The sequence below is a fragment of the Triturus cristatus genome, chromosome 3_1, assembly GCF_964204655.1.
Source record: "Triturus cristatus chromosome 3_1, aTriCri1.1, whole genome shotgun sequence".
Taxonomy (NCBI): Eukaryota; Metazoa; Chordata; class Amphibia; order Caudata; family Salamandridae; genus Triturus; species Triturus cristatus.
In genome coordinates, this window is record NC_140583.1 from 1,131,960,455 (window position 1) to 1,132,032,543 (window position 72,089).

The window sequence follows — 72,089 nt, forward strand, 5'->3', positions numbered from 1 at the left end:
ATGGGCCTACAACCAACAGGCCGGCCGCTAATGCACAGTGTAAACCGAGGCACAGCTTAACATTCACATCGATGAAGCAACAAAAGAGCTACTGGAGTGCTAATCAACTCAGCCGGCCGCAGCCGCAGCCCATAAACAAGCAAAGAAAGGTTTCATATTTTGAAAAAACGAAAAACATCACACACACAAGGCAGAGGGGGTTAATGGCAATAACATGTGCTCCCCGCATCGAAGGAGTAAACAAACCCGGGGAGACAGAGGGGGGGGGGCCAGGCAGAAGAAACCAAATTTGCATGTCGCAGGAGCATATAGGAATGCGCGGGCTAGGGAGACAGAGCAGCATCCATCTCATGCGTCTGGGGCGGGGCGCAAATACCTCCACGATAGGAGTTCCAGGGACCCCACACCTTAATCCACTTCCCAGGCTTGCCTCTCGCCACATACACCGTTTTCTCTCTGAACATACACCAGTCCATGTGTTCCTTCCACGCTGAGACCGTTGGTGGCCTCTGGGAGCCCCACAATTGCGCAATGTCACGCTTCGCTACCATATAGCCCAGAGTCACCCACTGCGTCTGCATCACATTGTAATCAGTCGGCTCCCAGACATTCAGCAAACATCTCCGTGCCTCCGGCAACAAGGCAACATGCGTGACTTCTTCTAACACCGCATGCACTCTACACCAAAACCTAGTCACCTCCGGACACTCCCACAGGATATGGAGGAAAGTCCCCAGTAGTCCACAGCCTCGTTACACAGACCATCCACCGAATACCCCATACGCATCAAACCAGGCCCCGTGACGTACACTCTATGAAGTATCTTAAGCTGGACGAAACGCAAGCGGGCCGGGATAGCCACCTCTTTCGGAGAGGCCACCGCTGACACCCAATCCTCATCGTCAAGTTCCAACCCGTCGGCAATCCATGTCTCTCGCAATGAGGTCAGCAAACCCATTCGATCATTGATAAGCTTCTTATAGATCAGCGAAATGGTGCTATCCGGCACATAGCCGTCCAATACTCTGTCTTCCAACGGGGAATACTCTGGAATAGCCGCCACGTCCGGGAACACGGAACACAAGGCATGATGAACCTGAGCATACCGAAAGTATTCCCTATCGTTCAACTGATATTCAGTTTTCAGCATGTCGAACGTCTTAAATTTCCCTTTCGTCCAGAGATCCCCTACCTTGCTGATACCAATCATATCCCATTTCTCAAAGCCTTTCGTAGTACACAGATAACCCAAACGCTGGGAAGTGTACAATGGCGTTGCCCGAGTCAAGCGATCCCTCCACCCCATCGCCGCATTTGCTGCACGCCACACCTGCACCGCGACCCGCGTCAGGCCTGTCAACTGCGCATCAAGGGACCCCGAGTATAGTGCTCGATTATAATCCCCGCTTGGCAATAACAATTTGTCCATCTCAAAAGCCGGGTTCAAAGCAGGCCCATAGATCCCGTGATTGATAGCAGCCAACTGGGAGGCCCAATAATATCGTTTAATGTCAGGGAGAGCGACCCCCCCGTCATACCACGGTAGGGTTAGTTTAGCAAGAGCAATCCGCGGCCGCCCATCCCAAAACAATCGACGCTGAAGACACTCCACCTCCCGAAAATAGCGGGCCGGCACTATGTCCATAGTGTTCTGCAGGGCGTACAAAAAGCGCGGCAGCGACATCATTTTGAACAACGCCGCCCGGCCGAGCGGCGAGAGCGGCAGCCGCCGCCAACCCGCCACTTCCGCCCTGAGGCGCTGAAGCGGGGGGAGAAGATTCCGTTCATACTGGGCCACCGGGTCCAGGGTTATAAAGATTCCCAAATACTTGAACCCCGACTGCGCAACCTGGATAGGGCACCCCCGCGGAAGGGGGGGGGGCCTCCCCGGAGAGAACGTACACACAAGACTTAGCCCAGTTAATGACCAATCCGGAGTTGCGACCAAAGGAGCTCAACACATCCACCAATACAATAAGCGATTTGCGCGGAGATGCAAGATACAAGAGGATATCGTCCGCATATAGGGAGACACGATCCTCGTATTCCGGCGTCCATCTAAGGCCACGCATCGAGGGGTGCCACCGCAGCCACTCCGCAAGGGGCTCCAAACAAAGCTCAAAGAGAAGAGGCGACAGCGGACATCCCTGTCGGGTGCCCCTACCCAAAACAAAGGGAGCCGACACCCGTCCGTTGACCACCCCCTGTGCCAATGGGTTATCATAAAGCAATTTCACCCAACCGATAAACCCCGGGCCAAACCCAAACTTCGCCAACGCTGCCCAAATATACGGCCATTCCAAGGTGTCAAACGCCATGGTAGCGTCCAGGGACGCCAAAATGGCCGGCTCACGGATGAATGGCGCTCTAGTGAGGATGCCATGCAGTCGCTGCAGGTTCAAAGCGGTATTGCGATGAGGTATAAAACCGGATTGATCTTGATTAATCAGGTCGCCCACAACCCGGATCAGGCGATTGGCCAGTACCTTGGCAAGGATTTTGGGCTCCGCGTTTAACAAAGAGATAGGCCTGTAAGAAGTACACCGCTCCCGCGGCTTCCCTTCCTTATGGATAACAACAATAGTAGCCAGATGTTGGTCAGGGGGGAGGGAACCCGCCGCCTGAGCCTCAAGGAACATGTCCCGGAGATACGGCACAATCTTATCTGGGGGCAACTTATATAATTCGATGGGAAGGCCATTAGGACCCATGGCCTTACCAGAGGCAATAGAGCGAATGGCCAAAGCAATCTCATCCGGCGACGGGGCCGCAGCCATCAATAATTTATCCTCATCAGAGAGAGATGGCAGAGCAATGTCTCGAAGCAGTAGTCGAGAGTCTTCCTCCGATCGCTCTGAGACCGGAGAGTAAACCCCGTGAAAATACTCCGCAAAGCAATCAACAATATCACCGGGGTCCGTCACACGCTCACCATCCACCCTCTCAACCTCCGGCACCACTCGACTCGCTCTCTCCTTCTTGTCCAACCAGGCAATCAACTTCCCGGCCTTATCACCCATATCGTACAAACGCCCCTGTTGCTCCCTGCTCATACTCCTAGCAGATTCGGTAACCAGCGCCTTGTAGTCGGCCTGCTTAAGCGCCAGCACATGCAGTCTGTCATCCGTAACACCTTGCTCCAAATCAATCTCCAACTCGGTGATCTCATTTTCTAGCCGAACAACCTCCTGCGCCTCGCGTTTTTTGGTATGGGAAATGAGAGACAGAGCCTGGCCCCGGAGCACCGTCTTAAAGGCCTCCCAAAGGGAGATGGCGGAAGACACCGACCCCACGTTGTCAGTAAAATAGTGTTCCAGGGACTTAACCAGGTCTGCACGGATCGTGGGGTTTCGTAGGTACCAGGGGTTGATCGGCGCCACCCTCCCCTCCGCCCCCCAGGCAATATCTAGGTGTAGCAAAAGAGGGGAGTGATCAGATATACTGCGTGCCAAGTGTCGCACTTCCCCGATCATCCCAGCTTGGGCCGCAGGCACTAGCATGTAGTCAAGCCTCGAAAGACTACCGTGGGCCCCAGAGTGGAAGGTATATTGCGCTTGTCCAGGGTGTTTCAAACGCCAGCAGTCTATCAGTCCCAGGGTATCCACAAAGCCCCCCAACCAGTTCTGGGCTCGAGGGAGGTCCCTAGGGGGGTGTCGATCCTCAACTCCGGAAACCACCGCGTTAAAATCCCACCCCAAGACCAGAACCCACCCCGGAAGCCCAAGTAGCAGGCGCCCCAAATCAGCAAAGGTGGCCGTCTGCAGGCCCGGCGGCACGTAAACCGTGACCAGCGAAATCAGCTTACCCTCCCACCTCCCCACCAGCGCAGTGTAGCGCCCTCTGTCGTCGTGGAGCACCTCATCCACCACCAACGGGAGCGAGGTCCTGACTAAAATGCCCACTCCCCTCGAGCCAGAGGTGAAACCAGAATGGGCCAGAAGGCGATATCCTCGTCTGTTCATGGCATGGAAAGAGTTCCCTATGAGGTGCGTTTCCTGCAGAAACACAATGTCAGACGAAATACGTTTCAAGAACTGCAGGACTACCCCCCGCTTTATCCTGTCCCCCAGCCCGTTCACATTCCATGAAAGAAGTCTCAACCCCTTACCCCCCATCCCTCCCAGCACAAACTATCCCCCTCCCGGAGAGCACAATCATAATAGCACAACAAAAAACATTACCCCGCCTTGTGAAACGAACAAATAAACCCCAACCCCACCCCATCAACCCCAACAGAACTCCCCCCTCCCTGCACCCCTGCGTGAGCCCGAACAGCCCCCCCAACATGCAGTGTGCCTGTCGCCCCAATATGAAACTCACTACAGAAAGGACAAGAAAAACCCCAGAAGGAGGAAAGGGCCCCAGCAAGCCCCCCGCAACCTCCAAATACCACGGGGCAAAGAGTTGCAAACTGGAGTCCAGTGCAGCCACAGGTGCAAAACGTTACCAGTCCAGTCCATTGACAGGATCACAGTTCCATTCCTACTCCGTCAAACCCTCTCCGCTCTCCGCCATCCGACCTTCCCGACCTCGACTCCTGGGTAGGGCATCCAGCCACTCTCCCACCGCCTCTGGCCGGTCGAAGAAGTGTGAGCGACCATCTAACTCGACCCGCAGCTTAGCCGGGAATAGCATCGCATACTTCAACTCCATGTCTCTCAAGCGCCGTTTGATGGCCGAGAATCCCATCCGTTGCTTTTGAACCGCTTGCGTGAAGTCTGGGTAAAAGCTAACATTAGAGTTCTCAAATTTTACTGGCCCAGTCACCCTCGATGCCTGAAGGATAGCGTCTCTATCCCGAAAATTAAAGAGTCGGGCAATGATAGGCCGCGGGGGCGCACCCACCTTCGGCGCACCCCCTGGAATCCTATGGGCCCGTTCCACAGCGAAGAACTTGCTCAGCCCTTTGGGTGCTAGATGAGTCACCACTAGATCCTCCACAAAAAGATCCACAGCAGACTCCTCCGATCGTTCGGGCACCCTGACAATACGGACGTTATTCCGCGTGGCCCTGCTTTCGGAGTCCTCAAGGCGACGATCAGTCAGGTCACTGGCGAGCTGCAACCTCCGCACCGTCGTCTGCAAAGCGGCCACATCTACCGTTAGGCTCGACGCCGCTTGAGTCAATGAGTCGACCCGGTCATTGGTTTTGGACAGGTCCGCTCTGACCAAAGTGACATCAATCAACACCGAGTCCAATTTATTAGCCAGGGTATCAAATTGCTGGTTCACAGTCGCCTTCATCTCCTCAATGGCCCCCATGACATCCAGCAGAGTCAATTCGGATGATGCGCCCGAGGCCTCCTTGGGCGGCTCAGGCAATTTACGTGATCCACTAGGGGATCCCTTTGGCTGCGCATAGCGGTCCATATTGTTGGCCTGGGAATAGGCTCCCCTCCGGGTAGACTTGGGTTTCAGCTTATCCCCGTCCACTCTCGTCGTCATCGTCGGCGACCACCAAGGTCAGCACCCTCCAGCACCCGGAGGAAGGCCAGGAGATCAGGACCACCAACTGAAATAGGCCCGTTTACAGTTCAAGAATCAGGCTATGCACTCCGTCCTCGGCGCTGCTCACCCAACGTCCCGACGTCAGTTTCCGCAGATCAACTCGAAACCGAAAGTGAAAGCACGGGGTCCGGGGCTGGCCCAGCCTGGCATGCCGCTGTTGTTCTCTTCGCACCCGGGCACCTCACCAACTCGAGTTCGGGACCAAGGCCGAAGAAGGCCGCAAACTTCAGATCGCCACAAAACCGGTTCCCGGAGTCCAATTTCGATTTGGAAAATGAGTGGCACCTTAGCTCAAGATCATAACCAGAAGCCCTTCGAGAAAACCAGGATTATGACAGGATAGACGTGGGAGGTTGCGGAGGCCCCCGGGAGCCACAAGCCTACGCGGCCATCTTGGTTGCGCGCTAGGCTCCTCCTCCTGAGCAGCTCTTTTGATCTGAGCTTTATGTCTATTGTAATTGCCTTGTATAGCCTTAACACAAGAAATATAATTCTGTATCATTAATACCTTCCTTATCTAGTAAAAAGCCATAAATACACTTTCTTCTCTAAATGTAAGCTTTTTGGACCTGTAGGACCCTGGTGTCCCAACCCTTGTTCTATAGGAACTGTATGTCTCAAGCCCACCTTTAAAAACAGCTTTCTTCAAAGTTATCCAACCAAAGTATCAGGTACGCTGGATGAGAAGAAAGTTGTTAGAGTGGTACGTCAGAGAAGGAGATTTGCAACACAGGACAGGTGAATTATGAGCAAAAAGTTCCTCACACAATCATCATCAGCAATATGTTTGATTTTAAAGGAAAACTACCTAAAAGTTACTGAAACCTTCTCGCTCTGGTAAGTCCCACATCCTGTAAGGAGTTCACACAAATGAACATCAAATTTCTTAAAATGATATCACCATAATATAATTCCTCAGTTCTCAGTTATTACTTGATGTCTACTCTGTTGATGAGTTAGAGAATTTCCTCAGTGTTAATTTATACTTAGTCTCTCATATCAAAGGTTTTGTGTGGATAATTAACACTTTAATAGTTGCTCTTGATTACTTTACACCTTTTAAGTTGTTTCCCCTTTTCAGAGCTAATCAGTACAGCATTTCAATTAAATGTCAAACAAAACACCTCTATTTCCCAGTCTCATGGTGTATTTGCACAAGATAGAATTAACCACTTGTTGGGAGACCCCTTGGGTCAACCTTAAAGGATTCGGTCGTGATATACGTGTTACATTGTAAAATGCATCCTACCAGAAACAGCCTTCCTCACCTTTCAGTAATGCGAGGATTTCTAACTGCAAAATTTCACTCTCAACGCTGCAGCCTTCTCAAGTTCATCAATTGACACTTACTCACATGACATGGCTAACTGGAACCCTTTCCTGCCACTCCTGTTACAGTCAAACTGCTGAATCATGAGCAGACCAGTTCAAGGGCATGGCACTTTTTGTGACTGCCTCCCAAAAATGCTTGACAAATTTCCAGTGATCTCATAAGAGCTCTCTTTTCTGCTGTGGGAGCACTGGAAAGTCCCTAACTCACCACCAATAACATAGGGTCTGGCAAGACCACCATCTCCTGAGTGATGTATTTACCTTTCTGCAGATGAGTGGGTTGCCCTCAGTACTCCTCTTTGCACAAATGTTAATTTCCTGTTATCCAGTGGACTTTGATTCCTCCGGGGGGCAGATTAGGGGCAACCTCCCAAATCGGGAAAAACTTCTGCCATTTCTGAGATGGGGCTATGGTTGGATGTGAACAAGCTGGAAACAAGCTGTACCCAGCTGATGAGCCCATAACTAGGTCTAAACTGGTCCTGAGTTGCTTGTGTTCTGGTTCAGGGAGGATACTGATTGGCAGTTCGGGCTGGACTGTCCCCATGGGGAGCAGGTTTAAGACTGACTTGCATATGGCTGGATCCAAACTGAGATGTTATGATGAGCAAAAGAATGATGGGTTGGAGGACTACCCTGTGCTAATTCCAGTGGTTAGACTTATTGCAAGCAGACTTCCATCACCTTTTGGGTGCTTCATGTACTGCTCTAAGTGGCAGGGGTATACCCAGATGTGGGTCCCATGCGCTCTGTGTCACTAGAAACAAGCTGTGTCTGGCTGATGAGCCCATAACTAGGGAGAAACGGGTGCTGGGTTGCTTGTGTTCTGGTTCATGGGGGAACTGGCTTGGCAGTTCATGCTGGACTGTTTCCATGAGTAGCAAGGTCAAGACTCATTTGCATATGGCACGGTCCTACCTTAGGTGGCAAGATGAGCAAAAGAATGGTGGGTTTTAGTACTGCCCCAAGTTATTTCCAGTGGTTAGACTTATTGCAAGCAGCCTCCCATCACCTCTTGTGTGTTGGGGCGGCAGGATAGGCAACACCCATCCTTTTGTTTGTTTTGTTGCCATATTTAAATTTCTGGTGTTTAGTTGCCTTTCTGTTACTCAGGGGCCGGTTTTGGCAAACATACCCAATCCACCCCGTGGGGGGCAGATTGAGGGTAAAAGCTTTCCATGTTCTCCCTTGGGGGGGCAGAAAGTCTGCTGTGCCGGGAGAAGAGGGGAGCACTTACCCATTGAGATGGGGCGTTTAACACAGCCCTTTGTTTTGGCATACACATTTCCCAGGTGTCTAGGCATACACCTCCTAGCTGCTCCTCGGGAGGGCAGACAAGCTGTTTGGGTATTTGATGGAATAGATGATCGACCCAATGCCTGGGTGAGCCACCCCACCCCTTTCTCATATTTACAAAAAAGAATTTCCTAGGGTTGAGAGCTTTCTGCCCTCAGGGGGCGATTAAAGGTAAACACCTCCTATCTGGCCCACTAGGAGGTAGAAAGAGTGCTGGTGGGTTTTTTGCAAGTGGGGCCTCGGGCTGATGCCCAGGGAGACTGCCCCACCCCTTATTTTCATTAAAATAACATCTCTCTGGTGTCTAGTGGGTATTTTGCCCTGAGGGATCATATTGGTGGTAAAACCTCCCATTTGGCCCATGTAGGGTGGGGGGGCAGAAAGACTGCTGCGGTGTTCTTTTGGCGTGGGAGCTCAGTTTGATGCCTGGGCAGCTCCCCCACCCCTTTCTGTAACAAAAGAAACCTCTGTGGTGATTAGTGGGCTTTCAACCCCCTATTGAGGACAGATTAGATGTAAAACAAACTAATTTGCCCTCATGGTAGTGTTGATCAGATATGAATTGACCTTAAAGAAATTAAAGGGCAAGAGCCATTTGGCAAAATAGGAACAAGTCGATTTAATTAAACGCTGCAGCCTGGAGAGTCTCAACAGAATGCATCTGAGTAAAGTCTCCCTGTGTACAAAGTGTGGCTGGTTTTATGAATTTCTTGAACTCACTATGAACTGATTGCTGCATTCCTAAAAGGCATTACAGTCATAAATAAACAAGTTTGAGCATCTTGATAAGGTCACCGATTGCTCTCGACCTCGGGGAGAGCTATTGTGGACCAATGTGTAAGCGTACAGATGTTTGGCATGAGGGATGCATGATCACTACATATGGTGTGCATGTCGTGTTCTAATTGGCTGAGTGTGTTTCTATCTATATGTGGCATATAACTTAGTGGCATTTTTGGGGACCCAAGCCTTTGGCCCAATGGGTTTTATTGGGGCAATTGCCATGGACCTGTTTGTGGTGTAACTATCTATCTGTGGGCTTGATCAAGGCATTCCCTGGGTGTGTATTTCTTTGGATTCGGGGAGACCCCTTCTGTAACCTGTTATTCGATATGCAGGGGTTGCAGGGCGTGTCTGACCATGTATCTCTGACTCTGGGTTAATGAGAAAGTCACCTTGGGTTTATCCGACAAAAATGATATCAGTTTACTGGAACTCCTAAAAACTAATATGACAGTCACTGGTGTCATCTTTATTGACTTTCTCAATAGCTTGTGTACAGTTGCCATAGCATACATTGGCATTGTCTTTACCAATTTTGGCATGTTTTTGTATTCCTAGATCATGACATACAATGACATTGCTTATACTGGTAACAACATTGTCGTCTGTACATGGAATATGGCATACATTGACATTGCTACTGCTGATATCGTCGCTACTGTGCAGGCATAGGTTATTGCATACATTGACATTGGATTTATGAGCACTGATATTATCATATGCTCACATGTTATGGAATTCGTTGGTATTGCATTTATCGGTATTGTCATTGTCGGGCCTGCACATATCACGGTACTCATCAACATTGTATTTACCCATTCCAACAGGGGTCAGAAAGACTGTTTGGGTATTTGATGGTGTGGAGGATTAGCCGGATATTTGTGCAGGCCGCCCAGCCATCTTTCATATTCACAAAAAATAGCCCTGCAGTGTAAAGGGCTTTCAGCCCCCGGGGGAGGGGGGTGGGGGGGGGGGAGATGGGGAGAAAACTGCTGAGGAGATAGTTGGGCGAGAGAGCTTGATCCAAGGCCTAAGCTGGCTACCCAATCCCTTTTTCATAAGAATAAACAAACATTGGCATAGCCAATTGGTCTCGCCTTTGGGACCTTATAAGTGTTTAGCCATGCAACAGTTGATGCTGTTGTACCAATGATATTGTGCTGCATAACTAAATACTTATAAGGCCCCAAAGGCGCAACCTATTGGCTATGCCAATGCTTGTTTGTTTTCCAATGTATAGTCACAGCCATTCAAAGTCTTGTTCTAATCTGGACCTAGTCTTTGAAAAGCATACGGTAACACCAGCTAACCAGTACTACATCTGAAAAAAGAAAAAATAAGTACAGAGACCCAAATATTTTCTTAGGGGTACACTTCCGACTGCTGGGGTTGCTAAATAGCAAGGTCTCCCAGTGTTACTGAATCTATTGCCTTTTTCTTCCACCACTCTAACACTTCCCGTATCTTTCTATCACTTGTGTTGGTTCTTTCAATCCCTGCTTTCTCCCTTAGTCATTGTTTTCCTGTTTTTCGTCGTCTTCTTCCCTTTTCTGCCTTTATCCCTCTTGCTCTGGGGTGATGATGAAAAATAAGTCCTGTTCCCAAAAATGAGTGGAAGTGCCAGCATCCACCACCGCCGGCACAAGTTCATCTCTGCCACTGTCCTCTAGTTATAACGCGGCTCTTCTCCTCACGCTGACCTACAGGGACCAGTTCTTGAGGTTCATGAGCTACTCGGGTAAAACAGCAGCTCGAAGCTCCCACGCTGTCCTACATCTCCATGTCATGACGAAGGAATCGCACACGGCGTGCAAACAATGATACACCGCACAGTTAACACGAGTTCCTGGAAGGAGGAATTTTAAGGGAGTTTCTGCACTCTAGTGCCTGCTGGCAGCACCTGCCCAGCTTGGTTCCATTGGCCAACTGTTCACGCGTGTGTTCATGGCACCCTAGAGGAACGTGTGATCCAAACTGTCTTCAGAAGGAGTTCCAAAAGTACAGTTAACTGACCATTGCACTCCAAGATAACTTGAGTACCAGACTCAGACACACTTTAGAAATGGCCACCTCTTTGTCGTGCAAACTTATACTGCCAGTCAGCAGGTCGCTTTCAGGCAAAGAGTTGGGGCATCCCCAAGACCTCCCTGATCTTGAAGAAGTTTGGTTTAAGCTTTCGCTCGGCCATTTGCAACAAAGAATGACAGGCAATACTGGTCGAGCCCCCACCACTAAAACCACGTCGATTCTTAGCAGAAGAGCAATGCACACCCAACATGAGCAGCTCCTCATGAGCTGTGTGTGGTCAGAAGATTATCCAGATGGTCTATCGTCCTGTATTTATTACTTTAAAAAGCAAGTGTGGTTGTCTCGTGGTAGGCTGGTGTTCTAGTTGGGATAGCAAAGCAATGAGCACTGAGAAAGTCAGCAGAGAACAGCCAGACTACAACTTCCAGAATGCACATGAATAGGCCCGCAATCAGAATCGCTAACCTAAGGCCTGCTGATCTGTCTGCACCGTCTCTTTGAAGAGGAAAATAAGCAGGGTCAGGAAGTAACAAAGGGCCTTGACTAACACAGAGAAAGGATCAAATAACTGCTATGTCTGCCGGAGAGCGCACAGTTCCACGTTAATGCCACAGACCGTGGGCAGAGGCCACAGCACACTCTGGCAGGTAGGCATTATGAAAAAGAAGCGGATCTTGTATCCTGTGTGAACTAGCTGAGGTTGTCAGAAGACTCAATGTCATCAGGAACACCAGGCACCAGCCGGGTTTGTCTTCTGCAAACCATTGTCATTTACAACTTTACTTTAGTTGAGGTGGACATAGATATGCATCTTCTGTCAGACCATTAAGAGTAAACCAATCTTAAAAGCTAGCTTCATATGCTGCACACATGTTGCAATATTCACTGGCATAATCCAATTTGATTGGTTATGCAAAGTCTCAGGTATCTGCCATTTCCGGAAGGCATTAGGGATGCCCAATTTAGTTGCCTCAAAAATCAAAATGAGTCATTCAAATACGAACTTTTTAGTAAAAAATCAAGGACTAAAACCCCAATTTATTTTTTAATATAAGACAGGCACATCAATAGATTTTATCATAAAGAAAAGTGTATTTATAACTCGGACAAACCTTAAACAAGGCACACAGTTTCAAGGGAAGCCCCAAAGACGGGGATGTGAGTCTCTCCACTCCATATGAGGATGCTACCAACAAAGATAAGTGTTCCCCTTACAGACTCATAGCTAAGGGCATGAGAATGACATTTAGGGCTCAATGACGAGTCCTATGTTCATTCCATTGCAGTCGGTAGTGGAAGAGTCCAATTCCAATGGAAATTAATAAATTCTGCGATAACTCAGCGGACACAAAGAAGAGTGGTGTCCACCTTACACATCAAGAAGAGAGAGGTGTGCAACAAGAGGTGTGCATCTTGCTCATATTGTGCAGAAAGAAGAGAGGTGTGCATCCTGCACGTCTTGTACTCAAAGATAAGTATGCATCCTGCACATCTTGTGCACAAAGAAGAGGGAGGTGTGCACCTAGCACATCTTGTGCACAAATAAGAGAGGCATGCATCTGGCGCACAAAGAAGAGAGGTGTGCATCCTGCACATCTTGTACTCAAAGATAAGTGTGCATCCTGCACATCTTGTGCACAAAGAAGAGCGAGGTGTGCATCTTGCACATCTTGTGCACAAAGTAGAGAGAGGTGTGCATCTTTTACAGCATGTGCACAAAGAAGAGAGTAGTATGCATCTTGCTCATCTTGTGCACAAAGAAGAGAAAGGTGTGCACCTTGCACATCTTGTGCACAAAGAATAGAGATGTGTGCATCTTGTACACAAAGAAGAGAGAGGTGTGCACCATGCACATCTTCAGCACAGAGAAGAGATATGCATCTTGTGCACAAAGAAGAGAGTGGTGTGCATCTTGCACATCTTGTGCCCAAAGAAGAGAGTGGTGTGCATCTTTTACATCATGTGCACAAAGAAGAGAGTAGTGTGCATCTTGCTCATCTTGTGCACAATGAAGAGTGTGGTGCATCGTCCACATCTTGTGCACAAAGAGAGGTGTGTATCTTGCATATCTGTGGTGTGCATCTTGCACATCTTGTGCACAAAGAGAGAGGTGTGCATCTTGCATATCTGTGGTGTGCATCTTGCACATCATATGCACAAAGAGAGGTGTGCCCCTTGCACATCTTGTGCACAAATAAGAGAGCTGTGTGCCTCTTGCACATCTTGTGCACAAAGAAGAAAGCGGTGTGCCTCTTGCGCATTATGTGCAGAAAGAAGAGAGGTGTGCATCTTTTACATCATCTGCACAAAGAAGAGAAGTTTGCCTCTTGTGCAAAAAGAAGAGAGCAGTGTGCCTCTTGCACATCTTGTGCACAAATAAGATAGCTGTGTGCCTCTTGCGCATCTTGTGCACAAAGGAGTGGTGTGCCTCTTGCACATTTTGTGCAGAAAGAAGAGAGGTGTGCATCTTTGACATCATCTGTACAAACAAAAGTGTGCCTCTTGCACATCTTGTGCACAAATTAGAGAGCTCTGTGCCTCTTGCACGTCTAGTGCACAAATGAGATAGCTTTGTGCCTCTTGCACATCTTGTGCACAAATAAGATAGCTGTGTGCCTCTTGCACATCTTTGCACAAATAAGAGAGGTGTGCATCTTTTACATCATGACATTTATCAGGGGATGTAACACCCCAACCCCCCCCCCCCAACTCCCCCACCCTCCTTCAAAGCTACGCCCCTGCAGACAAAGCATTGTTTCCTAATGTAAGCTGGCGGGGAGGGCTGTATGTCACGTCATCGTCTCCCTACATTATGGGTAAAAGTGACCCCTTCACAGAGCCCTGTGGGCCAGATGCAGAATGTTACCATCCAGTGGCAAATAATAAAAATACTTTGTTGCGAAATTCCAGGTCCTTTGCGAACACTCATCCATGTGTTACTTCAACAATGCAAACCAAGACAGATCAAAACAGACCGTATATACTGAAAAGAAACGACTCAACAAAAAACAAGCGCATGCGCCTCACGCTGACGAGGAGAGGAGGAGGCAGCAGGGAGAGGGGAGAGAGGAGGGGGCCTGCGCCCCTTACGGGAGTGAGCAGGAACCATATGTTATTTAAAACCAGATGCTTTTAAAGCTCGCTCCCGCAAGGGAATCGCCAAACGCGCACCCGTTGCCATTAAAAGCAATGCAACGCGTGCACGTTTTTGGGACACAAACTAAATCGATTGCTAAAGGTCTTCCTATTCAGTGCATGGGTGCTGCGTAGGCGAGACTTAAAAAGGTTTCCTGGTATCTAGTGGGCTTCTCCCCCCCCCCCCCGGAGTCAGATTGGTGGTAAAAATCTTCCATTTGCCCCACGTGGGGGCAGCAATTCTGCAAGTGTGTTTGTTGGAGGTGGGAGCTTGGCTCAATTCCTGAGCAGCTTCTTCCACCGCTTTCTATAGCAAGAAAACCTCCTTGGTGCCTAGTGCACCTTTTGCCCCCTAGTGGGGGTAGATTGGTGGGAAACACCTCCTATCTGCCCGCAGGGGGGTAGAAAGACTGTCTGGATGTTTTTTGGGAGTGGGGGCTTGGCCTGATGCCTTGGCAGGGTGCTCCCACCACTATTTTATAAGGCACAAGAAACTCCCAGGTGTCTAAAGGGCCTTCTGTCCCACCCCAGGGGTTAGATTGAAGTGGAAAGCCTCCCATTTGCTCCCCAGTGGTGGCAGAGAGACTGTTTGGAGTTTTTGGGGCTCTTAGTTTGTTACAATGCATTGGGGGGCCACTGCCAAGTATTAATATAATGAAAAACCCTAGGGCTTTCTGCCTCCTCAATGAGGGGCAGATTGGGGGTAGAAACCTCCCATCTGCTCTCTCAAGAGGGCCGAAAAACTGTTGGGGTGTTTGCTTGGGGTGGGGGGGTCAGCACATTCCCCGTGCAGGGCAACCCTTTTTAAAATAAACAAACTCCCTATTGTCCCTGGTGCTAATGCCCACCTATCTTTTCCCAGTAGGGGACAGTAAGACTATGTTTTTTGGGGAAAGGAGGGACACTAGGCTATTGTCATGGGCGCCGCTTCTCCCTATGGAAGCAGTCCCCAGTGCCTAGAGGGTGGCTCCCAGGTTGAGGATCACTCTATTGCAGTGATACCCATGCAGGAATCCACTAGGAAGAGATACCACTAAAAAGCACAGATTCTCCCCTTTCAATGAAACACAGTACTCAGAAGGCTGTGATATGCCCCAAAGCACCGATGCAGTGAAGTGAAATGAGCCAATCTGCTGATTTTCCTTCCACTTTCAGTGAACTGACATCAGCATGCATGAAAAGGGATGGTAAAGTGAAGAGTTAAAAATTAAGATTTATTATGAACAGAAATGATTACGTTTTTCTGGAAGAAGCGTAATCCAGGGCTGAGTCTTAGATCATCTGGGAACTATTCTAAAGTTTCAGTCCTCTCAATCAAAAACATGTAGCTTTGAGTGCAGTATCAATGTTTCAGTTGAGCCAGTGCTGTCTGACCATTATCTTGGCCAAAGATGTATTTAAGGTATCTCCTCCTGAGCCTATCCTAGATGGGCAGTTTATGACCTCATTATTAGGGGTGGGTTGAACTCATGGAGTTTCACTCCACAGATTTCTCCGGAGTTACCTAAAAACTCTGCAAGATTCTCCAAAGGTCCACAAACGCTGGAATTATGGTACATCACGCTACTCACGCTGATTTCTAGTGCTGTGAGCTTGTTCGACATGAATGGCACCATGAGACATGCCAAAGGGTGCTGCCCCCTTCTTTTGCTTGAATAGATTTTTACCTGAGCAACAGCTTTCATAATGTGAATGGTAGTGACCTGGCGCAACTGCTCGCATTGCAAACCTTGCCTGGAGGTGTTCAAGTATTAGGAGATGCAAATTCTTGCTCACGCTTAATATTTGCAAGCCATGCGAGGAAAAAGCCTGCCACGTGGTAGTTGGTGGAGTTTTGCCCACTGAATTCTAGGACATAATTTAATAACTGGCAATCTATGTTCAGTTTACCTCACATAGAACTCATGATAAGTACCCAGTCTGCAATTGCACATAATCAAGGAAGTAATAAGGAATATCCCATGTTGTTCTTGCATCTGCAATGCCCCTTTTGAGTACACATGCCTGATATCAATCACAGATAAAATAGGCTCAGAATCTCAAAAAGGATTTTCTTTCCTAGCCATATATGGTCAGATTATGATTTAGTAGGAACTTAAGAAAATAAGGATCTGCCTCCCACAGCTACAAGAAAATTATAGTATGTTATGTTATATTATTAGATACTTGATATAGCACAGCAACTCACCCCTGAAGGGGCATCTTGGCGCTGTGGCAACAAACCAATAGAGAAGCAGCCATTAGAACAGCCAGGTCTTGAGATGTTTTTTCAAGTTTGAGAGCTCAGTGCACACGCTGATGAACATGGGAAGCTTGTTCCAGGTGTAGGGAGCAAAATAAGAGAAAGCATGTCCATCATACCTGGACGTACGTATACGCCTAGGTCAAAGAAAATGTTGACTCCTAGATCTAACATTTCTTCTGGGGTGATAAGGAACCAGCATGTCCAGTAGATATATGGGTCAATTGCCAGACAAAGCTTTATGCATCAGACAAAGGAGTTTAAATAGTGCCCTTTTCCATATGGGGAGCCAATGAAGGACTTTGAGCAGAGGGACTGAGGGTCTACCAGGTGGGCATTTGTTAACCAAGAGAGCCGCAGGGTTTTGTACCACCTGAATTTTAGTTAAAATGATTCATTGGATGCTACCACAAGTGCATTACCATAGTCAAGGCGACTGATTATCAGAAGATATGGGTTTTCCGAGAATCAAGTGGAAGCCATTGAAAGCTCCTCCTGAGAAGGCATATTGTTTCTAAACACATGCCAAAAACGGATGTCACCTCATTCTTCATAGATAACGTATTGTCTACCAGAATACCCACGTTTTTGGGTGAAGGAGCAGGGCCAAGCTCAGCAGGCCATCATTCATCTGTCCAGTGGGGCTGTGCTTTGCCAAACAGCAGAATCTCTGTTTTGTCCCTGTTTAACTGCAAACAGTTCGGGGACATCCAAGTGGCAATTTTCCTCATGCAGGCAATAAAGCGGTGTTTAACATTCTCAATATCCTGCCCAAAAGAGATGACAATTGGGTATCGTCTGCATAGAAGAGGATTTCAAAATCACAGGCCTTGACAAGCTGGACAAGGGGAACAACATAGATGTTATAAAGCGTAGGGCTCAAGGCAGAGCCCTGAGGAACCCCCTTGCCCAGGGACAGCGTCTTGGATCGAAAAGGGCCAAAGGTAATCTTTTGAGTTCTGTCCTTAAGAAACTCAATGAGTGAATTTAGGGCGGTGCCCTGGATCCCCGTCTCTTTGAGGAGTTGAGTCAAGATGGAGTGTGAGACAGTATCAAACCACACTGATAGGTAAAAAAGAACCGCATAGCTGGAGTACTGGCATCCAGGGATAGGCTAAGTGAGTCTACTACCACTAGAAGAGTGGTTTCAGTACTGTGAGAGGGTCGGGAACCTGATTGGGAAGAGTCCAGCAGATGGTGACTCTCCAGATAGGAGAGAACTGTTTATCAACATAGGACGTAAGAATGTTGCCTATCAAAGGAAGGCGAGAGATAGGGCAATAGTTTGCAGGTTCCTTAGTAGTTTTTTTTTAGGATCAGTGTAACATAGGCTGTTTTCTATTCCAGAGGAATGGCAGCTAAGGACAAGGATAGGTTGAATAGAGATTTTACTAAGGATGCAAGAATGCTGGAAAACTTTGTTATATGTGGGGGACACAGGACAGAGGGAGAACCAAATGAAATGTTTACTAGTAAATCGAGCAGTTGGACTTGCACAATAGGCTCTAACCTCTCCAACACTGGAAAAGTGTTGTTACAAGTAGAGTTAGCAGGACAAATATAGATCGGTGAAGTAGAAATATTGTGGAAAATGTGATAGATATTCCCTAATTTAGTTTCAAAATGGGAGGCTATGGTGTCACAGAGTGTCTGAAAGGCAACAATGCTTGAGATGCAGGCATGTGGTTTAGTCTAATCCTTTAGGACTTTGAATAATTCTTTGGCAGAGTTCCCTGCTTGGTCAATTCTTCTGATACTGTAGAGTCTATGTGCTGTTCTAATCTACTTTGCATTCATGTTTGACTATGTCATTGTGAGAAGTTTGCCTGGTATATGATGTCCAATAATTAAAGTGAGCACCTTGCACCAGTCCAAACAACCCTTATGGTAATTTAAGAGGTCAAAGATAATCCTATAAAGCTATCCAAGTGGTAGATGTGGTGAGCAGCATTCAGGCTTAGTCTTGAAGGAATGGTAAGCAGCTTGTTTTACCAGAATGCAACCTTATTGCATTGGTTAAATGATAGGAGAACCACACAGTAGTTACACAAATATATATTTATTATTATAACAGCTTAAATACCCCACAGTATCTGCTACACGCAGATAAACACAAAGCACACAATACTGTAGCACAGACACAATCGTAAGTAGCACTAATACACAGTGGGCTCCAGGGGAAGACCAAACAATATACTAAAATAGTGAAATAAGAACAACAACTCGAGTTAAGACAGTGTCTAGAGAGTGTAGAATGGTTGGGACCCCAAGGAACCACCCAAGGTGAGTAAGTAGGGACCCTACGGAGGACGGGTGCAGTGTGAGAACATGACCGCGGGATACGTGCAATACAATAGGAGCATCGCAGTTACAATTTTAAAGTTTAAGGACCCTTCTCAGTAGATTGTGAGGAAACCCTTTGGAACATAGAAGGTTGGAGAGCCACCCTACGTGTGGATACCAAAGTACCAGAGTTACCTATCCCAGGGAAGCCGGGTGCATAGGGCTGAAGTGGCGTCAGAAACCGCTGTCATTCTCAATGGGAGTCTTCAAAGAAATGCCACTGCTGGAAAGAGGAAAAGTGTCCAGTGGGATCCGCAGGTGGATTCTTTATGGAAGGAACAGGAGAGCAGAGGGGACAGAGTCTGGGTCACTGAGGAGTGACCAGGGGCTCGGTAGATGAATGCCCACCAATGTTGGGTGCTTCAGGTGTGAAGAAGGAGACCTTGACTCTACAGCTCTCGAGCTTGGCCCAGCTTTAGGAGGACAGAGATGTGTCTCTAGTCAGCAGCAACCATTTTGTGCTGTCCTGGTTGAGAAAGGCTGGTACCGGGAAGACCATGGACCCACAAAGCTTGCTTCAGAAGGGTGGAATCACACCTCCCACACTGGTTACTGGTGTGGAGGTATGATTCCAAGGTGTTTGATACCAATCACGACATGGTTTGTTGCAGCCGTTTTCAAGATAGCATTTTACGCAAGCATATAATGCACCTCTACCTATATGCCGGGCTGCGTCACTGACAACACGGGAGAATGGTCTCCGAAGGCTGCAGGGGTGCTCTGCTCATGCAGGGGCACCCTCTGATGTAAAACCTAGCAGCCTGCCTTCAGGATTGTTAAGGCCTGCTATAGGGGTGACTTATATGTTCTAAGTGTAGTGACCTATAGATATACTAAACCTATATCTAAGTAAGTAGTGCATGCACCATCTTACACAGGCTGCAATGGCAGACCTGTAGTTCCATTTTGCATAGCCTCTCATGGGTGGCAAAATACATATTTCAGCCCATGGAGGCCTCTGGGGTACATGGATACCATATACTAGGGACTTATAAGGGGACCCCATTATCCAATCTGGAGTGTACCTCAGTACATGTCAATACATTTTAGGGAGAAAGCAGATAGACTGGGGTCCTGATTAGCACAATCCCAGTCAGACTAGTAAAAAACAGTGTAACACCAAGCAAAAAGTGGGGGTAACCATAAGAAGCAGATCCTACTTTCCTACATTCATCTTTAGAGGACCTCCATTTATGTTCCAAACTTTTTCAGTTTGATTTGTTGATTCTCAGTTTGCCCGTATACCAAGGAGCATTAGGGATTTAGTGATGTGAGATCTTTAGTGGGCAACAGTATCCAGTGCACATGAAGAAGACTCTTCAAATAGTAAAATGCACACCTGTCCCGGTGGACTGATCACCTATGTGAAAGAGGTGACCGGAAATATGGGAGATGAGTTGTCATCAACCTGAGACAGTACCTGTTAATATAAACCCAGTCATCACTGTATGTGTGGTTTCAAAAGAGAAGTGGAGAGGAACATTGGCTAGTGACCAAATTTAGAGAATGGTGAGAATATGGTTAACAGTACATGGGAATGTGGTGGTAAAGGAATGTGGTGGTGAAAGGTGGGAACGCTAAAGAACCTTTTGGATGGTCAGAGAAAAATGTTAGAGGTTCTTTAGGGGTTCTAAATTGATTTCATCTGGTGAGTTATGTGAAAGACTGATTGTCACGGCACATGACTGGGAAAGGAGTTTTGGTGGCATGGGATGGACGCTGACTTTTAACTGGAAAATATTGTAAGAGACTGTTTCAAATATATAATAGTGACAAGGTGTTCAGAGAACAACCTATGCACTTCTGCTAACCCCTGAGTGGAACATTGGGTTGAGATTGTGATGGACATTGTAGGGCTTGTGATAGGTGAAGTCAACTTTCTTTATCCAGTAGCCTTGGTGGTTCTTTTTTCTAGAATGCCTGGGATAAAGTGTATTGATCAGCACAAAAATGTCGTTACATTTCTATATGAGATATTTATGAGGAAGGAGTTTGCCACCTCAATTCTAACCAACAATGGTGTGCGGTTCTTTTTCAATGAAATACAAATATACTTTGGAAACTAATGAGATTTACATAATTGGTGTGCCCTATACCACCCTGAAACAAAACGGATTAAGAGACCATTTAGCTGGCCAAAGCAACATTTACAGTGAAGAGATGAAATAGCGAAGCATCTGATTTCTTATTGATTAAATCCACAGTAAGTTGCTGATAAGTCTCCTTTTGAGTTGTTTAGAGGCAGGATACCCACCTCTAGACTTGGTCTAAGATAAAATATGTAGAAAAATGTTAGGTATATGTAAATATCAGGAATTCTTGGAGACTAAGAACATTTAATTTAAAGAGGAGGAGTATGATGCTAATAATATTGGTTTGGTGGGAGTGAAGGAAGGAGACTGTGTGAGAATTAAGGCTATCACAGGTAAGGCACGGACAGCAGTGAGGGCTATACTGATGGTTGTATTGCTAGATTATTGGCAGTTTTATATTTGATGTTAATGTTTAGTATTGTGCTCCTTATTCAATTAGGTGCTGCACTTTTACTTATTAATAGTATAATTCCAGATGTCAAATCAATCACACATGAAGTGAAAGCTGTGGGAAGCATAGACCGCTTTAACTTCCTATACAAATACCTATGCTAAAGTATTGGGATGTAAATGTGAATGCAATTTCCCTGATACATATATGCTAGACTAAGGATTTCAAATTACCATTCAAGGGGATTGTCTATCAGATTTGCCTTACTTGGTCTCACCTTTTCCCAACATTGATCTATTTTCTGGGGACCCGATTGTTCAGGAAGACAGTCACAGCTCTTGTTCAGATCTTTACATCACCACTCCAATTCAGCAGAGAAGCGGCGGGTGTTGCCCTCCAACGATCTGAAAGTTTGCGCTTTGCCAGTAGCAATGCCCAATCAGCATATCTAGTTCATGTTTTTAGACTCTAGACAGTTTAATAGCCGCGATAAGGATGATGGAGGAGTTATATGTATTAGGAAAGGTTGTATGATGGAACCCCGTATTCCTTTACCATGCATGCCAGTTCCACGCAGTCTCAACAACGCAAGCATTAACCACGAATATGCCTTTACCACGCATACCTTTTCAACAAATTATGCGTGGTTAAGACGTGGAAGGTAAGTCTTAACACCCTTACTCCTGCCCCTGCCCAGAGTCTTTAAAACTAACCCCTCCCTCCTGCACACCAACTCCCTCCCCCTCCCCCTAGAAACTTCCCTGCCCCAGTCCTAAAAACAAACCCGCCCTCTCCTAAGCCCTAAAAACTACCCCGACTCCCAGCCCTAAAAACTACCCCACCCTCCCTTAGTCCTTAAAAACTACCCTGAGCCCTAAAAACTACCCTGCCCCCTAAGCCCTAAAACGTATTACAATCCCTACCCACTGCCATGAGCCCTAAACAGCCCCCTAAGCCCCCGACCTGATACCTAAACTTATCCCCTCCCTCCTAAAAAACAACCCTCTCCCCCAGCCCTGTAAATTACCCCCAGCCCTGAAAACTACCCTGACCTCCCCAGCCCTGAAAACTACCCTGACCTCCCCAGCCCTAAAAACTACCCTGGTCACCTCAGCCGTGAAAACAACCCCCAACCTCTGAAAACTACCTCGAACCCCCCGAGCCCTGAAAACTACCCCAAAACCCCCAGCCCTCAAATCTTCTGCGACCCCTCCAAAAACATACAAAATACCAGCCTAAACCCGCCCCAGCCCCACTTACCTCATCCTATTGCATTTTCTCCTGATCCTTCCAGCTGCTTGGTTGCTTCCTGCTTCTGCCAGCCAGCAGCTAGCAGTTATACCGTGTACTGCCTTATCCACGCATATGCCTGGTTAAGGCATATGCATGATTAAGGCAAGCGTGGTAGTGCTTGCGTAATCGGAACACGTGTGGCTGTGTTCATGGTATTTAAGAAACCATGACTGTTTCCTCCAACTTTACCAACCCTTTGTAACATTCAGGTAAAACTACACATTATAAAAGCAATTGCAGGCAGGCTGATATGTCCTCTTAACATCATGAATAATTTCCAGAGTTTGTGTAAAACATCCTATTTAGCTTTAGTGGAGTCAAATAATTGTAGGGAACATAAATAAAATGGACACTTTACCATATAATGCTGATCTCTCCCACTCTTCCTCATGTATCTCCTTGCCTAGATCTACCACCAGTCTTTATTTCAAGACCGCGAGTGATGGATAAGCCATCAATGGTATGATGTTACATAACCTAGTAATGCATTTTTTGTCTTCACTTAGCACCAACACTCAACAATGCAGTGAGCAGGCTATCACTGTTCGTTTCTATGATTGCTGACTTCCGCAAAAGTTATTCTGACCATACACCAGTAATTGATTGAGGGGATAAGTGACTCATTTCAGCATACAGACCTCAGCGAAAGTGCAGAGTGCACCTGATTAGTAGAAATCTCCAGAATATCAACGGTACATCTTAACCATAATTAAGTATACAGAGAGGTTTAGTGTCGCAGCCTATCTATAGTTCTGGAGCTTGCAGGTCTATGCATTTAGGGGCCTACTTACAAGGTGGTTTCAGTCACACATGGTGAAAGACTGACTCAAACCTTAAGTCAGATCATGAAGCCATGCAAAGCCATTTTGCATGGCCGTGAGTAGCTCCATAAACCTGGAGTAAGGCAACGCAGCGCAAATCGCTGCCATACCTTACTGACCTGGGAAGGAATTTGATCGGTGTTGCGTGGGTGTTTCCATTCACCTCACGTGGTTTTTGATGCATTCCAAGATTTTTTTCCTTGGGCTTTCATTGTTTTGGCAGACTAGTGCCAATAGAGGCACCCTTGTACAATGGTGCAAGGGTGCCTGTGTTTTAGGTAGGATGTTTTTGGTGCAAGAAGGGGCACCTTCCTGCACAAAAACAATCCTAAGAGGCTTTTTCCTCTTTCTATGTGTACTGCAGAATGGAGCATACATAGAAAGTGGAAGAAACAAGAAGAAATAATGATATTTCTCCTAGTATGCCTCCCCTGGGGAGGCATATCTTTTTGGCGCATTCCCAGGCTTACTAAATCGGGAAATATGTCAAAATCCATGGGAGTTGCATGGGAACAACCACACAATACCCATGGAACGCCTCCTTTGCGCTGAGAAATGCAACACAGCGATTTGCGCTGCATTACATTACTCCAGATCTTTTTAAGCCATTCAAATCCACGCAAAGTGCCTTTGCGTGTCTTAAAAAATATAGCTTAAAGTTTGCATCACTCTTGCACCAGGTCGTGTGGTGCAAGATAGACGCAAACCAGGTCATATATTTGGCACATGGTTTAGTGTGTGCTGTTTATTTTCGCAATATAGCAGTTTATACCAACAGCACACTGCGGTGTCCGTTTTGTGCATTAGTGTATGCATAGTAAATAATGGTCTATGCATAACACAGTGGTGTGCCTGCAAACTGAATGCTTGTTTGTATGCATACTCTATTGATTTGCCTTCATAATGAATTGGTTCATGAGCATAATACTGTGGTTTGCATGCATACTCTAGTGCTGTGCATGGGTAACACCCTGGTCCATATGTCTAACGTATTATGTGAGATACATAATAAATTAGTTTTCTCTCATATTGATGTGGTTGTACTCATAGCAAAATGACTGATGTGCATATCCTATCAATTTACAAAACATATAGGTGTCAATGTTTAATGAACAGATTTATATATACACGCTATATTGATTCACTGTTTCACTATTGTATTGTACTGGTTTGGGCACATAATATATTTGAACAACTATGTAGCCTTTGGTTTGAAAGAATTACATAGTGGTTTGCATTCAGAATGTAATGGTACACTTGTATAAATGCATTGTTTGTGTCCATAATACTGTGATTCACGTTCGTAATACACATATAATGTATTGCTTGTAGTGAACAGTGTATTAGTTTGAAACTATTACGTGCTGGTTTGCATGCATGCTAAGTTGCCATGCATAAATGGCTGATTTGCATGAATACCATACTGATTTGCATGCATTATATAATAGTTGACAGACATATTTCTATGCTTCATTTTTATGCTATATTAGTTCATTCTTTTAACGTTCTTGTTTCTAAGTATAATGCTTAAAATGTTTAACCATTTCATACATGATGTACTGGTCTTCATATTTAACCTATTGGTTTGCTTGTTGTTCACATTGAATTACATGTGTAAATCACTGATTAGCATACATCATTGTTTGGTTTGTAAGTATATGTGTCTTTGTAAACAATATACACATTTCTAACCATTACATAACGATTTGTATGTGCACAATAGGAACAAATATATTTTTGGTATGCCCTCTGCATACAATTTCTTTTTATTAGTTTTTCACACTGGTTAATGAACAACTTGGTTTGAATGGATTTGACATTAAAGCCTGTGCTTCATGCATTGGCTTGCTTGCATTCTACTACATTTTTACTCAGCAGATTTGAGGAGGTAGATACAATGACAGGGGTCACAAGTACTGGATACTCTCATTATCACCTCCTGACATTTCTGGTGTTTCTGAGGCCAATCGGTGAGAGCGTGGCTGCGGTGTCTGGAGTATGGTGGGGGCATGGCGTGGCAGCTGTACTCGACGATCGGCAGTCAGCAGTCAGCAGCCAGCGGTCAGCTAGAGACAGAACTGGACTGCGGAGGACCATGGAGACTGTGGAGGCAGAAGCAAGGAGCTGGAAACCATCAGTGTGGGTGGGCAGGTTGAGGAACACTGGGGTAAACAAGCTGAATTGAGGTGAGCGGTGTGAAGTGTGTGGAAATTAGGCTTAAGCAGCCTGCAGCAACTGTAAGTGATAAACCGGGAGTGCCTGAGGCCAGCTGGAGTTAGTGGTTTAGAGAAACATGAGCTAGCACTCTCTGGGAGGAGATCACTTGATTTGCCTGCTAGTCTATCTGCCACCTCAATAGCTTGCCTGCCCTGTCAGTTCACCTGGTCCAGGACTGCTTCCCCCAATTACCCCTCACTTAGCCTGCCATCTATGCCCAGCAGCCAGTTGCCACAAACTTGCCCAGAGGGAGACCTGGCAACATCTGACATTGCCTTCCCCATGTAGATCTCTTATAAACCTTTTGGAAAAATGGGGTGCGCAGATCATCAACAAAACCTTCTATGTATCAGATAGACCCATTGTCGCACTGGCTGCACCACGAACCAGGAAAAGGAAGGCACTCCTGGGCAAGTGCAGGTCAGGACTGCATGGCAGTTTTCACCCTTTAGGGGGGGCTCTGCCAGAGAGAGGGGAGCAGTGCCAGCAGAAGAGGCCAACCTAGGCCTTGGTGCAGCCTGCAGCCTCGCTACTCTACCCCAAAGTGTCCCCTGCTGTCCGGAATACTCCCAACAGATCATCACAGCCCGACCAAGCAGTCGGTGGTACGGGGGGATCTACTTCTACAAGACACGTGTACTTCCTCCCCCCACCACCAAGTCTCTGCTTCTACAGGTGGGGAAGTGGCGACCCCATCCAACAAAAGGTGACTTTTCTAAACCAAAAACCCAGGGAAGACTTTTCCCCTAGAAGACATGTGTGCTTGTGCCACCAACAGGTCTGGGTGTGTTCTAATGTTCTAAGGAAGTGATCATAAGCTATAACTTAGGTGGCAACACCACTGACTCAAATGAGGAAGGGCATACTAGGGGGCCTCCCCCTAGTATTTCAGAGGGGAAAAAGTGCAAAAGGAAGCCTCAATCGGCTCAAACCCTAATGCATACGCAATCAAACCCTCCTCATGAAAATTGAGTCTGATAAGGAGGACACAATTAGCAGCAGAACAGGAGAAGGAAAATAAAAAACCAAGAAGTGTTGCACCAGCCTCTCTCAGCCCAAAAAATACTAAAATGTTGCTTCTTGAAAGACGCAGAGTCAGTCCTCTTCTCAAGAAACAGTGGGATCCAAGCTTTGCAATCTCCTCTGCAGCTCTTACAAGGGAATGGCCAAACGAAGTAAGGTAAGCCCCAGCTATCTGACGTAAAGCCAGAAACAGGTCTGGGGTCTGGTCGGGACTGGTACCCCTTTGTCACACTCCCTCAGCACCAAAACAAACAGTGCACATGGTCTGGGTAGATGTCATTGCACTGCAGAAGTATGACCCAGGATAAGACTCAACCCACCCCTCACAGAGGCTCCAAAACTGGAGCACAGAAGCACTCAACATGCAGGCCAGCAAAGGCACCAGTACAAGGTGACAGAATTTCCAGCTAAATGAGCCCCTTACCATATCCATGGAGGACAACTCCATAGCCCTGAACACTGAGCACAAACCTTCCAAGACTTTGAAGACTCAAGCTCTTCAAACCACCCTGCTGCATCTCAGACTGTAAAGGAGGAAATACCAACAGCAGGGGAAAGATAGCAGCAGCCAAATTATTATTGATCAACTCCGCTTGGGCTCATTGCACATGAACGGCCTTGCCAGCAAGATCTCGGACTGGGACGTTCTCCACTACTTCAACATCTTCAACATCACTGCAATGCAGGAACCCTGGCTGGCAGAACCCCTACATCTACATTGAAACCTGTGGTGTTTTACACCAGCAGTCAGTGGGGCAAAATATGGTCATTTACAAAGCTGATTGGCAACCTATGTCTTTCACTTGCACAGCCTTGGCTCGCTCTCTTCACTCTGCTTCACCAGCCATTAATGCGACAAAAATGACCACCACACTTCAGAACAAGACAACTGCAATAATAATCATCAATGCTTTTATTCACCCAAAGCATAAAGCCAAGGCGGCACAACAACTGATGGAACAGCTTGTGTCATAAATAAGCAAGTGGGAAACCGCGAATATTGTTCTCACAAGGGATCTTAACTTATACCTTCTCGTCACCTCTCCAGACGACACTGAGACAATTCAAACTGTGCTCTGGAACATACCGATCCAAGGATAAATCACACAGGGACACTTGACTAAAACTGTCATGCACCTACTAGATGATCTAGAGCACCTTAACTTAAGGGCCGTTAACAGTAGCCTTCCAGAAGACAATCCTCTGGCGGCCACTTACAACTCCTCCACAAAATGTACAACAATAGACTACACCTTTGTCTCCCTTTCACTGTTCCAACACGTTGTTTCATTCTGCTTAAGTGACAAAAGAAATAGCAACCACCGTCCTCAAGAGATCTCCCTAAAAACAACTGCATACATCTTCAAGCAGTCATGGGTCACACTCGAGTAGATCATCACACCTAATTACTAGAGGATCAAATTCACACAGTAAATAATAGGGCACCAGTCACAGTCTGCAATAACCCTTTTTCAAGAAGAAAGAAGATCAAATACAAGCAAAATAGGAAGATGGTGGTCCTTTAAGAGCTGTTTGTCAGGGACCTTTGTACACCACTCCAGCCAAAACCACTGTAAACTACTAACAAGGTGGGAAGTATTCAGCTGGAGCAGCGGATTCAAATTAAGCAAATCAAAAGAACAATAAACTGCAACCTAAGGTCTCTCCACCATAGCCCAGAGGACAATGCTCTGCTGACACTCTTAGGGCTGCAAAAAGTTCAACTGAAGAAACTGAAGTGGCCAGCCAAAAGATCAAGAGAAGATGAGGTAAAGCTGTTTGTCAATATCAAGCATATTGACAGCGCCGATTCTGGGGGACGAATAATAAGCTATGCCACCCATCACAAAGGGTGTTATTTCCAATATATTCAAAGAGGCTTTGGAGTAGTATCTTGGGGATGATTTTCATCAGCACTGTACTACACAAACCACAGACCTAGCAAGCAATAAGTCTCCAAGTAGAAGCCTCCAGGACATCTTACTAGAGGAAGACAACCCTCTATTACCTCTCTCACTAGCATTAAACAAAACATGCCCCTCACCACCATCAGCCCATCTTCAATCAATTAGATGTCAACTCAGCAAAGGTAGGAGAGAAGGGACCCCAGGGTCCAATGGCATTCCCCAGAAACTTTTAAACAGAACATGGAATTCTGTGCAGAAGAATTAGTCCAACTCTTCTCCGAAATAAGTCAATTTGGTGTAATCCCGCCTTCTTGAAGAGGATTGATAATCTCTCCCATATTCAAAAGTGGAGATAAGTCCTTGGCAAAAAAGTGTGGTCTACTTGTCCTCATAGACAATGAGGCAAAATATTTTGCAGGGGCACTACTGGAGGAACACTCAACGTGGGCAGAGAGGGAGCCATAACAGCACTCAGTCAAACAGAGTTCTCAAAATCCTCTGGTATGACAACAAACATCTTGGCCATGCCCCTGCCTAGTGACAAGGCAAAGGCATCAAAACTGCCCTTACATCTATGCTTGATTGATTTTAAAGCAGCCTTTGACCATGTGGAGTGGGGCAGGCTCTGGAGCAAACTGGCGCACTGGGGGACCCTTCAGACTCTTTGGTCCTGCTAATCACTCTTCACACCGACACGTGGGTACAGGTAAATCAGGGCGACAGCACGCTCCTATCAAGACGTATAATGATGAGCAAGGGGCTCAAGCAGGGATGTTTCTTGGCTCACACCCTATCCAACCTCTTTCTGGATGACTTTGCAGGGGCACTTAATACCTTCAACTCTCATGCCCCAAGGTTGGGTGGCCTAGCGTTGTCTAGTTTCCTCTATGCCAACAGTGTATTGTTGGACACCCACACACAGGCTGGCCTACAGCACCTTTTTACCTCAAAACAAGAATACTCTAAGGCAAACCATCTAACCATCAATTTTGATGAGACACGTACTATGACAATTTGTAAAAACTATAGTAAACTACCTGTCCGGTTCTGGAGCAAGACACATGTCCAGTCAGCAATAGAATTAGTTAGTTACAGGTGATTTTCAATAAAGAAGGTCAATTTGCTCACCAGAAGGAGACCATCAGAAAAAGAGGACTAGCACTGGCAGTCTCACTAAAGAATCTAAAGTTCAAATTGAAGGGGCCAACAATATCCGGCTAGTCCAAGGAATACAAGCCAAACTTCTACCAACAATAGCATATGGCAGTGAACTCCAGAGGGGCAAGGATGCAAAAAGTTTGGACCGCATCATAGTAAAAGCTTGCAGAATCAACTTTAGCCTGCCAAACTATAGCTCGCCAGCACAGATCAGGCTGGGTGGCCTAGCATTGTCTAGTTTCCTCTATATCGACAGTGTAGTGTTGGACAGCCACACACAGGCTGGTCTACAGTACCTTTTCATCTCAAAACAAGAATACTATATGGCAAACCATCTAGCCATTAATTTTGATGAGACACGTACTATGACAATTTGCAAAAACTATAGTAAACCACCTGTCCGGTTCTGGAGCAAGACACATGTCCAGTCAGCAATAGAATATAAGTAGCTACGGGTGATTTTCAATAAAGAAGGTCAATTTGCTCACCAGAGGGAGACCATCAGAAGAAAAGGACTAGCACTGGCAGTCTCACTAAAGAATCTAAAGTCCAAATTGAAGGGGCCAACACTATCCCGCTAGTCTGAGGAATACAAGCCAAATTTCTACCAACAATAGCATATTGAAGTGAACTCCAGAGGGGCAAGGTTGCAAAAAGTTTGGACAGCATCATAGTAAAAGCTTGCAGAATCATCTTTAGCCTGCCAAACTATACCTCGCCAGCACAGATCAGGCAGGGGTTTGGACTGCAAAGGCAGACCTTGGCAAGGCAAGGAGCTTTCATAATCTATATGGGCAAATCCGGAAGGCTCCTCCTGATACTCTTAATCACTATCTATGGCGCTAGCTACAACAGAGATTCATCACTGGCCAGTTCCTACCTTAAGAAAAGACTGCATAAGATTGGGCTGTCCCAGTTTTGGGAGGCTTCTACCAGCCATGCTATGTTAAAAAACTCTAGTGTGGTAATCAATAAAGTAATGGTCGCTGGTGGACGATAAAGCTGCACTAGCAAGTAGAGCCCCTGCTTGGATGACATTGATCATTTACAGTGCACCTGCTTCCAAAAAATACTCTAACTTAGGCTACTCAAGAGACATCAAGGAATACTTCCTGAAATACTGTCAGGGGCTGTTACCATGAGCTCTACATCTTCCTTACTGGCAGAAAGACACCGCAATGAAGATCTGCCATTTATGTGGCATGGAAACAGAAGCTTTGCACCTATAAAGTGCTTTTGGTGGAAAAGAGGCAGCTGTTAAAAGCTTATTTTGACCAAAGAGGGATTCATACATGAAGCCAGGTTGTGCTGGCCTGTTTTCTCCCCGAGGACCCACAGCTGAAGTGATGTCTAGGAAGATTCCTTCTAATGGAGGCCAAGAAGGTGCCATGGAGATGTCTGATCAAGTCCCTTTTGGGATCAGTACTTGGCTATCTTGGAAACTTTCTCACTGAAAGGAGTTGAGAGTCTGGCTGCAAGGTGGAGGCTTATGTGCCTTTCTCACATGAAGCAGCCCTAGTAAGGATCCTTACACTGGTGGCTATGAAGATGCCAAAATGTGACATTGAGATGTCCTAATCAAGTCCCTCTTGAATCTGGACTTGGTTATCTTGGTCACTCTCTCATTGAAGGAGATGAGAGTCTAGCTGCAGGTTTGGGCATTGTGTGTCTTTTTCGCGGGAGACAGGTGTATGGGTCAGATGCTGGACTCAATCTTAAACTTGGACCTGCAATGCAGGCAATGTGAGCTGGACCAAATCACTGAACGATCTATGTTTTAGTTTTTATAAACCTGCTAGCCGATTAAACCTTGATCCCAGTGGGCAACGTCAGTGAGGGGTATTTTTTAATGTTTTACATTGGCATCACTTTATTTTACATGTATTTAAGGCTTTTAATGATTGTTTTCCATATTTTGCAATGGTTTTAAGTAACTATTCAGATACATAAACTAACTTATATACTTACTGTCAAGGGGGCATATTAACAAGCCAGGCGATAAAATTATCGCCGCTTTAGCGGCAGAAAACTGCCGCTAAAACGGCGATAATGGGCTTGATAATATGCTCTATGGAATTCCAATTGAAGCCCATGTTAGACGTCCTTCACATCTAACATGGGCTTCAATTGGAATTCCTTAGAGCATATTATCAAGCCCATTATCGCCGTTTTAGCGGCAGTTTTCTGCCGCTAAAGCGGCGATAATTTTATCGCCTGGCTTGTTAATATGCCCCTTAGTTTTCGCAAGTTCTGGGAGAAGCCACTCACTGCCTGTGAAGCCAAGAAGCACCTGCTGTTAGCCCCTATCTATTCATAACTACAAGGTTTTGATTTTTAAAAGTATTTTTTGACATTTTAAATTGCTTTGGATTTTCCATTTGAGGTTTTGTTTAGCAAATTATTAAAGAGCATTTAAACATAATTTTAAAAAGTGTGCTTATAGCTCCCATGTTTAAAATTATTTAATATCTAACTTGTTCATCTTATCAGTTTGTTTGTATATGTGATTTCAATCCTGCGACTTTTTATTATGAGTGGAACAAAGCTGAAAAAGATCCCTTTTTCTAAAATATAAGGGGCTTGAAGAAGCTTTAACAAGCTGCTGTAACCTGAGGAAGTAAGCGTGATAAGGAATATATTTGCACATCAGAACGTCAATCTAACATGACATAGAGCTTAGTGCTCACAGACAGGCAAAGTAAGCACAGGCTGAAATCTGCAGCCGTTCCTGCTGCATCTCTGTCTGCCAAAGGGCAGTCACAGGGAGAGTGCATAAAGGCAGTCCAGAGCAGCAGGGCTCAACAGCCTGTCTCATGGGCACCATGGACAGTCAAAGTTTGACTCTGACTGGCATATTTACTAAAAGCTCTTGCAAAGCATCACAGCAAGTAAACTTGCTTGAAATACAGAGCACAACAGTGCAATATTTTCAAGTATATGGTGCTATTCAGATCTCTCCTAGTGCTGGTGCACTTGTTGCTGGCTAGTGCCAATGCAGACACCCTTGTGTTATAGCTTATTTGCGCCTAAGTTGTGATCAGGATAGTAACCCTTCCTGGACAAAAACTATCCATTAAGGCTATTTCCTTTTTGTATGCATGCTAAAGAACGCAGCATACAATCAACGAGGGAATAACTAAAAGAAATATAGATATTTTTCCTTGTTTTATCAGCCTCAGGTAATTGCACCATTTTGTCACAAAGCCATGTTTAAAAGTCTTTGTAAATATGGGTTAGTGTCAAAATACATGGGAGGATGCATGGGAATGCCCATCCACCACTCATACAATGCTTACAATGCAAGTCAGTGCTAGGTGCTGCCTTGTGCTACTTTGCTTTTTTTTTTACAAAGCCCACACAAATTGGGATTTGCATGGCTTTGTAAATCCCAAAATGTATTTTCCATTGGCACTGCACCATATAAGTGACGCAACCCAGATGCATAATGTTTGTCAATTTGGGCCTGTAGGTCCACTGGTAGTATTTCCAGGTGTGTACATTTCTGTGGTGCACCATGGGCATTGGCAACAGGGTCAATTGGCATGAGGGTGCTACTGAACTCTGATTATTGCTGTATTTCACATTTCAAATAATGGCCAGAGGACCCGATTTCATCATTGCATTAGGGCCCATGACACACTGGCTACACCACTGACCATTTCCTCGATGATAGCAGCACATGGGTGAAAACAAATTTCCACTAATATATTCACTTCAATATTTAAGCCTCCCTCCCAGTGTAGTAGAGTACTTCATAACCATTCTTGAAATCAAGTGCCTTGAATGCTGTACCAAAAGAAAAATGAGGTAGTATCTGTGAGGGACTATCCATCCTTCAAGTGTTGCACATCAGGAAACCCCTACCACATATTAGCCTTCCTCTCCTTCCTTGACAGTCACTATTTCATTTGCTCATCTGCACCTTTGCTTTTCATCCTCCCATTCTTTCAGTCCCCACAGCCTTTTGTCTACCCCTTCTCCTACGCATTCCCCTTTGTGTATCTCACATCCTGCTACTCATGATGTTTCCCCTTATCTCTCTCTCCTCACACTTCCTCCTCATTTTGTCTAACCAATTTTCTCCTTTCCAATTTTCATCCTTCTTTGTTTTCTTCTCTTCTTTCCTTCCACAATTTCCTTAATTTTTCTATCTCTCTTCTACATGCTGATGAGGAATCTTGTACATTTTTGGTGCCCTGATGTCCTGTGATGTGAAAGATGCTCTTTTTTGCAACACTACGCTTTCTTGTGGCTCATTTTAACTGCTATAGCCTTATACAAACTCACATTGCATTCTGGGCACTGTAGATTGACTCTTTGCATTGCTAGTTTGAATGCCCAAAGTGCACACGATGCAGACTAAAAAGATACTATTATGACTGGTGTTACACCTGACATCCTTGACATGGTATTCCCACAAACCTTTTAAGTTAATTCCTACTGAATTTCGTTTTGTTGACTTTAGGACTTTGCACACTTTACCACTGCTAACCAGTGCTAAAGTGCTTGTGCTTTCCCTTCAAACATGGTAAAATTGATCTACACCTAATTGCCATATTTAATTTACATGTAAGTCCCTAGTAAATGGTACTACATGCACCCAGGGCCTGCAGCTCTCATTGTGCCACTCACTGAAGTACTCTTTTAAAATAAATCTCAGGCCTGCCACTGCAGCCTGTAGGGCAGTTAAGAAGTCTCAGGAACAGCAAAGAAATCACCTTTCTCTGGGTACCGCTTCTGGGACCGCATGTCTCAGTTGGTACAGAGGGAAACCGCAACTCAACGCTACCAGCAAGCCTGCCGGCGGTTCCGTGGCCTGAAGGCACCGCAGGGGGCACCACCACAAATCCTACCTCAACCCTGGTCTCACCGCCAATGATGACCGCTGACGCCACTGAGCCGCCTCTTGCACCGCAACCTGTGGGCACCGCACTCCACATCACCTTGCTTCACTCCGCAACCCTGGTCTCCCCGATGACGCTGGTGCCAGCTGACATCTCCGCTGTGGTCTGCTCCATGGTCTGGGGGCACCGCTTGTAAGCTACATGAAGCACCGCCGTGTCCCTCACTGCAGCCACGGCCCACCGATGCCAGCCCCATCGACGGCCGATCTTCGACGGATGCTGCAGGTTGCACCGTGGATGTCACCGCCACAACATGCAATGCCCACTTCACACTGCAGCCATGGTCTCACTGACACCGCTGGATGACCACCACCGAACTGCAGCCAGCACATCAACCTGAGGGCACCGCATGCTGCAGTGCTCCACTCCACAGCCTCAATTACCGCCGCCGCTTGGCCATACCGGTTGGCTAGAACAAAAGGTACTGTTTTTAATTTTTTCTGACACAGACCCCGACCGTACTGACGTGGTCGATTGAAACTGTTGGATTTGGTTGTTTTCAGCACTGCTGTAGCACCAGAAGAAGCTACAGACTTCACGGAACTGCATTTTTAAGGTTATTCTTGCGAAGTGTATATTTTGAATATTGTATGTGTGAATTTTATTGTTTTGGTCTTCTTTTACACAGATAAATATTGGATTTATTTTCTGAATTGGTGTGGTGTCCTCTTGTAGTGTTCTCACTGTATTACTGTATGTTATGTGCAAATACACACTGCCTCTGCGATGAACCTGACTGCTTATGCCAAGCTACCAAGGGGGTGAGCAGGGGTTATTTCAGTAGTGTATCCACCTTATCCTGACCAGTAAGAAGGTTCCCTTCTTGGACAGGGTAACAACCTGCCAACTAGAGACCCCCATTTCTAGCAACCCCACTTCACCCTTTAAAGCTGGACATGGTAGGAGATCCATCACCGATACAGCAAAGCTTCATCCATTACTATTTTGAATTAGAATTAGGTCCACTCCTGAACTGTCTCCGTTCTCCAACGCCTTGGCAGAAGTCACTCTGCTAAGTATGTAAGGAGGGTTTTAGCTGACATCAACCTCCAAGATTCATAAGATAGTAACGATTCCTTTATGCTTCCACAGGAAATCTTAGTAAAAACACAATATTGGGATTGGGCATCCCAAGTTGAGCAAAGTACCACGTCCTGGGGGAAGCATGTTTTCCTGTTCGACATATGCACTTCCTAGGGCTAATTGGCTAAGTCCCATTTGCAAACAATTGGGAACTCGAAATTATTCAGAAGGCATGTGAATTTTAAAATCTGATGCAAGACTGTTGTTTGCTTGTGTGGTGCTAAATTTCTTGGCCATATGTGAGGCATTTGTAAAATAACCCAACAGGAGGGAGTGGGCTAATTTATGTTTCTAATCCCAATTTTAAATGTCTAGTTTATCATGTGAGCAATCAAGCACCTGCATGGTCTTGACTTATGAGTTCTTTGTCCTTGGACCTAAGTTGGTACTATGATCGCAGTGTAGCATGCAATCATTAGAGTCCAGGAGAAGGAACTAAATGCCAAGTCTTAATATAAGAATACACCTAATTTGCCAATTTCCCGAAGCTGTATGTATTGTAAAGATTAGCCTTTTTATTCATTCTTGGATAATGCACCAAAATGATTTTTTTTATATAATTATAACTATCTATTTTAATTGCTGAATTTTAATCATGAAATGAGTGATTGTATTTTAATGATTGGGTGTTCATCACTGTTTGTATATCCAAGATGCTTAAACTTTAACGACAAATACGCTGAAATAAAGTATTTATGTTGATGGTAGAACTTATATACTAAATCTTATCAGAGACTGGAATTTCTTTCATAAGAGGGCATCAGTTTAGACTACTCTATTTTGACTATATGTCCGCACTTGTTCTTATTTGACCTAGATATGGTGATACATAGACACTTGACTCAGACAGATTTTTCATCAGGTGTTATAGCTGTGTCATCAGTCAAATGATCTGACACTTTCACAGTTCTTAGAAGGATAAAGACAGACATCTGCGTCAAATGGCAGGTATGACGATGATTCTGCATAATTTAAGAAAGATGGCAACCTCCATTGTCAAAGATCGTAGCCTTCATTGTCTAAGATGGTGACCTCCATGGTCTAAGATAGTGGTCTCCATTTACTAAGATGGATTTGGGAAGAAGGTTGGACAAGCTGGACAGGGTAACTAAAATGGAGACTATAACTACAATGGAACCTGTCCTTCTGGGTTTAAGAACCTAAAACTAAAAGAAAGAAGCCCAAAGGTAACTGCTTAGAATAGATAAAAAAAATAGAATTATGGAAAGAAACAGTGATAAAATTTATGACATCCCTGAAATATTTCCTAAAGTAAATAGTCACCAAATGATCACTGAATCTGTTTTCCATTGAATTATCAGAGATATTCACTATAAATTATAGAATAAAAGCACATGCCAGAAACGTGCATTTGATGAAATAGCACTTGTTACATGTTCAATAACACATATCTTCAAACTGAAGTAAAAAAGTGGTCTCTGCACTAGAATACATGATTCTTACAACAGATAATTGTTTTCGTCTTATATATGATGTGAAATAAATAATCATAGTGGTTTGATTTTCTTTAGGTATAGATTCTCAAAAGTTTTCTAAATGGATAAAGTGAGTGTCATTTCTGATAAATTGTGTTGTCATCACCTTTGGTGAATCACAACTCAGCTTTGTACCCATAGCTAGCAGTTTGCTCTCTGAAACTACCACACCAATATGTATCACTGGGAAGGCTCATGTTATATGTCTCCTTTTTAGGTCGAGCATTTGAGACCTCTTGTATATACTTTAATATATACTTATATGTGTATGTACTTTGTGGGCTCTGGAGATCGGCCCTAGGACTTGTCTGTTTCAGCTTAGGAACTTTTTTTTCTGTTCAACTTCCTCTATTTAACTGTCTTGATAGAAAATGACCACTAGGGTCAGTAAAATACCAGAATTGCTCTCAGCTTAGGGACATTCTTTTTTTTCATTTTTCTGGCAACTGTGTCTATTTAACTTTCTTGATAGATAATGACCAGCAGAGGTCAGTAAAATATCAGAATCACTTTAGCATTCTCTAGATTCCAGTCCATAGAAGTTGTCTTCCACGAGCACCCGTAGACAATAATATATTTTTAAAATCTTGTATTTTCAGTGATATGACCACCGAAGGCCCTGATTTCATATTAGAAATAGAGCTTTGGACTATACCATTTCCCGCTGAAAGGAAATATTTCTCTCTATGTGTTCTCATACCTGGAGTGTCACACAGTCTGGTGCTTACCTTTGCCTCCATGTTAAAGAACAGTAGATGTACCAGCACCCAGGCTAATGTTCTGGATAGCTAAATACATATAAGGTCCCAAAGGCGAGACTGATTGCATTTCAAATGCTTGTTAGTGCAGCTGTCACAATACATTATGTGATCAACTTACAATAGGGCTTTAAGAAGCACTACCAAGAGTAATGCACCAGCCATGTTGTTAGCAAGGAGTACATGTTTTAATTAGCCTTAAGTAGTGTGCTTCCACAAAAAAAGTGCTTTCCTTCCATGCAGCTATGATCATTTTTTTGACTTATCAAGCTGCCTGAGTTTGAACTTTAAGGTCCACTCACATGACATTATAATGCTATTAAAATATTTTAGAAAATAAGATCATTTACAATGTTTTTCTCTGACAGCAGCACGGATGGGAAGAGGATGGTCATTAACTTTAGTCTTCTGTGTGTTTGCTACCCAAGGACCGCACAAATATACATGGTTTCTTAGGTCTGGATAGACAGTGCAACTGTCTGTGACCTTATGTAATCAACTAAAAAAGAACTTTCATACCCCTACTGTGAGAGAGGCTTAGGCTCCATCATCATGTTAGTTCACCTGCATACAGGATATGATTTGGACACATTTGTTTGCTTCCATTAAAAAGACTGCTTGTATTGAACTTTTTGGCTTGTGGCATAGTTTATACTTGCTGCAGCATGACTTACTTGGTTATAGTGGAAAGTCATGGCTAAAGGCTTAATCTATGTATTCTGAAATGTTATTTTGAAGGCACTAAGCATGCCAAATTTATTGTGAAAAGCATATACTAAAGTCAGGATTGTTATTACTCTATGTTAAAGCCTACAAATAAGTATTTTGTTACTTGGATTCTAACAGTTTACTGTATTAAACAAGCATTTTTGCACCTGTCACTCACTCTAGCAAACCCTGGTGGGAGGAGGTTTAGCTGTGATGATTCTTATTAGGACCTGTTGAGAGGGGTTGTATATTGTTTTGCAAACTGTGGCTTTCTACATATTTGCAATTTTGTAACTGTTGGCATGATGGGTGCCAGTTTATGAGCCTATGAATAGGTTTGTTGAGTAAAGTGTAAAGGCATGTTAAAGGGTAAAACCTTAATCGGTTTATTGGCAAAAGACATGACACATTTGAAAGGTTTGATCTGTTTATTGTGAAATATTATGACATAGGCAACAGGCCTGGACTAATTATTGTGAAAAGCATGTGTTAAAGACAATGGGCTTAAGGATGGATCGTTACTATACTGTGCTTAAGTCTGTAGGCAAGTATTTTGATAAATGGAATTTCACAGATTACTGTGGTAGACAAGGGTTTTGGTGTTGATGATCCACCCAAACAAACTGTGAGAATAGAAGATATGCACTACAAGAATCTTTGTTAAGCTCTCTTAGGAGAGATAGTATTTTGATTTGCCAACTGTAATTGTGTATACATGTGTACTTTTATGAATGTATGCTAGATGGTTGCCGCCTGGAAAGTTTATGAACAGTACAATGAAGGTTGAGTTGGTTATGGTAAAAAGCCAATAATAAAGGCTATACGCTTAATTGCTTATCATGACAATTCCAGATAAAGGTAATAGGACTAACATTTTGATTGTGAAAAACATACAGTTATTATTCTGAATTAAAGTATACAGATGGGGTTTTTGTTACATGGAATCTCGTAGATTGCTTTAGGAAGCAAGGGTTTTGGTGAAAATCAATGGGTATAGACGATTTGCACCATGAGACTACATGTGAAGCCCTTTTAGGAGAGATAGCATTTTGCTTTGCTAACTGTAATTTTGTATACTTTTGTAATGTTATGACTGCATGCCTGATGTTTTCCTTTGAGAAAACGAATGCGTATTACCATAGAACTGAGTTGGTTATAATGAAAAGCCGATGATAAGAGCTAAAAACTTGATTGGTGAACAGGGAAACCAGTGGCGTAGTTCTGGCCTATTTATTATGATAAGTTATTACAACGACAGTAGGTTTGGCTTACATATTGTGAAAAGTATATGGTAAACTAAACATGCCTCTTACAGTGGATTGGTATCATATTATGTTACACACAATTGTAATTTATTTGGCCACATGTAATCTTACAGATTACCATAGTTGGCAAGGGTTTTGGTGTTGGTGACCAACCCTGACAAACCATGCAAAAATAATTTTACAGTGATGATTCTTGTTAGACCCTATTGGGTGGGGCTGTACATTGTTTTCCAACTGTAATCCTGTAAATATTTGTAATTTAATAAATGTACGCCTGACGGTTGCCTGTTTGTATATAGTATCTATCCATTGGTAAAGGCAAGAGACTTTCTGGCACATGCATCAAGCAAAAATCCAGTCGGTAAAATACCGAATCGATAAAATCAGCCGTTAGCGAGTGTCAAAAACCGAATCCCAATGCATCAACACTAATCGGGAAAAAATAAAGAATCGCTATATAAATTAGCGGAAAAATAACTAATCGCAAATAACCAACCCGCAAAAATAAATAATCGCAAAATACCGAACTCGCAATCACCAAAATCACTATTAGCTCCCGGCAAGTGCCAATGCCTAATAACGAATCGCTACTCAATGCAAGAAAACTCGCAAATACCGAAAATCCCAAAAATCGCTATTTAGCATGAGCAGATTAAGGGGAATCAGAACCTGGAGGTAAAGTTACAAAAAATGTACAAAAAACATGAAAAAAAAAACATGTGCCACAGATGGCACCAATCAGTAAACCCTTACATTTCGCCCAGGAGACCCTGTTGGTTTGCACTAAATGGCAGCCCTCTACGTGCTTGCAAGGAGGATACGAATCAATGCAGCAGGACAGCGCAGGAGAAGGGTCCCGGAGAGAGTATTCAGAGTGCGCATCACCTTGCTAGGACAGAATGAGGATGAGGTGTACGACAAGTATCGACAGAATCGTGCCATGATCATGCGCCTAATTGCAGACCTGGAACCACTACTGCAGCACCAGACACATCAGACCAATGCAATTCCTGCGCACGTCCAGGTCCTATGCAGCCTGCACCTACTGGCCTCTGGAAGTTTGCAGGGGGTCATCGCCGTAGCCGGAGGCGTGTCGCAAAGCGCACACACCCACGCCTCCTCCACAAAATCATTGATGCCATGCTGACAATGACACACACCCACATCAGCTTCCCCACAACCCCACAGCAGCTGTACCACAACAAACAGGCATTCCACAAGGTGGCCCATTTCCCCCATGTCATTGGATGCATCGACTGTACGCATGTCCCCATCTGTCCACCCTCTGCCAATGAGTACATATTTCGTAACCGCAAGTCCTAACACTCAATCAACGTGCAGGTTGTGTGCGATGCCAAGCACATCACCACGGACCTAGTGGCACAAATTCCGGGGAGCACACACGACTCCTACATATTCAGACACAGTGGCATCCACAGGCGCCTACTCAACGGAGAATTTGGAGAGGGACTCCTGCTTGGTACGTACACATACCTCGTCCACACATGAGCACCACACATGTATATACATCACCCTTGCTAAGCCTTTGCTTCTATCTTGTAGGTGACAGTGCATACGCCCTGCGTGAATATATACTCACCACCTACATCAATCCAGCAACACCACAGGAGCAACGATACAACGTGGCCCACATAAGCGCAAGGAATGTCATAGAGAGGACCTTTGGGATTCTGAAGAGTCGCTTTAGAATCCTACATAAGACTGGTGGTGCCTTGCAATACAAATCTGATACCTGCTGCAGGATTGTAGCTGAATGTGCCATGCTGCACAACATTGCAACCAGTAGGGGGATACCCATAGAGGTGGACAGGAATGACGACTACCGGGATGACCAACCGCCCGCGCAACACTGACAGGCACACGTCCCTAACACAGCTGAGGGCCATAGGAGGCGGACATACCTCACGCAACATAATTTCTGATCCAGGTAAGAATGAAACATGACAATTTCATTAGTGGTGCTTCTGTTTAATGCACAGGAGCACTGAGGTATGTGCGGACAAACATGAAATAAAATAATATCTCCCCAACACAAGTGGAACAACAAATGGCCGTTGTAGTCACGGCTGTGCAGCGTCAAATAGGGGAGGACCCTGGTTGCCCCACCATGGTCATGTATGGCTGTAAGTTTGTCTAGTGGCGCTTGCCACGAACGCCCAGCCTCCTCTCAGGTGTCTTATCACCCTCACCACGGCCTGTCCCTGTGGCTGTGGAGCACCGTGAACTGCGCCTCCTGGTGGTGGCCTCCGCCACCGAAACACTGCTCACACTTGAGGCAGCCTCACTGCCGTCCTCCCCTCCCAATGCGCTAGCACTGAAAGTACCGCTCTGCAGGTGTTCAACTGCAGCGGTCACCTGGCCTAGGGCCTTGGCAACATCACCGCAATAATGACCCAGGTCCACCTGCAGTGACACCGAGCGGCTTGATAGAACAGCGGTGCTGTTGCTCAGCCTAGTGATGGCCTTCGTAGAGGCTGCGGACCGGAGAAAGTTCTGCGGTGCCTCCTTCTCTCGCTGTCATGCCCTGCTCTCATGGCACGGGTGAGATCCTGTATGTCCTCCCTCAGGTACCCGTTACCCTCTGCCACCACAGTCGTCATGTCCCTCACTGCCGCAGTCAGGGAACGCATTTCTTTAGCAAGGGGCGCTATGTTACTGCTGATTGTAGCCATGTGTCTCCCCTGCAGGCGCTGGACACGCAGCATCCGTTCCTTAATGCCACCATTTGGGGCGCTTGCATCGTCGCCGACAGTTGGTGTACTGCGCAGAGACCTGCGGCACAGTGGGAGTCGGACACGTGCTGGTGGTGCTGCAGGCGGTGGGACGACTCTTTGACTTTGGCCCGATGGTGTTGCAGGTGTCTGACATGCATCCATCACCTGCATGGGTGGGACTTGTGACCTGCGTCTCTGCTCTTTTGTAGCAGTTGGTGTGCCAGCAGGTGGTGGTGGTGGTGTGGTTGCTGGTGGAGGTGGTGATTGCGGCTCTTGCGGAGTATCGATGTCCGAATCGGCTGGTGTCTCCGATATGATTAGCCGACCGCTGTCTTCGGAATCGCCAGGAGATGCATCTGTGTGTGAAACAGTGCATGGTTAGTGGGATAATTACAACTAGGTAGTACTTTAAACATACATGTCCCCTATGATTCACTAAATAAACTGTCTATTACTAGCTTCTACTGATGTAGAGAAATGTAATGTTCTTTCTTCCTGTGCATGCACACCGGGCTGACATGACTACAACTCCCATGATGCACTACTGTTAGGTGTGGATGTTGTGTGGGCCAAATCTGCATGCACACTGTGATCGTGCTGGGGGCTTGGGAATGGTTTTACGCAATGCTGGGTGTGGGCACAGGCATGCATCTTACCTTGGGCACTTGTGGCTGCGCCGGAGGTGTCCATCTGTGTGACTCCCACAACGGCCTCAGGCTCAATGGTCCCTTCCACCAGCTCCTCCAGGGCAGTGTTTGCTTGCACTGTTGATGGTCCGCCTCCTGTTCTGGATGCCTCCCGGAGCCTCTCAGCGATCCTCTCCTTGGCCCGCTTCCTGAGGTCGTACCACCTCTTTTTTAAATCGTCAATGCTGCGGGGCGTCACTCCCACCGCATTGACCCTCTCTCGGATGCGCAGCCATATGCGCCACTTCTCCGCCTCTGGCACCTTTAGGGACAGCTTCCCAAACAGCCGATCGTGTTTGCTGCTCACCCCCTCGATCAGGTGCTCCAGCTCCCGGTCGGAGAACTTGCGCTTTCTCTTTCGTGCAGCTTCAGCGCTGGATGGTGCATCTTTCTCCATCCTAGTTGTGTAGGGTGGTATTTCTGTCAGTGTTGCTTCACTGGCCTCAGGCAGTCTCCAGTTCCAGCTCCTGTCAGCTCCTCTGGCGAGGGAATGAGGGTGGGGCTGCAGTATTTCCTGGTAGTGATGTCATAATGCCGTTCCCAGAGCGACCCGTTTTTTTACGTTTTCGCTATTACCGATTTCGCTATTACCGATTTCGCTAATACCGAAATCGCTATTAGCTAATTCAGTGATACCGATTTCGCTTTTTGCTATTCAGTGTTTGCTACACTCGCTATGGTATAATCGGTAAAATATAGCGATTTTTAAGGAATCGCTATTTTTTACCAAATCTGTTGATGCATTCAGTAAAGCGATTCCTTGATAACAAATCCTTATTTTTCGCTATTAAGGAATCGGTTTTGGTTTTGTTGATGCATGTGCACCTTTATTGATTAACTGGGAAAAGTTATGTCTGAGTTCTTATGTATGATCTGTCTATAATGAAAGCTTACCTACAAAAAAGCAAGTAGACCTTACTTATTTATTGTTAAACATATTTGTTAAGGGCAATAGGCTTTTAAGGGTGGATTGTTATTACACTGTGCTAAAGTCTGTAGGGATGTACTTTTAACATGAAATATTACAGATTACCGTAGTGGCCAAGATTTTTGTTGTTGGTGACCCACCTGAACCAAACCAATCCTTATTAGGCTATATTTGTAAGGAATGGATACTGTTTTGATACATACTTGTAATTTTGTTACTTGTAATACCTGATTTTTGCCTTGTGGGTAGGCTAATGAACCAACACAATAGGTCTGAGTTGGTTATGTTAACAAGCCAATGATAAAGGTTATAAGCCTAACTGTTTATAATGAAAAGTTACAATAATGGCGGTATGCCTGACATAGTCATTGTGAATAGCATATGTTGAAGACAATAGGCATAAGGATAGATTGATGTATTAAAGCCCACAAATATGTATTCGGTTACATCGAATTTCACAGATTACCACAAGAGTAAATGGCTTTTGAGTGCTTGTTACCCCCTCGGACAAATCCTGGGAACAGAAGATTTGTATTTTTTGAACCCCTGCTAGGTCATTTTAGGAGAGATAGTATTTCGCTTTGCCAACTGTAGTTTTCTATACTAAGTAACTTTATGACTGCATGCCTGATGAGTGCCTTGCAAGAAAGCTTAGACTCTGTACAGGAGGCTTCAGATTATTATGGTTTTAAGCCATTGACAACAGCTACAGACCTGATTTGTACACTAGGAAAAACTTTTTCTGCTTACTTAGGTCTGATCTGTTTATTGTGAAAAGTCATGATAAAACCCTTAGTCCTTACAAATTTATTGGCAACAGCATAAATTAAAATCAATAGGCAATTAAGCGTGCATTGCTATTTATGTTTTAATGTGGTTGGTACGAGTGTTGAATGTAGTACCACACCCCGGCTGATCAATCCCTATCCTTAATTTCCTTGTAATTTGTGTTTATTATATGGGAAATACTGAGGGGTATATTCACAAGAACGTGTGATAACTAATCCAAGAGTAGCTTAACGCAACTCTCAACATCGCAGCCCATTGTGGGAAAATAACCCTGTGACAACGTGGAATTCACAACAAGGCGGTACCATGTGATAGTCTGCCTAAAACGGGGACAATTTCCCGATACAACCACCCCGATGGAGATAAAAACACAAACCACAACACAAAAAAACCTGCGATGGGCCAAAGCGCAATGAAGAAATCAGGGATAAGTAGCGCCAGACCTGCAACCACACCTGGCAGGTGGGAAAAATAACCTTAAAAGTAGAAAAACACCCAAACACAAACTGACCAACACCCAAGCACCATGGAGGCAGCCGGAGCAGGCGCAGAGGACCTCGGGGACAGGGAAGGGAAAGGACAAGAAGAAGAGGAAGACGAAGTTCAATCCGCGGGCGAACAAGATCATAGTTACGGAGGAGATGGAACACCATCAACTACTGTTCATCACCTCCAACGTGACATTGGGTACCATCCCTGGAATATGGCGGGACATTGTGGACAAGGTGAATGCCCTCTGAGAGCACACGAGGACAATGGACGAGGTCAAGAGGCGATGGAATGACATCAAGAGAAAGACCAAGGAGAAACTCGCAGCCAACCAGAAGGCAGCAATGCAGACTGGAGGTGGGGGCCCAGCGCCACAGCTTGTGCTGGATGACATGGAGGAGCTGGTGTCGACAGTGATCAGTGTGGATACTGTGGCCGGAGTCGGGGGACCGGACACTGCTCAACAGGACACAACACACCCGCAACAGGGTGAGTGACCACCAGGTACTGGGGGGATGGGTGGAGATGGCCACGATGGCACAAATGCACAATCAAGCAGAGCACAGTGCACACCCTCAATTACTCTGGGTCATCGCCCAGATCTATAGACTGTCACAATGTACAATGCCATGCTGACTGAATGTCAACATGTACCATGCGGCTACATACATGTGGACACATTGCAATACACCATCTCCCCTTCATATTGCAGGGCCACCGTCAACACCCCCTGCAGAGCAGTCCCAGCCACTCTTCACTGATGACGAGGAGGACAAACCCAGCATCGACGCACAAGCCCTCCTAGACATCATTGACATCATCTGCGACTCACCTCCAGGATCAGGGCTAACCAGCTTCATCAAGGAGACCCCGCCCACCAACCAAACCACCCAGCAGGAGGCACCCACGACCACAGCAGTCTCCCAAGATCCCCAGGAACAACACACGGCCTACCAACGCCGTGTGCTGGAGGCCCAGAGGGAGACAGCTAAGCAGGTGCGGTGGGGTTCGTCCTCATGGCCAACAAACTGGACGCCATCCATGGGTGTCTAGGCCCGCTCCATGGTCTCCAACTCAGAGGGGCACCAGCGATACCAGCCGTGAGCTGGCACACATACGGAGGCTCATGGAGGACATGGTGCGGATGGAAGCGGAAAGGATGGCAGCCACCACTGTACATCAGCGAAATGTAGCTGGGATCTACCATGCCCTGCAGATCTTCATCATGGCATTGCTGCCACAAGGCATGGCGTAGATGAACGCTGCTGCCCCCACACCATCCACATCTAAGCCCCCTTGTGTGCCATTGCCTCACAGTGCAGCAGATGTATCCACTCCGGCACCTGATGTGTCAGTGGCACATACTGCCTCAGCTGGTACTGCAACACCCACAGGCGGGGCAGAGCACACATCCGTGGATGAGGACATGGATGGGTTTGTGATCAGAAGGCACTAGCATCCATTTCAGCCACCTGGCCTGTTTCTGCTTGGTGCCGCACATGACCTCATGACCTTCCACTGACCCCCGATACAATCCAATGCACACACCTTGGACAGCGACATGGACTGCCATATCATGTTTGATGATCAATGACACAGCGACCAGACTGCGACTGTACCCTTCCTCTTATGAAGTACTTGTCATCCCCGGATGGACTCTGGCTGGCCCTCCACGGGCCCATATTGTGTAGTGTGCTCGGCATTGCCCTGTACTACTCCGCTGCAGAACTGCACTGGATGTGCAATAAACATCCAGTGATGCACTTCTGTGTCATGTCTTTCATCATTCATGTATGATTGTGTGGATGAATGTAGGGACAGTGATTTCCCTTGCGTCAATGATGCTCATCCCATGGGATGCCAGTCAGAGGGTGCTACATTGCATATTGTGTACCGGGTCCTGGGAACACTACAACAGGGACACCCACATCGGTCACTTCCATGTCCGGACATGGACTGAACCACGCCCAGAGCCCACGAGTCATTTTTGCAGGCCCTAAGCTGGTCTGGCACACGGCAGGCCAGACTCCACCGCTTACACTCCGGGGGGGGGGGGCCCTCATTTATACCCATTGCAGGCGTACACGCGGGTTGTGTGCAGGTCACTGGTCTAGTTGTCCGCATGTCACAGCCACTCCCTGAGGGTGGGTTTGCACGCACACCACACTCATCCGGCACAGGTGTCACAGGCCATGTGACTCCGCCAACATAAGGGGCCGAAGACATCACATTCCCCTCTGCCGGTGGTGACTGGATGACGGACGCTCCACGGTTCTCGATCATAAAGGGCACACGAGTTGCTGCACACAGTGTTAGTGGCACCTGAGGCCTTGCGGAAGTCATGGGCCTCCCACCACGTGGCACTGACTGGCGTTGCACAGGGTTAGTGGCACCCGAGGCCTTGCGGCCATCATGAGCCTACCACCATGTGGCGCTGACTGGTGTTGCACTGGGTTAGTGGCATCCGGAGCATTGTGGCGGCACAGGCACCCCGCCACAGGACGGTGACACCTTAAGCTGCTGAGCGGGTGTGCAGCCTGCGATGATACCCCGTCCCAGCGGTCCGGACAGCTCAGGTTTTGTGTGCCCTGCTGGACAGCAGTGTAGGACAGAGCCAGCGGGCAGCACAGGCCTACCACCATGTTGCGTCGCTTCCAGGATCCCAGAGTTAATGGCACCCATTGAGCTGAGCGCGTGTGCAGCCTGCAATGATGCCAGGTGCATTGGTATGCCCTATGCCATGGAGTGATCAAGACCCAGCACCAAACGTGAGACCTGGTGGCCTGTGGAGCGGGGCTGCATGGTTATGAGGGGGCCATGTCCGCGGGCACGGGCTTCTGGCTTGCAGCCGCAAGTGGTGGGACCTCCTGTTTACACGCCAGTGGCAGAAGGTGAGCAGTGAGGCCTGTGTGTGCATGGGTGGGCATGCTCCGATGGACGGCGGGAGGGGCTGGGGTGCCTCTTCCTGGGTCTGCATGGGCGGGCAGGCAATGTTGTCTTGTGCAATTGTGTGTACTGTGCCAATCATGTATCTGGACTCTGTTTCAGATGACGGGTCTATCTCAGATGTGTGACCTGGTGTACTGCTATACATACCGGTATGTGGTTGGAGACACACAGGTGGCAGCAGTGTGGCCTGGGTGCGCAGGGGCAGCACTCTCTCTCTCTCTCTCTCTCTCTCTCTCTCTCTCTCTCTCTCTCTCTCTCCCTCTCTCCCTCTCTCCCTCTCTCCCTCTCTCCTTCTCTCCCTCTCTCCCTCTCTCCCTCTCTCTTCTTAGCTCTCTCTCTCTCTCCCTCTCTCCCTCTCTCCCTCTCTCTCTCTCCCTCTCTCCCTCTCTCTTCTTAGCTCTCTCTCTCTCCCTCTCTCCCTCTGTCTTCTTAGCTCTCTCTCTCTCTCTCTCTCTTTCTCTCTCTCTCACTCCCTCTCTTCTTCTCTCTCTCTCCCCACTCTCCCTCTCTCCCTCTCTTACTCTCTCTTCTTAGCTCTCTCTCTCTCTCTCACTCTCTCTCTCTTCCTCTCTCTCTCTTCCTCTCTCTCTCCTTTGTTCTCTCTCTCTCTCTTCCTCTATCTCTCCTTCGTTCTCTCTCTCTCTCTCCCTCTCTTCCTCTCTCTCTCCTTCGTTCTCTCTCTCTCTTCCTCTCTCTCTCCTTCGCTCGCTCTCTCTCTTTCTCTCTCTCTCTCTCTCTCCCCACTCTCTTCTTCTCTCTCTCTCCCCCACTCTCTTCTTCTCTCTCTCTCTCTCCCCACTCTCTTCCTCTCTCTCTCCTTCGTTCTCTCTCTGACCTTTGAGGTGCGCAGGACACACCTTCTCATCATGATTTCTGTCTTGCAGGCTGCGACCTACGGATTGTCCCAAGGGGTGGCGCCATGTGTCTTGATTTCATTTCAGTGTTCATGTTAATAAAGTTTAATTTGTTGCTTCGAAAGTGAATGAGTGATGCTCATTTTTGTGACGACACATGCATGTCACCAGTTGTGATTGTGCGGCATCAAGCGGATTATATTGGACGTGTTTAGGTGTAGCTGATGTGGCATGTCTTTTGTCGGGGGGTGCCGGGGAGGGGGGGTTCTGGGGGTGGCGGCGGCGGGTGTTGTGCCCTTTCGGCCCTCCGGGCTGCATGTTCAGTTGCCCGGGTGCATCTGTTGGTCCTTCCGATGTGGCTGTGGGTTGGGCTCCCTTTTGTGGTGCAGGCTGTGGTCCGACTTTGCACCAGGTCAGAGTGCCTTATTGCCTGTTTTGTGTTCTTATCGCAGTTCTGGCTGGTCGTTGTGAATGTTGTGGAGTGGTGTTGTTGCGGTTTTGGGCATGGGAACGCCTAGTCTGCATCTTATTAGCGATAGTTGCGGGGGTCTTCTGTGGCGATGTTTTTTGTGGCTGCTGTCACGGGTAAACATGTGCAGTGGGCTGTTAACTCCAGCTTGTGAATGGGGCGATACATTTATCGCAACTTTGGCTGCGATAAAGTGCCATTAACTCGGCGATAGATCCTTGTGAATATCCTCCTGAGTCTTTTAATACACCTGACTTTTATTTAATCTCTCTCAGACTCATATGACTTGTGCTCTAAAGCACTGTATGAGCTCCTGAGGAATATCTCACCGAACTACGCCCCCCCCCACCAACAGAGCGCGTAGGCATAATACGAAGGAGTTATTCCAGTACCATTATTATGAACTTTTAAAACTTTGTCAAATTGAAACTAAGCAGGCTCTAATAATTTGGCCACTTTGACAATACCCCCGTTTGGGAAAACATTGAGTGGACTCTGTTACGAAAGATGATGAATCATTGATAAATTGTATGAATACTTCTGATGTAACAGTCAGAATCTAAAGAATTGTCAATGTGGTGTGCATATATTTGTATGGAACTTTTGTGAAAGTGTTATATTAATTGTTCAATTAGATTTCATACTATTTTTCGTGTTTCTATTAAATGTGAACTGTCATAAATTGTCACTATTTGATGGTCTGGCATGGTTTAATTTATTAAATAGATGGGGCACAAAAGTGCTAGCAGCATGATGAATAAAGTCAACATGTTACAGGGACAATAATAATAATTCACGGTAAGTGAAATTCATTGTATGATATAAATTATGTAAAAATTACCATCAACCACAGTGTAATAGCTTTCATGCGATCAACAGCATTAGAGAACCCTCTGTTGTACTTGATAATAGGTTTAGCAAATTTCTGGGGTATAGAAATGCAGACCTAATATGTTTAGAAAATGTAAGTTTATGAAGTATGAACGATTGAACGTACCAAAATATAACCATATATCACTTAGTGAAAAATGTTAGCTATGAATACAGGGGCATATTAACAAGGGCTTTATCTCCGCTTTTTTGGCTTTAAAAGCCAAAAAAGCGGAGATAAAAATATCGCCCTATCAACAACAGGGTGCTAACATGCAAAATCGCATGTAAGCACCCTTTTTCACTACGCTTCCCTTTGCATCTCTAATGAGATGCAAAGTGGGCGTTCGAGAGCAAAATTATACGAGTAATGTCGCTAAGCGACATTTCTCCTATCAAGCTTCACGCTAACCCTGTTAGAGACTAAAAAAGCAGCGCTAACCATGGTTAACGCTGCTTTTTTACGTCTGCTAATTTTCAGACTTAGCCATGTAATCCAATGGGAGGTGGATTACATGGCTAAGTCCACCATAGGCTATCAACAAGGATATCCCTATCCTTGTAGTTTTATCGCTGCATTTCCAGCGATAACCTCCCAAAATGCCGCTATCGCTGGATTTTTTATCGCCTAGGCGGTTAGCGTTGTTAATAATGCGATAACCAGGCGATATTATCCAGCGATAGCGGGCGTTAAAACAATTAACGCTAAGCGCCCTTAGCGTTAATTTTCCCTGTTTCTTGTTAATATGCCCCACTATTCTTGTCTATACATTGGTATCGAAAATTTAAGCTTGAGAGAAGATCTTTCCCCATTTAGGCTCCAAATTCTAAGAGCAGCTTTATGACATGCAAGTGGGGTGGTGTTGGAGGATGCCCCCCTGAGGCATGGCCAGCAACAGAGATGGAAATACCAAGAACAGAATTGAAGGGGTCCCTCTTCCCTGTGCTGGAGCTTCCAGGACCAGTGTGTGCTGCACAGGACTTTACAGGCGCTAAGGGGGGGAACACGAAGCAGCTGCTGTCTGCACTGATACCCTTGGAGGGGAAGTAGCAGAAAACGAAGGAACAGACGTGTAGCTCTTTGGCAGTGCCAGAAAAGGCAGGATTTGACAGAGGCAGCATAGGCGAGGAGCTGCTGCTCCAGCTCATCATTCATAAAAACGATCAAATGCAAACTAAAAAAGAATGCCATGTCTGCCCACAATCGTTTCCGTCTTTGGGCCCAAATCATAAGAAGCAGTGAATATGTGCAGATGTAAACAATTTTAAAAAGAAGTGTAAAACTGGGGCTAGAAAAAAGGAAGAATTCACATTTAAATGACATGTCTTTACAAGTAATCCTCTCCTGCTAATATCACATACTTGCCTCAACTCGGGGTAATATAGAATTCTAGATGACCGTACAGCACATTATAATCAATCTTAATAAAACTCAATTACTTTGTATTTCATCTCAAACCTCCTCTACCCCAGTGTAAATGTTCGGATCTGTTCATTCTTGACAGACAACTTAATGTCCGTAAACACATAAGCAAAGGTCGAAAGGTCTAAATTAATATTGTACTAATACCGGGAATCAAAGGCTAGGTACCACAACAGTATATCAAAGAAATAGTCTAATAACGAGCTACAAATGTCTCCTATCAATCTTGGTGGAATGCAGTTTGCTTTCATCATCGCCTAGATACTAATTACGTATCCCCCATCTCCCTAGCAATCAAGCGCGACTTGATTTGGCTTCCTTTGGTATCTTACCTTTCCTCCTCTGCCCCGGCACACATCTCTCCAGATCCTGACACGGTTGAGGTGCAGAAACCACCATGATTTTATTGTTTCTTTACTACCCCTTTTTTGATATGACACTACGTTCTAATATGTTATATGAATATTTTTTGTTTTCTACGATGTTTTGGTTTTTGTAGACTTCATGCTTGTTATCTTTGCCTTTAGTGAAAATTTTTATTGAATTGCTTATTTTCTGTACATGCTTATCAGGATGTATTTGTCCTTTCCTCCCCCCTTTTCCTTTCCTTCCTTTTCTTCAATAAACTCAAACTTAAAAAAAAAAAGAAATAGTCTAATAATTTTTTGTCTACAGATTAGATTAAAGGTGTGCCATTTTCGCTAGCAAATTCAGCCAAAGCCACTTTGCATGTTGCAGCCCGTGGGGTCACAGGTTTGCCACTTTGATCACAGGTCTCCAATCCTGCACACTTTGAATTGGCTCCCTATTGAGGATAGATGGTTAGACTCAGTTCAATGAAGGGAAGGGCTGGGCCTTTTCTCTCTGGTGCCCTGGGTTCCCTTCAACATCGCAGCTTCAATCTGCACCAAATACACCCCCGTGTGACTCCCAGGGCCCCGTTTTTAATTTCATTATAAATTAATAATGCAGGGACGTCTTGGGAAGGAAAATCACTCGATGTACCTCACAGAGGGCCTCAACCACTGCAGATTCTGTTCTATGTGGACAACACTTTCTTGATAGTAGGAACAGGCAATGCCTCGCATACACTGCTCGTGCACTTTGCGGATTTCATGGAAGAGTTGGGTCTGAGTGTAAACCAAGGGAAACCCTATAGAATGGTGGCAGGGGGAGGCAAGAAAACCACTGGGGCGCACTTGAAAGAAGATGACTAATACTGAGACCTTTTCTTATCTGTGGGTTTTATTTTAATAGCCACAATAACTGGAATTCATTGCTGACGGCGAATAGGATGGCATTGGGAAGAAACACAGAAGCCCTTTTTAGATTTGCAACAAATATAGACTTCAAACTAGTGAATGTTATGGCCACCATATATAACACCTGGGGCCTTATTATCAAGAATGGCGATAAAATTATCAGAGTCAAATTAAAGTCAGAGCACCTCAACATTGACAACAATGTGGTACAAACTGCAACATTTTCACAACAGAACAGAGGACACAACTGCTGCCGCTTGTGTGCAGAAAATGGCCATTCGCATTTGGCATAGGAGGAAACTGTGAGATGACAATGTACAAGTACAACCTTAAAACCATGATGGCGACGAAATGTCAACTGTCTCGCATCAAATAGGCAACACCTGGGGCCTTATTATCAAGAATGGCGATAAAATTATCGCCGCTTTAGCGGCAGGAAACTGACACTAAAGATGCGATAAGGGGCTTGATAATATGCCCTTGTGAATTCCAATAGAAGCCCAGGTTCTGGTGTGAAGGACATCAAACCTGGGCTTCTATTGGAATTCACAAGGGCATATTATCAAGCCCCTTATCGCCGCTTTAGCGGCAGTTTCCTGCCGCTAAAGCGCGATAATGTTATCGCCATTCTTGTTAATATGGCCTCAAATGTGTAGCAGTATTACCTACAGAGATGATTTATCGGCGTGGTCAGTAACGAGATGCCTTCAAATTATAGAAAATAAATGTTTAAGAGGGATGTTAGCTGTTCCCCCAGTTGTGCTCACTTAATTTGCCATGAAAAACAATAAGTAATGCATACCTGGAGGATAGGACACATGTGGACCCATTACTCTTGTGGCAAGCAGTTTGGAGTAAACCAGCAGCCATCCAAAATAGGCCGAGTATACAGGATTGCTTGGCCTTATATAGGGATGATAAAATCCCCTGCTTAAAATAGATCTGGAAAAAACTTGGAGAAATTGGGTTGAGTAACAGTTTCCAAAAACTGGTGGGGATATTCTCAAGAACGTGCGATAATCATCGCCAAAATAGGTTAACGCAAATTTTCATATCGCCGTCTATCGTGGAAAAAATAACTCTGTGTGAACGTCGTATTCACAACACGGCAGTAGCATGCGATAGTTTCCCGATAACGCGTCAAATGTCCGCGATAAAATCACCAGGACGGCGGTAAAAATCTAAACCCGAACGTGAAAAAATTTGCAATGTGCCCAACTGCGATAAAAAATTCAGTGATAACCAGCTGCCACGCCTGCAAGTCCCACAACTTAGGCGGGAAATATCACTGTAAAAGTGGAAACAAAAAACACAAACAACTGCGAAGCACCATGGAGGTAGCCGGAGCAAGTACAGAGCACAACCAGAACCCCACAAGCCCCACGGAGGACCAGCCTGGGACCATCATTGGGAAGACGGTGGCAGGAGTTCGGGGACCGGACACTGCACAACATGACCTGAGCCAATAGCAACAGGGTGAGTAACGACCAGGGACCGGGGGGACGGTTAGGGAGATGGGCACAATGGCGCACATGCAAAATTAAGTATAGCACATCTGCGGACAAACCATGCCCAAGAGTCACAGCTCTGACCAAGAGCCCAATTCGCCTAAGTCTGCAACATCTCAGCACTGTATAAGCACAGAAGTGAAAGACACACCGCCTGAAAGGGATAAGGGCCAGCCAAATCAGAGCTGAAGGGGCACCTCACCCACAATGCAGCACACACACATAAGAATCAGAGCACCTCAACATTGACAACAATGTGGTACAAACTGCAACATTTTCACAACAGAACAGAGGACACAACTGCTGCCGCTAGTGTGCAGAAAATGGCCATTCGCATTTGGCATAGGAGGAAACTGTCAGATGACAATGTACAAGTACAACCTTAAAACCATGATGGCGACGAAATGTCAACTGTCTCGCATCAAATAGGCATCTCCTCACAAACAGTCACAATGTACATTGTCATGCAGTCTGTTAGTAAACTAGCACAATGCGTGAACATACATGTGAAAACAATGTCAATCTGCATCTCCCCTTCACATTGCAGAGGGAGAATCAACACCTCTTGCAGAGCAGACCCAACAACACAGCACGGATGATGAAGAGGACCTCCCCAACATCGACTCTGACACCCTTTAACAGCTCATGGACAGCTCTGGCACCCCACCTCCAGGAGCAGGGCAGCCCAGCTGCATCAAGGAGACCCCACTCCCTGCACAGACCACACAGCATGAAGCACCCACCACCACGGCTGTCTCCCAGGACCCCCACGACCAGCACAAGGCATTCCAAGGCCGCATGTTAGGGTGCCAGGAGAAGATGGCTGATCAGCTGCAGGTGGGGTTCGACCTCATGGCAGCCAAACTAGATGCCATACGTGGGTGTCTAAGCCCCATCAGGGACCACTTAAAGTCCCTAATGGACACCCACTGTCCGCCCCATGCTCTCCAACAATCCATGGCTGACATCACTGGAGTCATGACTCTGAGACAAGAACAACTGTCTATTCAGAGTGGCTCCAGCGATGTCAGCCGGGAGGTGGGACACATAAGGAGAATGATGGAGAGCTTGGAGCAGATGCAGGTGGAAAGAATGTTTGCCACGGCTGCACACCAGTGAGATGTAGCTGTGATCTTCCATGCCCTGCAGATCCTCTTCATGGCATTGCCACCACAAGGCCTGGCGCGGATGAATGCAGCTGCTACCACTCCATCCACATCTACGCCCCCTGAAGTGTCAGTGCCACACAGTGTGGCAGACATTCAACCTCCGGCCCTTGATGTGTCACTGCCACACAGTGATGCAGACAAAATGCCACCACCCACATGTGAGACAACTGCCACATCAGAGGACGAAGATGATAATGAATCTAGCTTTGTGGTAAGAATGAAGTGGTAGCATTAATCTCCACCATATGGGCGGTTTCAGCTTGGTTCTACCCTCTGCACCATGCCCTGGAATAACACCTTCCATAGTCCCCCGATACACTCAGCGACACTCACCTTGGACCTCGACATGGACTGCCATAATTTGTCTGGTTACCAATGACACGGCAATCACACTGTGGACTGAAGTCTTCCACTTCCAATGAACTTGTCAATCCCTAAAGGACTCAGGCTGGCCCTCCACGGGGCAACAATGCAAAGTGGGGTTTGCATGGCCCTGTACTGTTCCTGCTTCAGCACTCCACTGAATGTGAATAAAACATTCTAATTCACACAGATGTGTCATGGCTATGATCAATCAAGTATTTAAGTATGGATGAATGTAGGGACGGTGACTCAACAAAAAGGTACTCCATGGGTAATGCTGTCAATTCGTGTGTATGGCCGTGACCCAGATAGGCAGTGAGACACACATTGTCATTCAAATCAACACTCATCACAGTTGAATACAAGTGAAGGTGCGTAGACTTTATTAGCATATGCGTGTCAGTACGGGCAAGATAAGTGTGCAACAACATGCAGACCAATGCAGCAGTATGTCAGAATGAGGAACGTTGCCAAGCGCCGCTGTCCACTCCTGGGGAGTGCCTCACCTTTCATAGGTGTGTGTTAACCCGTGTTGTTGTCCGCTCATGTGTTCGGAGGCCAGGCGAATGCAGCCATGTCCACTGTTGTCGTGGGATATGTGACCAGATCTCCAAGATGCAACAAGGTGTCGGGACATGTGCAATGTGTTCCAATCTGTTGTGGCTGCAGGTACGTAGTTACTCGTCCATGAAAGCGATTGCAGCTTCATAGGCTAACCTTTCCAACATGAGGTCGTTGTCGACTTCATCAAACAGGACAGCGAGGTGATCCATTAGCAGGTCCGGACAGATGTGCTGCGTCCACCCCTTCGCACCAATTAGCTCTACAGACCAATAGGGGAGCGGTTCAATGTGGTCACTGCACACGAGGATTTGTGCAATCTCCCAGGTCTAGCTGCCAGCATGTATGCCAAGTATCAAGGCATCTCATAAACGGGTATCACAGTGACACTCCTGGTCATCGGCCAACAGGAGGCGCACTCACATGTCAAAATCCAGTTCAGCTGCCGTCCTGATGGATAGGCAGACATACATGGACCACTCGAATATGCACAAACTACAATGCAACACAGGGTGAACGCAGGTGACGTTGGCAAGGCGGAAGCTTAGCTGGTAACTGATCCGCAGTACTGCCAATGGCAGTGCCCCCAGTAAATGCAGCATTTGAGCACGGTACAGTTCCACGTGATAGGGGTTTGCATGTGTCCGGGATGTTCGGCCATTGCGTTAGTGGCTCTTGTTGAAGCGGCACTATTCTGACCTGCGCCAGTTCTGTGGATGAAATGCCACATCTCGGATCAATGAGTTGTTTTAGTGTGCACCGGTTGTACGCCTGGGATGTTATGGGAGTAAGTGTGAAGGCCATTCCATGCAAGATAACTTCGAGCAAGGACTCCTTTGTGTGGGGTGTTTATACGTTGGTCTCTCGTCAGGCTGTGCATAGTGTGGGAGTTGGCATCAGCTGCTATATTATCTGTCAGGGGTTGCCGGGCACGTGCAATTCCGAGGTCGGAGTTGCAGATGTGCTGCCACCTGATAGTTCAGACAAAGGAGCTTTCATCCCTAGTGTAAGTTTGAAATCTGCTTGCATTCATGAAATGTGAAGTGGCTTGTTGGGGGTGGGGTGGGATGAGTGCAACTTTGGGATTCATTTTTGACATGTCTTGCATGGGGCATATGAGTTGCATCACTGTGTGTTACGTTGCCACACAGCTGCTCCTCCCTCCCCCGAACCCATTTACTTATGTGCGCTGCACGATTGCATCACTTGCACTTCTACAGCACAGTATTGTCATGCCTGTCTGCGCATGTCCAGAAGCCTGACAACGACACTGTGATGTTGGCCGTTGAAGGTGGTCACGTGAGTGCAGGCCTATGGTAAGGATAGGGCGGACACAGGTGTAGGGTACATGCCTGGCTGAACTGGCACTGCTAATGTGTCTAGGCATTTGGCTCATGTTGCGGCAATGCAGACACACACAACACTTGGCATGTATTATCCTGGACCCCGAGCGGTCTTGCGCTCCTTCATTACTCCGTTCGTGGGAGCCCGCCCTCCGGGTGCATTCTACATTGCAACATTGTCGCTTACGGGGGGAACTACTTAGCTACATGTCCATGCTCTTACCTGCCTGAGGTGACATGGTTGCGTCCGCTGTCCACAGCACAATGTAATGTGGTAGGGCCCAGGGTCATCATGCATACATAATGACCACACAGACACACTTAGATAGATAGTGGAACTGGCTACGGGCACGTGCGCCCAGCCCCTTTTTATTACCAGGGTCACATGTCCAGTGACGCCTGTGCTGGATGGGTGTGGGGTGAGTGTAAGCCAGCCTCAGGGAGTGGTTGGTGCTGGCACCAACTAGAACAGTGATCTTCAGATCACACACACAGATTCAATCATAAAGGGTCCATAACTTGCAGTGCACTGAGGTAGGGGCACCAGATAGGAAATCACACAAAAATTCAATCATAAAGGGTCAATGACTTGTGGTGCACTGAGGTAAGGGCACCAGATCAGAAATCACACACAAAAAAGTTTCAATCATAAAGGGTCCATGACTTGTGGTGCACTGAGGTAGGGGCACCAGATTAGAAATCACACACAAAAGATTCAATCATAAAGGGTCCATGACTTGAGCTGCACTGAGGTAGGGGCACCAGAGATGAGCGTGCTCATCTGAAGAAATTGTTAATGATTGTGTCCCTTCGGGATATTCATGCTGCAGCTGCAGTGGGGTGTGGTACACCTGCCTCATCTTCATCATCATTGTCCTAGGTCTTCCCCACTGCCTGAGGTGACATTGTTACGTCCACTGTCCACAGTACAAAACTCAATCATAAAGGGTCCATGAGTTGTGATGCACAGAGTTAGTGGCACCTGAAGAGCTCAGCATGTGCGCAGCCAGCGATGATGGCATGTCCTTGCAGGTCATGATTGGATTTGATATGTGTGAGCCCTGCTGACCGCAGTGTAGGCCGGAGGCAGCGTTCAGCAAGGGCCCACAGCCACATGGCATTGACTTGAGCTTTACAGAGTTAGTGGCACCTGAGGCGCTCAGCCGGTGCTCAGCCTGTAGTGATGCATCTTCGGGTTGGGCCGCACTGGAAGCAATGTCTGTTGCCTACTGGACTTTGCCATAAATAAATCAAGACTTGATTTGAATTGGGGGACCTGCTGACCGCAGTTTAGGCCAAAGGCAGTAGTCAGCAAACACATAACTCTGCGGTGCTGTGCCACTGGGTGTGCTTGGGGCCTGTGTTGCGGAGGCCAGCGATCGGCTGAGGAGGCTGGTGGTCACAGCGGCAAACTCGTGGCAGGGTGAGGGACGCCGCCCTGACAGATGCATTGGCCATCCTAGAAGTGAACCATGCCCAGAGCCCCGGCCTAGTTATTCACACTCCTACTTTGGACTGGTGCACGCCGGACCAGCCCACTCCGCTTATGCTTACAGGGGGGACAAAGCTACATGACCAAGGTCTTCACCACTGCCTGAGGTAACATGGTTGCGTCCACTGTCGACAACACTACAAACACAAGCAGTATATGTCCACATGAACATGTCTGTGCTCTGCATACTGAAGTCTGTCCAGCACATCACCGCCACATTTGGCATTGTGTACATTCTTATTCATGTGTAACTTGCCCCCTTCACACATACTTGGTTCCCCACCTCTCCCCACATTCAGCAATTGAGTGGCTGGGGGCCATACTGTTTTGGGAAGGTCAGCTGTCTTTTTTCTGCGCTGCCTCAGTGGTAGTTCAGGAGGGGGGGCCTGGGGTGGTGGCGGTGGGTATTGTGGCCCTCTTGGGTAACCGAGCTGCATGATCAGTAACTCCATGACATGTGTTGGTCTTCAGATGTGGCTCTGGGCTGGGCTCCCTTTCATACTGCAGGTTGCTGTCCTGCTTAACACCAGTAAAAGGCAAGTGTTGACTGGGAGCGACCTCTGACCCTGTTTACCAGGCAGGTCGCTCCCCTCACCGCCACGCAGCCCCCTGTGTGACCGCCATCCGCTGCTGCTTTGTTTCTGCATGCATTTGAGTGCCAGTGTCCCCCTTCTCTTCTGTTCCCTCGAGCGAGTGTCTGCATCGCCCCCATTGCACCTGTGCCTTGTTGCTGCCTGGATTTGTTCCCCCTTCTCTTCTGTTCCCACGAGTGAGTGCCTGTAATTACCCCCATTGTACCCGTGTCCTTGCTGCCTTGAATTGCTCCCCTCTCCTGTTTTTGCCCAGATTGTGATCCTTTTTGCCTTCTGTTCCCCTGCACACCGCGTCTCCCCATCGCCGCCCGTTTCCCGCCACTGCGTCCCGTAGCTCCGCCCCCCTCGCACTCCATTGGCCGCCCCGCTCCCACCTCCCAGCTGCTCCTCCCTCCCTTTCCCACTCATATGGAGGCCGCATCCGTCTGCGCCCGACCGCGCCTGGCCCGCGCCCAGCGCCAGACCCCCTGGCCCCCGCAGATGCCAGCCCACCCGCAAGTCCTACAACGCCGCCACTCTCATCGCACTCAACCCCAGCCGGATCCCCGGCTGCTGCAGAGCCACCCCAAGACGCACCCACGGACTATTCAGCTGCCACTCCTGCAAGTTCTCCTGCATCCGGCCCTGTACCGCACCCGCCAAGCCGAGCACCAGCAGCAACCACCTGAAGTGCATCCTGCTCAACACCCGCTCCGTCCACAGACACGCCGTGGAACTGTGGAACCTGCTCGACACCACATCTCCAGATGTCGCCTTCCTCACAGAAACATGGATGAACGCCTCCTCAGCACCCGACATCGCCATCCCGGACGGATACAAGATCACACGGAGGGACCGCGTCAACCAGACAGGAGGAGGCCTCGCCATCGTCCACAAGAACACCATCCGCATCACGACCAACTCCGACGACAGCCTCACAGCTGCCGAGCACCTTCACTTCCAGATACACACCGACCCCAAGACCACACTCAGAGGCACCCTCATCTACAGACCCCCAGGACCCCGCACTCAATTCAGCGAAGACATCGCAGACTTCATCAGCCCACACGCCCTCCCCTCCGCTGACTACATCCTCCTAGGGGACCTCAACTTCCACCTGGAGAACAACAACGACAATAATACCACCACCCTGCTGGACAACCTCGCCAACCTCGGACTCAAGCAACTGGTGAACTCCCCCACCCACTACGCCGGACACACGCTTGATCCAGTCTTCTCCTCAAGTACATCTCCTTCAGCCACGCCACCGGAATTCCACAGGACAGACCACAGCTGCGTCCACTTCAGCTTCAGAAGAACCACTTCTCACCACCACCCGCAACAGGCTCCCCGCAGGAACTGGAACAAGATCACCGCCGACCAGCTCACCACATCACTGAGCCAGAACCCTCCCGCCAGATCAACGAACCCCAACCAAGCAGCCAACAACCTCACAAAGTGGATCACCAACTGCGCTGATGACCTCGCACCTCTGAAAAACCACCCCAGCAGGCCCCGCAGCAAGAAAGCCTCCTGGTTCAACGACGACCTCAAAAACTCCAAAAAGAACTGCCGTACCCTCGAGAAAGCCTATCGAAAAAACCCGACTACAGACAACATGACCGCCCTCAAGCACGCCTCCCACAAACACCACCAGCTGATCCACACCACCAAGAGGACAGCATTCAAGGAACGACTAGACAACAACGCACACAACAGCAAGGAACTCATCAGCATCGTCAAAGAGCTCTCCAACCCAGCGCCGGAAACAACGACATCACTCCCTCACAAGACCTCTGCGACTCCATCGCCTCGTTCTTTCACCGCAAGATCGCCGATATACACAACAGCTTCGGCGCACAGACCACGCACCCAACCACCGAACCGACGACCCCCACCACCACCCTCCACGCCTGGACCCCGGTCAGCACTGAAGACACCATCCACACGATGAACACCATCCACTCCGGATCACCAACCGACCCATGCCCCCACCAAGTCTTCAACAAGGCCGACTCCGTCATCGCACCCCAACTCCGGAACATCATCAACTGCTCCTTCAACACCGCCCCCTACCCGGAGAGCTGGAAGCATGCCAAACTCAGCGCCCTCCTGAAGAAGCCATCAGCAGACCCCTCCGACCTCAAGAACTACCGCCCCATCTCGCTCCTGCCTTTTCCTGCCAAAGTCATCGAGAAGACCGTCAACAGACAGCTTGCCGCCTTCCTCGAGACAAACGGATCCCTCGACCACTCGCAGTCCGGCTTCCGAGCCAACCACAGCACCGAGACCGCCCTCATCGCAGCCACTGACGACATCCGAGCCCTGCTCGACAATGGGGAAACAGCGGCCCTCATCCTCCTGGACCTCTCCGCAGCGATCGACACTGTCTGCCACCGCACCCTAGTACAGCGCCTCAGCAACATCGGAATCCAAGAGAGGACTCTAGATTGGATCATCTCGTTCCTCGCCGGAAGAACCCAGAGAGTCCGCCTCCCCCGTTCAGATCCGAGGCCACCGAAGTCATCTGCGGCGTCCCGCAAGGATCATCACTCAGCCCCACCCTCTTCAACATCTACATGAGCCCCCTCGCAGCCATCGCACGCCAACACAACCTCAACATCATCTCCTACGCCGACGACACTCAGCTGATCCTCTCCCTCACCAATGACCCAGCCACCGCCAGAACCAACCTACACGAAGGGATGAAAGACGTAGCCGAGTGGATGATGAACAGCCGCCTGAAACTGAACTCAGACAAGACGGAAGTCCTCATCCTGGGATCATCACCCTCCGCCTGGGACGACTCCTGGTGGCCCCCCGCCCTGGGCAGCGCACCCAAACCTACGGACCACGCTTGCAACCTGGGCTTCATCCTGGACTCCTCCCTCTCGATGACCAGACAAGTCAACGCCGTCTCATCATCATGTTTCAACATCCTACGCATGCTCCGAAAGATCTTCCGATGGATCCCCACCGAAACCAGAAAGACGGTCACCCAGGCTCTCGTCACCAGCCGACTGGACTACGGAAACACCCTCTACACCGGAACCACAGCCAAACTACAGAAAAGACTCCAACGCATCCAGAACGCCTCCGCACGACTCATCCTTGACATCCCCCGACACAGCCACATCTCCGGTCACCTGAGAGACCTGCACTGGCTCCCCGTCAGCAAGAGAATCACGTTCTGACTCCTCACCCACGCACACAAGGCCCTCCACGACCTGGGCCCCAGATACCTCAACAACCGCCTGACCTTCTACACTCCCACACGCCAGCTACGATCGACCAGCCACACCCTCGCCACCGTTCCACGCATACGAAGAGCCACCATGGGAGGAAGATCCTTCTCCTACCTGGCAGCCAAGACTTAGAACTCCCTCCCCATCCACCTCCGCCTGACCCAAGACCACCTCTCCTTCAGGAAGCAACTCAAAACCTGGCTGTTCGAGCAGTAGCGGACCCCCCTCCCCCTGGTGCCTTGAGACCCTCGGGTGAGTAGCGCGCTTTACAAATGTCTTGATTGATTGATTGATTGATTGAGTGTTAAATCCCAGCTGCTAATGCACCTTATCGTCAGTTTTAGGATCGCAGATCTGGTTGGACGTTGAGAATGTCGCGAAGTGGTGTATTCATGTATTTTTGCACGGGAATGCCTACTCTACATCTCATTAGCGTTAGTTGTCGCTCCCATCCGAGGCGATGTTTTTTGCAGCAGCTATCACTGGGAAACTGGCGATGTCGGCAGTTTGCACCAGCTTGAGAATGGGCGATAAATCTATCGCCACTTTTGCAGGCACTAAAGTGCCGATAAATCGGCGATAGGTCCTTGAGAATATGCCCCTGGGGGTACTCAATGAGTTGCGTAAGCAGTTCTTAAAAACAAAGTTACGGGATTGGGCTAAGAGGGAGAGGGTAACAGTGGAAATGGAAAAAGGTACTGTGTCCACACCGTCCTACTCACTCAACCTGGTATACAGCCTTACATTATAATGATTACAAACCTGGAGCACAGATTTTTATTAACACAATTCCGTCTCAAAACCATACACTAGCTGTTCGCTTTTATCGACACAGAAGGGTAGGTTTGGGCTCTTCCAGCCTGTACATGTGACAATTTCTCAGAACAAAGCACTTTACGCAAGTTTCTTTAGTAGTTCTTACATGAAACAAAGAAGAGAACTGATCATCCCAGTACTTAAAAACATTCACTTTGTTCAATTTAGGGTTGAACGTGTGTTTTTTGCATCAATTACACACAAGTGTAATAAGTAATTCTGTAGCCAGTTTTCTGGTACATGTTAGGAAAATCAGGAAAGGTCTGTGTTATGACATATTTTTAAATGTTTATACTCTATATTTATATATGATGTATGGTTTTATATTACAAAATGGCTGAGTAATTGACTGTTCTAGTTATCTAGCTTCATCATGCATTTTTATGTTTTATATCTTATTGCTTGAATTTTAATCTGGTGATTACGTATGAACTTTTATGGTTTTATGAAACCGAATAAAGGAATTGAACTGACTCTCAGCATAGCACTTGTAAGAAGTCCCAGGTGTCTCAGGAAGGAAGGGTGGGAGTAGAGACGTAGATCACAAGCAGACAAACACTAGATACAATAAGTAAATGTCCAGTCCAGTGCTTTTCTTTGAAGAAAAAGAGAAGTATGTTAATCGCACCACAACTCAATGCAATAAAAATGTAATATGCAGAACCAAAGAGAAGGTATTCTAGCTATTATTACACAGACAAACAGACGCTTTAGATTTAAATATGGTGCAGACTTACTAGGCTTTGGCTAGGCAGTGTTCTTAAGTTGTTTCCATAATTATCTTTGAAGTCCAACCAATCTCTGCTGGTCAAGGTCTTAGTCTATCTTGTGGTCTTGCATTAGCATTACTTGTCTTGATATGAAAATAAAAGGGCTAGGCCCACAAATTCTGGACCTGTTCTAGAGTCACAATTTGATGGTGTTTTTTCGCAGCATGGAAGTGTAAAAAGGAGAAAAGTCATTAAGTGACCAATCAACAAATTGATAATCCTCCTGGACAGACAGTAACCACAGCCAACTATGTTAGGTTAGTTAATTTTTCACAAAGCCAAAAACAACTGAACATAAAGACACCTCAACACGAGAGTATATAAGTACAGAGGAAACAGCTTAACCGCTTCCGTGTATCGGACGGCCCCCGGCCGTCTGATGTCACAATGGGCGTCTGCGGATGACGGCCAGGGGCCGTCCGAACTACGCATGCGTGGAATTCTTCAGCACCGCGGGAGAATTCCGGCCGCAGCAAAGCGGATAAAGCCAAATGTGCACATCCAGGTTAGATGGTGCAGCATAAGCAATACGATTAATTCAAGAAGGAAAACACAGAAAATCAGGAAGCATGAGTCCAGATTTCCCTACATCAAGGGTTGGTGAGTGAAAAGCATTAAATCTATCCCAACTCTAGTGCTAAGATGACATCCCTACTTAAGCATCTCCAGGTGGAAAGATAAAAGGTGTCAGCATGTGGAACCTTCCTAGGAAGTCTCTCCACCATCAATCTGTCATGTAGCTTAAAGCTACTGAGACAGATCTTGGTCTAAGATGGTATCTCCAAAGGCAACAGAGAAATGGGCACTTTCCCTACTCTCAACAACACATTATTCATAGGTAATTTTTCCAGAATCCATCTGTCTGGGTACAATCCTAAATGTGTTTTCCCACGGGACAACAGTTTTCTTTCCTTGCTACAGTTTGTCCTTGGTTCCCAAGTCTTTTCCTGTGTGAAGCACAATGACCTTCCTTTATCGACTCAATCTACATGATTCTAACTTCTTCTCTCCTTGCCTGAATACTAAAACAAAGACATTATTTTAGCTAACAAGAGTGCTTCTTTCATCTGTAACAGAAAGCTTGAAAAAAAACAAATTCCACAGCACACTTGAAATTCAACTGTTAATTCTAAAGTGTGAATTTCCAAGGAACTGCATTTCAGGCCGACGAAATTCAGCTAACATAAGAAAGAATCATATGAGCTTTATGAAATTGCATAGAAGTTAAGGCACCTTCAATTAATGCCTTTACCTACATATAAAACAACACAATAAACACATTTAGTACATGAATAATTGTCACTTTCACAACATGAGTCCTTCACGTTAATATTTTTTGCTAGTTACATTCACTTTATACATTGATTACTTTGTAAGGGACTAAACACATCATGTTTCAGGTTGATACATTTAAAATTCTAACATGTCAGGTTACTACAGCAAAATGTATGTGTGGGTGCACCCTACAGGTGTGATTCTAATGCACCCCTACAAATAAAATGCGATTTCCACTGCATCAAAAATCACCCCATGATACTGACCATCAGTGATACCAGACCTTGATCACAACAGCTCTCTGTTTACTCTGTAACATTCCCCCATCCTTGGTCAGTGAAGAAGTTTGGAACTGGAACTGTAGGAAAGTAGGATCTGCTTCTTATGGTTACCCCCACTTTTTGCTTGATGTGATGCTGTTTTTGACTAGTCTGACTGGGATACTGCTAATCAGGACCCCAGTCTATCTGCTTTCTCCTTAAACTGTTGTGTTATGTAGTTCGGTACACCCCAGATTGGATACTGGGGTACCCTTGTCAGTCCCTAGTATATGGTACTCATCTACCCAGGGCATATGTACCCCAGGGGTATCCCATGGGCTGCAGCATGTATTGTCCCACCCATGAGAGACCATTCAAAATATAACTACAGGCCTGCCATTGCAGCTTGTGTAAGTTGGTGCATGCACCACTTACTAAAGATATAGGTGTACTATATCTATGGGTCACTGCACTTAAAACCTATAAGTCACCCCTCTAGCAGGCCTTAACAATCCTGAGGGAAGGGTGCTTGGTTCTAAGTGAAAGGGTGCCCCTGCATGAGCAGGACACCCCTGCAGCCTTCGGAGTTCATTCTCCCGGGTTGTCAGTGAAGCAGCCATATACTATATAGAGGAGCATTGCATGAACACACGATGACCACCTCGAAAACGGCTGGAGCGCATCCTATCATGTTTGGTATCAAACATGTTGCAATCATACCCCCACACCATAAATGATGTGCAAGGTATGATTCCAAGCACTGGAAGATTCCTCTGTTAGTCTCTCTGTGTTCCCGGTACCAGCCTTCTAGTCCCAGAGAACACAAAATGGTTGCTGCCGACCACAGACACATTTCTGCCCTCCTGCTGCTGAGCCAAGCTCGAGCAGGGGAAAGCAGAACAATAGGCATCCTGTCACAGGGAGGTGTGACCACCTACCAGACAGGAATTAGTGTATTAGGGCTAGGCGAGTGTGCTTGCCAGAGCCTGAAAGTCTGCATGAGGGGCATATTTGATGTCCCTGTTCATAGTCCAGTTGAAATTAGTCCTGGCAGCTGTTGGCACCTGCTCTGGCGCGAAATTGGACAAAGGACATGGGAGTAACCTCTCCCCTGTCTCCCCTGAAACTTCCAAACCCTTTCCTTAGGGTACGTAAGGGCTTACCTGGGTGTAGGTCCCTAGATTATTCGTGGACAAGATTCAGAACTGACACCACTGCACTTGTACCGAATAAAGGAATTGAACTGACTCTCAGCATAGCACTTGTAAGAAGTCCCAGGTGTCTCAGGAAGGAAGGGTGGGAGTAGAGACGTAGATCACAAGCAGACAAACACTAGATACAATAAGTAAATGTCCAGTCCAGTGCTTTTCTTTGAAGAAAAAGAGAAGTATGTTAATCGCACCACAACTCAATGCAATAAAAATGTAATATGCAGAACCAAAGAGAAGGTATTCTAGCTATTATTACACAGACAAACAGACGCTTTAGATTTAAATATGGTGCAGACTTACTAGGCTTTGGCTAGGCAGTGTTCTTAAGTTGTTTCCATAATTATCTTTGAAGTCCAACCAATCTCTGCTGGTCAAGGTCTTAGTCTATCTTGTGGTCTTGCATTAGCATTACTTGTCTTGATATGAAAATAAAAGGGCTAGGCCCACAAATTCTGGACCTGTTCTAGAGTCACAATTTGATGGTGTTTTTTCGCAGCATGGAAGTGTAAAAAGGAGAAAAGTCATTAAGTGACCAATCAACAAATTGATAATCCTCCTGGACAGACAGTAACCACAGCCAACTATGTTAGGTTAGTTAATTTTTCACAAAGCCAAAAACAACTGAACATAAAGACACCTCAACACGAGAGTATATAAGTACAGAGGAAACAGCTTAACCGCTTCCGTGTATCGGACGGCCCCCGGCCGTCTGATGTCACAATGGGCGTCTGCGGATGACGGCCAGGGGTCGTCCGAACTACGCATGCGTGGAATTCTTCAGCACCGCGGGAGAATTCCGGCCGCAGCAAAGCGGATAAAGCCAAATGTGCACATCCAGGTTAGATGGTGCAGCATAAGCAATACGATTAATTCAAGAAGGAAAACACAGAAAATCAGGAAGCATGAGTCCAGATTTCCCTACATCAAGGGTTGGTGAGTGAAAAGCATTAAATCTATCCCAACTCTAGTGCTAAGATGACATCCCTACTTAAGCATCTCCAGGTGGAAAGATAAAAGGTGTCAGCATGTGGAACCTTCCTAGGAAGTCTCTCCACCATCAATCTGTCATGTAGCTTAAAGCTACTGAGACAGATCTTGGTCTAAGATGGTATCTCCAAAGGCAACAGAGAAATGGGCACTTTCCCTACTCTCAACAACACATTATTCATAGGTAATTTTTCCAGAATCCATCTGTCTGGGTACAATCCTAAATGTGTTTTTCCACGGGACAACAGTTTTCTTTCCTTGCTACAGTTTGTCCTTGGTTCCCAAGCCTTTTCCTGTGTGAAGCACAATGACCTTCCTTTATCGACTCAATCTACATGATTCTAACTTCTTCTCTCCTTGCCTGAATACTAAAACAAAGACATTATTTTAGCTAACAAGAGTGCTTCTTTCATCTGTAACAGAAAGCTTGAAAAAAAACAAATTCCACAGCACACTTGAAATTCAACTGTTAATTCTAAAGTGTGAATTTCCAAGGAACTGCATTTCAGGCCGACGAAATTCAGCTAACATAAGAAAGAATCATATGAGCTTTATGAAATTGCATAGAAGTTAAGGCACCTTCAATTAATGCCTTTACCTACATATAAAACAACACAATAAACACATTTAGTACATGAATAATTGTCACTTTCACAACATGAGTCCTTCACGTTAATATTTTTTGCTAGTTACATTCACTTTATACATTGATTACTTTGTAAGGGACTAAACACATCATGTTTCAGGTTGATACATTTAAAATTCTAACATGTCAGGTTACTACAGCAAAATGTATGTGTGGGTGCACCCTACAGGTGTGATTCTAATGCACCCCTACAAATAAAATGCGATTTCCACTGCATCAAAAATCACCCCATGATACTGACCATCAGTGATACCAGACCTTGATCACAACAGCTCTCTGTTTACTCTGTAACATTCCCCCATCCTTGGTCAGTGAAGAAGTTTGGAACTGGAACTGTAGGAAAGTAGGATCTGCTTCTTATGGTTACCCCCACTTTTTGCTTGATGTGATGCTGTTTTTGACTAGTCTGACTGGGATACTGCTAATCAGGACCCCAGTCTATCTGCTTTCTCCTTAAACTGTTGTGTTATGTAGTTCGGTACACCCCAGATTGGATACTGGGGTACCCTTGTCAGTCCCTAGTATATGGTACTCATCTACCCAGGGCATATGTACCCCAGGGGTATCCCATGGGCTGCAGCATGTATTGTCCCACCCATGAGAGACCATTCAAAATATAACTACAGGCCTGCCATTGCAGCTTGTGTAAGTTGGTGCATGCACCACTTACTAAAGATATAGGTGTACTATATCTATGGGTCACTGCACTTAAAACCTATAAGTCACCCCTCTAGCAGGCCTTAACAATCCTGAGGGAAGGGTGCTTGGTTCTAAGTGAAAGGGTGCCCCTGCATGAGCAGGACACCCCTGCAGCCTTCGGAGTTCATTCTCCCGGGTTGTCAGTGAAGCAGCCATATACTATATAGAGGAGCATTGCATGAACACACGATGACCACCTCGAAAACGGCTGGAGCGCATCCTATCATGTTTGGTATCAAACATGTTGCAATCATACCCCCACACCATAAATGATGTGCAAGGTATGATTCCAAGCACTGGAAGATTCCTCTGTTAGTCTCTCTGTGTTCCCGGTACCAGCCTTCTAGTCCCAGAGAACACAAAATGGTTGCTGCCGACCACAGACACATTTCTGCCCTCCTGCTGCTGAGCCAAGCTCGAGCAGGGGAAAGCAGAACAATAGGCATCCTGTCACAGGGAGGTGTGACCACCTACCAGACAGGAATTAGTGTATTAGGGCTAGGCGAGTGTGCTTGCCAGAGCCTGAAAGTCTGCATGAGGGGCATATTTGATGTCCCTGTTCATAGTCCAGTTGAAATTAGTCCTGGCAGCTGTTGGCACCTGCTCTGGCGCGAAATTGGACAAAGGACATGGGAGTAACCTCTCCCCTGTCTCCCCTGAAACTTCCAAACCCTTTCCTTAGGGTACGTAAGGGCTTACCTGGGTGTAGGTCCCTAGATTATTCGTGGACAAGATTCAGAACTGACACCACTGCACTTGTACTGTCTGGGCACTGTGGACTTAGCTGGACTTTGTTTGAGCCTGACTTCGTCTCCCGTTCAGTCTGCTGCTTTGTATGTACCTGCACATCATACAGGATCTATGCAGGACCTGGGGAGCTTCCAAGACACTTGAAGATAATCTCCCTTGATGTGAAGTAGTCACCTCCCTGCATTTGCTGCACCTCAACATTACTTACCGGCCTGCTGATACCGAGCTCCTGCGGACTCCGAAGGGTTCAGCAACACCAGTGGTGGTTATCCATGTCTCCTGAGGCCTGAGCTGCCCTCTCAACATTTGAGGTCTGATTTCCCTGGTGGGGGCTGCATTAGCCAAAGCCCTGTGCACTGCTTACTTTTGCAAGCGCATATTCTTTTTGGGAACTTTGCAACAAGTGCATTGTGCTCCAAGTAGCCCCAATCTCCGCCAACTTCTTCCACCAAGATCTTCAGCCACACTGCCTTGTGGGCACAGTAGCCTGCTCCTGTTGGTGAGCTGCTCGAGGTCCTTTTGCGACTCCAGTGCATCCAGCCTGTGGGTCCATTTGAGGGTCACCTTTGTTTTCCTTGGACTCCCCTGAGTGCTCGGGGCCTCCCCTTACTCCCCTGCTTGTGGTGACCCTCCTGGACCTTGCTGGTCCCAACCGTGCATCTTCTAGATTTTCTGTGTAGGTTGCATTTGCCAAGGTTTGTTGGTGCTCCCGCCGAACACCAACACCTCAGCACTCGACATCCTTCGTGGGACAGCTTGCATTTGAGTCCTGGTCACCTTCAGCATCGCTTGGTCCTCGCAGCTGCAGAGTCCAGGTCTCAGTCATCCTTCCTGAAGCACCCGTGTTAGAAATGGGGGTCTCTAGTTGGCAATGGCTGGCCACTGTCCAAGTAGGGACCCTTCTTCCTAAGTCAGAGTAAGCAGCCTACACCCATTGATAACCCCTGCTCAACCCTGTGGTAACGTAGCACAAGCAGCTAGGCTTATCTCAGAGGCAGTGTGTGAAGCATTTATGACCATACACAGTAACACAATGAGGAAAACTACAAATGGACACCACTCAAGTAATTATAAAAAGAAATAGGTATATTTATATAGACTTAACACAAGACCAATAACAGTAAAAATCCACAATACTAAGACCATAGGGTTACTTTACAAATGCTGCAAAAATAGTTCAAGGT